We start from the raw sequence: 59,908 nt of genomic DNA on the forward strand, positions 1-59,908 counted from the left end.
CTCCCAGGTCAGCCCTTCACTTGACAAAGAGCTCTGTCCAGCACGGAGCTTTGCAAAAAGCCACTGCCTTTGGCTTGTGGGAAACCTGCGAGGTCAGATTCCTCCATGGATGTGGCTTGGAAATCTCTCTCCTGCCTGTTATAAATCACGCAATTCTCTGGTTGGTTAAGAAAGTAAAAGTTCTAATGATGTTTGCTTGTTGTGTGTGATTGTACGGCTGTACAGAAACATGTGCTGGCCGCTTTTGAACGCTGGAGTGGGCGATGAGGGTAATGAAGGCAGAACAGAATGGAACATTCTAGATCCTCATTGGCGGAAGGAACGGACCAATGGAGTGTCGAGTTTCAAAAATGATTGGTGGAGGTTGCACGATCTTAACGACCAATCAACGGACCATATTTAGACCAATCACACTGCGGATTGAAAAACGCACCAATCCCACACTGTGAGAGACTTTCAAACCCCCGGGGTGCCCAGCACACGGGTCTTCTGAGGGAACTCGAGTCCTGAGGAGCACACAGCCGCGGTGGTATGCAGGCTGTACCAGGTTGCTTGTTAGCCAGTTTGGTGGTGCAGGCTGCTAGGCTTATCCCAGGGCCTCGCCTTCGGCCGTTCTTGGGGTTTTTTAAATAAACGAGTTTACTTTTGAAAGGACAAGTGATCGACCTTGTTTACAACGCTGCCCATGGTGGATATGTGCTGCATAGTATACTGCATTTTTCAGTCCTTTGCTTCACTCCAATTTCTGGTCTGCAGAAGCTGCATAGATTGATCCTGGCTTTCCTGAGCTGACTTGGTCTTTTCTTTGCTGGACCGCATAGCTCACAGAACTGCAGACTCCATGTCTGCTGGGGACAGCTGCAAGCACCAAGCAGGGAAACAATACAAAGTGCATGTTCTGTGGAATTCTCCGCCATTTCATTCTGGACCTCCTTGTAACGTGCCACACGAAGGAGCAAAGAGGCGCCAGTGCCACGGGTAACAGGGGAAGGCTTGCAGGTCAATAGCAGGAGTTCAGCCCATGGCTTCTGGAAGCAGAGGAATTTGCAAAGCAGCTGAGTGCTTGAGATGCTGGAGGCCTGCCAAGCTGCCCGCTCTTGTCCTGGTGCTGAAACACTGAACTTCAGTGCTCTGGAGAGCACCGCTTCCACCTAAATCCCACTGGAATCAGCATTTCTTAGCTGGACTGGCATTTGCTGAGGAACAGCTTCCACTGCTCATCATTTGGACAATTGACCCGGGCCATGATTTGGAAAGGAGGTAGCCAAGTGAGTCTTTGGAGATTGCTGCAAGGAAGAAGCCCTGTGACAGCAAGCAGCATTCCCAGGCTGCTCTCGGGGGGAAAATCCCAACAAGCTGAAGACTGTGGATGTAAAGAGGTAAATATGCTTGTGAGCTACCTTGGCCTGCAATGGCAAGGTCCTGGCCACGAAGGTAAGGGGCACCTAGTGGCCTGATGTCCCGTTTCTGCATCTTTCTGGGAAGCAGAGGAATCCTGCCTCCGCCCGTGAGGAGCTCAGCCTGGGAAGCAGCAATGCTTCCCTTCTGGTTTGGGTCTTGTCTTTTTTCAGTTTGGACAGCAGCTGTCCAGCCTGGCTGATTGGACCCTGTCAGCGAAGGCATTGCAGGGAGCCTGCAGAGGAGCCTGCAGTGGTGCTGGAGGAGGCTTTGCGCCGAGCCGGCTCAGGCCGTGCCGGCTCAGCGCAGGCCTGGCAATCAGGCGCCCTGCAGCCTGCCCTCCACGGGAAGATTCCCTTGCTCGTCAGGCTGCGCTGAAGCTGGGCGTTGCCCTGGCGCTGTGCGTAGCTCTGCCGCTGTTGCGGGCGGGCGGACGGCCGGACAGACGGACGGCCGGGCCCGTCTGTGGCTTGGCGCTGCTCCGCAGCTGCCCGAGGCTCTCCCCCCTCACAGAGGGGCCCCGCCCCGCCCCGGGCGCCCCCTGGCGGCTGCTCCGCCCCTCCCCGCAGGCACCGAGCGGCATCGGGCCCTGCTGCTCGTGCTGTCACTTGCGTCCCTTCTCTGCCCAGAGCCAGCAAGGCTTGAAAGGAAGCCTTCTTCAACCGTTTCCCTCTGCTTTGCTTTGGGGGGGCCCAGGCTCTGCCCTGAAGGTGGCCCTAGCGCGTCCATGAGAGGCAGAAAAGGCCCCTTTGTTCTCCCACCGGTTGTGGTTACTGGCTCAAAAGCACTGCCCAGCTCTGCTAGGAGAAACAGCCCTGCCAACAGCTTTGGTTGCTCCAGTGCAAAACTGTGGTTCAGTGCAGATTTCTGATCAGGCAGCACTTGCCCTTTGTGGCTGAAGATGCTGAGGTCTGGAGTCCTGCCATGACCTGGCTCCTCAGCCCAGCCACTGACACCTGGGAATTGCGATCTGAACTTTCACATGCAGAGAGTGATCAGGCACCTCACTCCTCTTTCACCCAGATTGTCATGTCACTGCAGAAGACGAGGCTATGTTATGTTACAGAAGCTCAGGGTTCTCACTTCTTGGTGAACCTGTGATGCAAAGGAACTTGTTCAGAAGGTTAAAATCATTGGGAATGTATTAGAAAGTCTTAGAAAAGTTACCCTTTGCTTGGGGGTTGGGTGACCTTCCTTTTTTTCCTTCTCACCTATGGAATATTTTGCCCATTAGCTGTGGGGAAAACCTGATGGCTCCTAGTTGTTGGGTGCCTGAGAAACACAAAGAGTTTGGCTGTGTCCAGGGGGGAAGGGGGCAAGAAAAAAAGAGGCTGGGGACAGCTGGGGGCTGGCTGGCTTCTTGGGCTGGAGAGCAGGACACTCTCTCAGAGATGTTGCGGTTTAGAGAAGGGAATTTGCCATCACCCAGACAGAGCTGCTGCTGCTTCTTCCCTCTTTGTTGGTGGCCTCGCACCCCTGTCCTGCCGGGACGTGTGGCAGTGCCAGCCACCGCTGCAGAGCTGCTGATAGCCCTCAGCCACCGGCCCGGGATCTCCGCTCATCCCGGCCGTTCCAGCTGAGTGTTGCTCAGAGCCCTGCAGGAGCACCGGCACTGCCCACCCGAGGGGGTTTGTGAAGCAAAGCCTCTCCTCCATCCCTTCCCGTCTCAGCCGAGAAAGCTGTCACGGGGCCCCTGGTTCTGATTTGTTGTTAATGCCGTAGTTATTGTTTGTTTGTTTGCCTTGTTCTATGTACTAGTAAAGAACTGTTACACCTATCGCCAGACCTCTGCCTGAGAGCGCTTGGATTCCAAAAGTATAGAAATTTGGAGGGAGGGTGTCTACATTTCTGAGAGGAATGCTGGGTTTGTCTTTCCAAACCAGCTGTGGGTGTGCTGATAGATGAAACTAGCACTGAGAGATAAAAGAAGCAATGGGATGGAGTCCACTGGTTGATGAATGGAAAAAGATATTTGCCTTTACAAACAAACTGTAGGTTTGTTGGTAAATGAAACTGGATATTGAAAGATGAAAGAGACAGTGGGGGAACACTATAAATTCCATGAGAATTAAAAGTTAAGAGGAAGGGTTGTACATTACAGGGGAATCTTAGGCATTCCGGGCAGTCTGTAGCACTCAAGTAGGTCAGCCAGTGGGGAAAGAGAGAGGGACATGTGGCTGTGAATTTAGGATAAGAAAGGAGGCTGCATCCTCCAAGAATTGGATGGAGAGACCCCAGGGCAATGCCCCGTGGCCTCTCCCTTTTTCAAATAAAGTAAGAGGACTCCTCTGTCTCCCTTTTGGACATAGGCCTCTGGTGTTTTCATTCAAACCTCTGACCTTTTCATTCCAAGGCAGGCTCCTGCCCTGCCTAGTAGAAGCCTGTCTTCTAAACTGAGACCCCTTCTTCCAGACCAAGATAACCAAGTCATTCCCTGCATTGCTCCTCTTTAAATTCTTTCAGTTGTCTACTCTGTTAGGTCATGTTTCTTCTGGTGCTTCAAATGAGCTGATTGTACTTGATCTGCACCAAAGCACAAAATCATCTAGAATCATCTAAACGCAACACAGAAACAAACTATCTCTGTCAGACCATCTTTACCTTCTAGATCACTTTCAAGATGTACATTGAGGTGTTGGAATGATTATTGCCCAAGATTCCCTTTGTGGCTGCAGGCTCTGGAGCTCCTATCTCTGAGTTCACCCAGGGCTGTGTTCCCTAACAATTCCTGGTGCTATCTCCATTTTCCTTTGGGCACAATAGTCTAAATGAAAACCTAGCCTGAAATCTGAAATGAAAACAAGGGCACAGCTCTCTAGGCTACAAGGAAAATAAAGGACAAGTTTGTAAAATTCTCAAACCATTTCTCCTGGACTGCTGCATTGTGTGTTCTTGCTGCACACACTGTGTTGAAAGCCAAGAGAAGCTGCAATTTGGCAGCACATTTTGGGACAGAAGCTCAACCTAGCTGTCCAGTAAAGAAAAGAGCTTGAGAAGAGCAAGCCTGACTGTGGAAAAGATTCTTGGAAAACGGAACGCTTTCCCGCAGTGCTATGAAAAGGGAAAGAAACAATCCAAGACATTCACATGTATGTGATCCCCTTTTCTGTGTTGCACAAGTTCTACATCACATTAGTTCCAAATTCATCTTACTTCTAAGACCTATGACTTCCCAAGATTTAGACACTCCATCATTAGCTACACACAGCTGGCCTTCCCTTGTTTTTCTTTGAAAGCAATACTGGAAAGACAAGAAATCTGCAAATGTAAGACCTTAGAGTACAGAGCTGTGCCCGAGTGTGAGTTCTAGAGGCAGGGAATAGGCTCTGATTGTATTTTACCCTCAGCAGTGACCATACACAGCAGCAACCATGGTGATTTGTGTGACACTGTGCAGAGGTCAAGACTTGTTGTCTTGGATTAATATGGCAAAGTTAGCATGTTTAAAGAGACTCGGGATCCAGCCTCTTTTGGTTTTCTTCCTGTGTCAATAAACAGCGTGAGAAATGAACCAGCCAGCAGTTTCTTTGCAGAGAGGCCCTTTGCTCCAGTGTGAAAGTGCTGGACTGGCAAAGGAGGAGGGACGTGGGAGAGAGCTGAGCTGCTGTGTTGGATTTGTGTCCAAACTGCAGCAAGAGTAGCAATTGAATTCTTTTCTTTTAATCCTATCTGCAGCCTGCGGTTTTCACCTGGAGCCGGACAAGAACACCAACAGGCCTGGTGCCAAGAGCACAGCCTGGGGAGCCACCGCACCTTCCCACCCCGAGCGGTCGGGAGAGCAGCGCTGTCCCACAGAGGCTGCATTTCTCCCTCCTCATGCACGGCTTTGCCTTCCCACACGTGTGGGCTGGCTCTGCCTGACGCTGGCAGGCTCCTCATTCAACACTTCCTAATGCTTCCGGGGAAAGTCCGGATAACGCTTTGCTTGTGTGTGAGGAAGAGATGGCATGCGGGGCGAGTGGGAGGGATGAGGCCCGGGGGAGGTGAGCAGCAGGGGAAAGTTGCAGGTTGCCAGAGATAAAAGTTATACTGTAGTGAAGCAGAAGCTAAACGAGACAGTGGTTTTGGCATCGGCACAGGAGGAAGAAAGAGCTGCTCTGTGACTGTGGCCGAGCCCGGTTTGGCCTGGGAGTGAAGTGGCCAGTGCTGGCTCGGGGCGCACGGGGCTCGGCCGTGGGGCAAGCGGAGTCGAACGGAGATCGGACAAAGGGAGAAACGACAAATGGACGTGCGGACAGACGGTCCCGGCGCTTCAGCGGCAGCAGCGGCAGCAGTGACTGCGGACTCTCTGCGTCTCTTGTTCTAGTTCCTTCTCTCCCTCTCTCACCGTCTTGCACCTTCTCCCAGTCTCCCTTTCCTCTGCCCACCTTTCCCAGTCTCTCTGCCCACCTTCCAGGCCAGGCCACGCCTCTGGCCCGCCCTGGCCCTGGGCAAGGCTGTGCCCCTCACCAGCCATGGGGTCCCACCGCGATGTTTTCTTCACCCGGCCCTTGCCATACTGCCTGTGGCACTGCTGGCCGGGCATCAGTAGCTGGGTGTTGGGAAGCATCGTCATCCCTTGGGCTGGCTGGCTGTCACGACTCTGGCCCCGGCTCTAGCCTCATCCCTGGCCCCGGTTTTGGCTCTTCTTCCTTTTCCTCCACTGCGGGTTCCCCGGCCCAAGCACTGCCACTCGGCAGCATGGCTGCCGGCCCCGAGCCGCTGGTGCCCCTTTCAGACAGGCATGCCCGGCCTGGGCTGATTTGGGGGGCCGTAGGGGGGCTGGGTGGGCACCGCTCCTGGACACAGCTCGAACGCTGACAGCCGCGTTTGGCCGGCAGGCCAGGAGCGGGAGGTCCTGCAGGAGCGACACCGGCTGGGTACACTGCTGGAGCACGGCGGCTTCGGCAGCGTCTGCTCGGGGACGTGCCCGGCGGATGGAGCCCCGGTGAGTGGGGAGGCTGGCGGGGGGCGGAGGAGCAGGAGAGCAGAGGAGGAGGAGGAGGGTGGAGGAGGATGGGACTAGGCAGAGCGGGCGGCAAGCTCAGCCCACTGGTCTCCTTGGCTAGCAGGTGGCCATCGAATGTGTGTCGCGGGATAGCATCAGTTATTAGGGTGAGCTAGTGAGGAAGCGGAGCCAGCGGCAGAAACCAGGGCGTGATGGGCGGGGTAAAGCGAGGCCCGGGATGGTGGAAGCCACCAGGACACCTCGAGGGAGAGCAGGGTGGGGTCAGCGGAGGGCACAGAGCATCCCAGGATGGGTGAGGGGTTCCAGACCCATGACACGTCATCAGCCCCACTGAGGGCATCGTGGTCTTACTGAAGCCCTATGGCACCCACGCACCCCTGAAGACGGAGCTGCTGGACAAGGCATGCCCTGGGTTCCATGGTGGTGTTTAGCTCCTGGATTGGTTTGAGCTCCACAACAACTTCTTGTTGGTGATGAAGAACCCGAGCAGCCCCAGGACCTCTTTGATTTCATTGTGGTGTGTGGTTCCTGTCAGAAGAGGTGGTGCAGGGGCTGCTCCACCAGGTGCTGCAGGCCGTGTGGCACTGCAGCAGCTGTGAGGTGCTGCACAGGGACATCAAGCCTGACAACATCCTCCTCCACCTGGCCACCAGACAGGCCAAACTGATTGACTTGGGCTGTGGCACCTACCTGCAAGTCCAGGCACAGTTTGCAGGTGAGCCTACGCAGGGCTATGCACCCGGTCCCGGCAGCTCATGGCCCAACCTCTCATGGCCCAGCCTGGGTGTGGCACTGGAGATTCCCCCTGTTGCTGGCAGTCATGGGTACACCTATGAGCCACACAGATCTGCTGGTAATTGACAGCAGGAAAGAAGGAAACTTGAGGAGCATCATTCCCTGTTTTCTCACTGCTGAACAAGTTTTCCTCTCCCTCATAAAGTCAAAATGCAGTTTTTCTGTGCATTAATAGCAGCTTATCGCACCTGCTGAGCTGAGAGACCTTTTGCCCTGCTGCTGTGCTACGGGCCGATATAGTGGCATTACCTAGCATGGATATACAGAGAGGGACCTAAAGCAAATGACTTTGTGCCACTTTGTCTCAAAGGTCAAAACTCTCAGCAGACACAGATGGAAGAGACTGACGTGCTCCCTGTTTGCTGTGTTGATGCACACCTGGCCGGCACAGCTTTCCCTGATGGAGAATAACAACAAGGGACAGTTCCCTCACACCCATGCAGCCCAGAGATCTGCAGGTCATCATCAGCCCCTGGCTTTGTAAGTGACCAGTTCTGCTGGGATGGAAGCCAACCACCAAATCCTGCATGACTTCAGTGGCAGCAGCAGCAGCAGCAGCAGCAGCAGCAGCAGCAGCAGTCCCTGCATCTGGTCCCCAGGTCTGGGGCTGGGCTGGGCAGAGGATGCACACGGCACACTGTTCCTGAAGAATGTGACTTTGGAAACAAGCACCCACCACTGTCCCCTGTTGTTTGCAGTAAGGTCACACCAGCCTGAGTCACTTGGCAGCCCTCAATGCCACGTGGGACAGCAGATGACAGGCTCTGGCCTCCAGGACCAAACAGAGGGAGGAACTCGCTCTCCAGATGGAGCTTCCAGATTGAAAAGGCTGCAGTGAGCAGCCACCACTAAGGGCAGACAAATGAGGCTCTCCTGCACTTTAGCTGTGCCAGTTACAAAGCCCTGGGGAGCAGCTGCCGAGTCGTGGGACAAAAGCAAGCAGAGAAAGTGGGATAAACCCAGTCAAGCCCAGAGACTTTTCGTGATTGCTGAGCCCCAGATGGATCCCAAGAGTGGTGTCAACCACCAGTCCTTCTGAGCTGACAAAGAGCAGGTCCAGTGGGTGCCTTCCTTCGTTGGCCAGGCACCTCCCAGGCTGTTTTCTCTCCACTCTCCTGTACTGCCAGCAGACGTGCCCACTTTCTTGGTTCCACTTGCAGAGCCTCATACCTCTTAGCCATGGCCACCTGGGAAGCGGGAGCAGTCCCAGAGGAGATGTGCCATCTCCACCAGGCAGGAACCACAAGCCTCTGTGTGCACAGCTGAAAGGCTGTATCCCCACAGGATGTTTTGGCTGCCCTGCTCTTCATAGCCTTTTGGCTGGAAATGCAATTGCACTTTCTTCCTCAAGCAGAAGTCCATGGCTGGGCAAAAACTTGGCCGCTGGAATGTAATCCAAAGGCAGTGGAGGCTGCACTTGCTAAAGGAAGAGCACTCCCAAATCCAAACCACACCAGAAGGTCCATAGGAAGGACATTTCATCTTTAAGAAAGAATGGACAGTTCAGAAGGGGAACATACAGCAGTATTCCCTGGGAGACAAGGAAGGGAATCTTGCAACTGGCTTGAGGGTTTCTAGGATTTTATTCTGAGTCTGGCTGTGAGCTGGCATTGGAGAAAGTAATCCTGAATTGCACCTGGACATCTTCTCTGCTTCATCAATTGCTTCCCTGCAAATTTCCTTCATTTTCATTTGAAAAGCACCTGGAGTGGAGATTTATGTGGTGGGGGCCCTTGTGATCTGTAGAAGGAATAGCAGAAGTACTAACTAAAAGTCATAAAAACAGCAGCAGTAGGAAAGCAGCCACACAGCCAATCCATTTCTCTGGAGCATTTGGTCTCCAGGGACTGGTGACAAGGCAGGAGTCTAAAGGCAATCTAGGAAGCCATCTGCTCTGTTCAGTTTGGCCAGACCAGCACACACACGTTGACTGGGCCATTTGCTGGGTGGCAGCCTTCTGCTGCTCGGGAAACAATCCCTGCTTTTGCCTTTACTGCCCAGGGAAGGAAGCTCAGGCAAAGCCCTCCCACTCCCAGCTGCCCTCACAAAATGAATGTCCCAAGTGCTCCCTGGCTGCTTGCAAGCTCAACAATGGCTTCTGTAGGGAGTCCAAAGTGTGTGTGTGACCCCAGAGGGAGGAGGAACATGTGGTACAGCTCATTTGGAGGCACGCACACTAGAATACCCTGCTACATCTGACAAGGAATGCACAGGACGTCCTCAGCAGCCTCAGGCATCCCCTTAGCAGCCTGCCAGCCAGCCCTCTCCCACAGCTCCAGCCTGGCTCTGCAGGTGCCTTCCTGTGAGACCTCCCTGCTTCTGAGAGACAGCTCTGGCCTTCTGTCCTGGTTTACGACTAAATGGGGAGAAAACCTCCAATGCCCACACCCCCCGGGATGCAAACCCATGTGGCCCTGTTCTCCCACCCCCAGCCAGTTTGGGAAGAGATTTCTCTGAGAGAGTTGGAAAAAACCTCTTTATTTAACAGGCAAAGCACTACCCAGCCCAAGATTGAGCCCAATATCAAATGACAAAACCTCTCACCGCTCTGAAGAGATGACAAAATTCAGAGGGTCTCTTTCCTGTGGATGTTTGCTCTGTTATCAATCCCTCTGGTGCTGCAAAATGCCGCTGCCCAGACTGGGCTCCCGGTAGTCCACGGGTGCAAGCTCCCGGTGCTCCCCTGAGTCCCCAGCCCAGAGCAGGTTCAATCCGTTTCAAAGAAAAGGGAAAGAAAACAGTCCAGGAAGATCTCTCTGTTTTGGCTAGCTGGAAAAGCCAAGGCGACCTGTGCCTTGTTTTCTGTCTGTGCTGTAGTCAAAACCCCATCCCTGGATGTGGGGGGGAGCAAGTACAGTCTCTGATAACAGACTTGACGCTTCTTCTCCACTCACTTTTCCTCTTAGATGAAGTTTTAAGGCTACAAAACCTATTTCTGGGCTAGGTGGACAAAAGGGGACACAATTTAACATCACAATCACCCCAGGACTCTTTACTGTTCCACTTCATCCAAATGATACCCCAAAGTTTACCTTCACAGTGTGTTCCATTAATAATGCTGCAGCAGTGGAGCATCATCAAAGGGAAGTTCTTCCTCATGGTATGAAAACCAGCCCTACAATTTGCCAATGGTATGTTGTTCAGACAATTAGCATCAGGAAGGGAACAGTTCCCAGGGACATATAATCCATCATTATATGGATGATATTTTAATAGCCACTCTAACTCAAAAAGATTTTTCACTAATTCAGCCAAGCCTTTAATGCTAATGTGCAATCCTTAAAAACATTTGGGCTGCAAGTGGCCCCAGGAGAGGTACAGCAGCAACCACCTTGGAAGTACCTTGTGCTCCAAGTTATGGATCAGAATACACAGGCTCAAGTAATTCAATTGTCGACCAAAATGAAGAATTTGAATGAAGCCCAAAAACTTCTGGGTCCCATCAACAGGTTCAGAACCTATCTAGGGTTGACTGCTCCACAATTTGCAGTTAGTATTTTGCCTCCTAAAGGATGATCTGACTTCCCCCAGGAAATTAACCCCGGAAGCAACAGCCACTCTGAAATAGTAGAGCAGACCCTCACAAAGAGACAGGTGCACCAGCTTTGCCCAGAAGTGGGTGTCACTGTGTTCATATTCACAGTTGAATTCCATCCTCCTGCAGTTATTGGACAGTGGGGTACTCAGTGGTCTGACCCTTTACATGCTTTAGAATGGATGATCTTAGCCCAGCAGCCTAAAAAGGCAGCCCCTACCATCTTGGAATGAATTGCCCAGCGAATCATGGAATGTCAAAAAAGGTGCTTACAATTGACTGCAAAAGATCCTTCAAAAATCGTGATAGCTGTCAGGCAAGAAGAATTTGCATGGTGTTCTGCCAAGAGCACAGCTTTGCCAAGTGCCTCACAAAATTTCTCGGGGCAAATCAGTGACCGTCTACCGAGTCATACGTTGCTGCAAACGAGTAGGACCACTGCAATATCCCTGAAAGTGCTGAATGCTAGAATAACCCTTTAAAGGTACTACTGTGTTCAGTGATGGCTGGGATTTACATTCATATTTATCATGAGAGGACTTGAGTATTTTGTCTCTCGGAGTCAAAAGGCACAATTAGACAAGTTCTTTTCCCCATTCTTTAGGTTTCCCACGCTTCCAAGGTTAAACCAGCCTTAGAGTGAAGTGGCAAAGTTGTAATGTTAAGTTCCTAAACCACCTGCAAGCCACTTGGAGACTTTGTATCGCTGGTAATCCCACTTGACAGCTCCAGGGTGCCACTGTTGCATTGCCAATGATACAATGGGATAGGTCAGTGGCTGAAAGCAGCTAGGCCTGTGGAATTAGCTGGAAGGTCAAAGGGCCAGGTTTGTCACCCTTGTCTCCAAGGGCCCTGGAGACAGGATGACAGATGCTGCTTTTAGATTCAGCAACAAAAAGAGGGGACGTTGGGGATGTTTTGGCTGCCCTGCTCTTCCTTGCCTTTGTCTGGAAATGCAATTGCACTTTCTTCTTCATGCAGAAGTTCCACGGCTGGGCAAGAAGCGGCCAACGGGCCATATTCCAAAGGCAGCGTAGACTGGAGTTGCTAAAGAAAGGAGTCTGTTCCTAGTTGCAAAGCGCACCAGAATAGCCACATTTCAGAAAGAATGGGCAATTCCAAAGTAAATGTGGAGCCATATTCCCAGGGAGACAAGGAAAGGAATCTTCCAACTGGCTTGAGGGTTTTAAAGATGTTTTTATTCTGGCTGCGAGCTGTCATTGGAGAAAGTAATCCTGAAGTGCACCTGGTCATCTTCTCTGCTTCATCAATTGCTTCCCTGCAAGTTTCCTTCATTTTCATTTGCAAAGCACCTGGAGTGGAGATTTATGTGGCGGGGGCCCTTGTGATCTGTAGAAGGAATAGCAGAAGTACTAACTAAAAGTCATAAAAACAGCAGCAGTAGGAAAGCAGCCACACAGCCAATCCATTTCTCTGGAGCATTTGGTCTCCAGGGACTGGTGACAAGGCAGGAGTCTAAAGGCAATCTAGGAAGCCATCTGCTCTGATCAGTTTGGCCAGACCAGCACACACACGTTGACTGGGCCATTTGCTGGGTGGCAGCCTTCTGCTGCTCGGGAAACAATCCCTGCTTTTGCCTTTACTGCCCAGGGAAGGAAGCTCAGGCAAAGCCCTCCCACTCCCAGCTGCCCTCACAAAATGAATGTCCCAAGTGCTCCCTGGCTGCTTGCAAGCTCAACAATGGCTTCTGTAGGGAGTCCAAAGTGTGTGTGTGACCCCAGAGGGAGGAGGAACATGTGGTACAGCTCATTTGGAGGCACGCACACTAGAATACCCTGCTACATCTGACAAGGAATGCACAGGACGTCCTCAGCAGCCTCAGGCATCCCCTTAGCAGCCTGCCAGCCAGCCCTCTCCCACAGCTCCAGCCTGGCTCTGCAGGTGCCTTCCTGTGAGACCTCCCTGCTTCTGAGAGACAGCTCTGGCCTTCTGTCCTGGTTTACGACTAAATGGGGAGAAAACCTCCAATGCCCACACCCCCCGGGATGCAAACCCATGTGGCCCTGTTCTCCCACCCCCAGCCAGTTTGGGAAGAGATTTCTCTGAGAGAGTTGGAAAAAACCTCTTTATTTAACAGGCAAAGCACTACCCAGCCCAAGATTGAGCCCAATATCAAATGACAAAACCTCTCACCGCTCTGAAGAGATGACAAAATTCAGAGGGTCTCTTTCCTGTGGATGTTTGCTCTGTTATCAATCCCTCTGGTGCTGCAAAATGCCGCTGCCCAGACTGGGCTCCCGGTAGTCCACGGGTGCAAGCTCCCGGTGCTCCCCTGAGTCCCCAGCCCAGAGCAGGTTCAATCCGTTTCAAAGAAAAGGGAAAGAAAACAGTCCAGGAAGATCTCTCTGTTTTGGCTAGCTGGAAAAGCCAAGGCGACCTGTGCCTTGTTTTCTGTCTGTGCTGTAGTCAAAACCCCATCCCTGGATGTGGGGGGGAGCAAGTACAGTCTCTGATAACAGACTTGACGCTTCTTCTCCACTCACTTTTCCTCTTAGATGAAGTTTTAAGGCTACAAAACCTATTTCTGGGCTAGGTGGACAAAAGGGGACACAATTTAACATCACAATCACCCCAGGACTCTTTACTGTTCCACTTCATCCAAATGATACCCCAAAGTTTACCTTCACAGTGTGTTCCATTAATAATGCTGCAGCAGTGGAGCATCATCAAAGGGAAGTTCTTCCTCATGGTACGAAAACCAGCCCTACAATTTGCCAATGGTATGTTGTTCAGACAATTAGCATCAGGAAGGGAACAGTTCCCAGGGACATAGAATCCATCATTATATGGATGATATTTTAATAGCCACTCTAACTCAAAAAGATTTTTCACTAATTCAGCCAAGCCTTTAATGCTAATGTGCAATCCTTAAAAACATTTGGGCTGCAAGTGGCCCCAGGAGAGGTACAGCAGCAACCACCTTGGAAGTACCTTGTGCTCCAAGTTATGGATCAGAATACACAGGCTCAAGTAATTCAATTGTCGACCAAAATGAAGAATTTGAATGAAGCCCAAAAACTTCTGGGTCCCTTCAACAGGTTCAGAACCTATCTAGGGTTGACTGCTCCACAATTTGCAGTTAGTATTTTGCCTCCTAAAGGATGATCTGACTTCCCCCAGGAAATTAACCCCGGAAGCAACAGCCACTCTGAAATAGTAGAGCAGACCCTCACAAAGAGACAGGTGCACCAGCTTTGCCCAGAAGTGGGTGTCACTGTGTTCATATTCACAGTTGAATTCCATCCTCCTGCAGTTATTGGACAGTGGGGTACTCAGTGGTCTGACCCTTTACATGCTTTAGAATGGATGATCTTAGCCCAGCAGCCTAAAAAGGCAGCCCCTACCATCTTGGAATGAATTGCCCAGCGAATCATGGAATGTCAAAAAAGGTGCTTACAATTGACTGCAAAAGATCCTTCAAAAATCGTGATAGCTGTCAGGCAAGAAGAATTTGCATGGTGTTCTGCCAAGAGCACAGCTTTGCCAAGTGCCTCACAAAATTTCTCGGGGCAAATCAGTGACCGTCTACCGAGTCATACGTTGCTGCAAACGAGTAGGACCACTGCAATATCCCTGAAAGTGCTGAATGCTAGAATAACCCTTTAAAGGTACTACTGTGTTCAGTGATGGCTGGGATTTACATTCATATTTATCATGAGAGGACTTGAGTATTTTGTCTCTCGGAGTCAAAAGGCACAATTAGACAAGTTCTTTTCCCCATTCTTTAGGTTTCCCACGCTTCCAAGGTTAAACCAGCCTTAGAGTGAAGTGGCAAAGTTGTAATGTTAAGTTCCTAAACCACCTGCAAGCCACTTGGAGACTTTGTATCGCTGGTAATCCCACTTGACAGCTCCAGGGTGCCACTGTTGCATTGCCAATGATACAATGGGATAGGTCAGTGGCTGAAAGCAGCTAGGCCTGTGGAATTAGCTGGAAGGTCAAAGGGCCAGGTTTGTCACCCTTGTCTCCAAGGGCCCTGGAGACAGGATGACAGATGCTGCTTTTAGATTCAGCAACAAAAAGAGGGGACGTTGGGGATGTTTTGGCTGCCCTGCTCTTCCTTGCCTTTGTCTGGAAATGCAATTGCACTTTCTTCTTCATGCAGAAGTTCCACGGCTGGGCAAGAAGCGGCCAACGGGCCATATTCCAAAGGCAGCGTAGACTGGAGTTGCTAAAGAAAGGAGTCTGTTCCTAGTTGCAAAGCGCACCAGAATAGCCACATTTCAGAAAGAATGGGCAATTCCAAAGTAAATGTGGAGCCATATTCCCAGGGAGACAAGGAAAGGAATCTTCCAACTGGCTTGAGGGTTTTAAAGATGTTTTTATTCTGGCTGTGAGCTGTCATTGGAGAAAGTAATCCTGAAGTGCACCTGGTCATCTTCTCTGCTTCATCAATTGCTTCCCTGCAAGTTTCCTTCATTTTCATTTGCAAAGCACCTGGAGTGGAGATTTATGTGGCGGGGGCCCTTGTGATCTGTAGAAGGAATAGCAGAAGTACTAACTAGAAGTCATAAAAACAGCAGCAGTAGGAAAGCAGCCACACAGCCAATCCATTTCTCTGGAGCATTTGGTCTCCAGTGACTGGTGACAAGGCTGGAGTCTAAAGGCAATCTAGGAAGCCATCTGCTCTGATCAGTTTGGCCAGACCAGCACCCACACGTTGACTGGGCCATTTGCTGGGTCACAAGGGCCAGCTAAGAGACAAACCCCTCCCAGACACTCAGTGTCCAGAGAAGGTGTGCCCATTAGGAGCCCAGAGGAGTCCAAAACAACACGCAAACTCTCTGTCCACACCCTTTGCCTCTTGATTGGCTCTGCTTCATACCTCTTCTTGGTAGCTTGAATGATGGCAACTTCCTGCTTCATCTGAAGCCGCTATTTCTCCTGCTCCCTCTGCACCTCTGCCAGGAAGTGTTCCCGTTGCTCCAGCAGCTGCTGTGCCTGCAAACGCTGTCGTTCCATCTTGTTTGCCTGCTGAGGGGAGGAAAACACTTCCAGATGAAGTCCCAGCCAAGCTCCCCTAAAAAACAGTGCAAGCCACATGCCTCACACAACCCCCCCATCTGCAAAGTGCACATTAGGAATGACTTTGTGCCTTCCAGCAATGCTGTCCTAACCAGAAGTTTAGGAGGGGGATTAGCAGATGGGAAAAAAGGAGATGCCACCTTCCTCTCCTGTTCTGATGGCCGCCTGTTGTTTCCTGGCCCCTCGCTCCTCAGGGTGTCTGCCTGTTCTCAGAGGCTCTGTTCTCCAAGTGCTGAAGTGGTCCTTGCCATCTCCTCTGTTTCCTGCATTACTTTGCTGCAGGGATGGCAGCAATCGGGCTGTCAGAAGAGGCCGAAGAGAGGCTTAGCTAATTTGAGAAATGGATGCTGCCCAAGAAAGAAAGAGAAACAAAAGAAACCAAATTACAAGAGACAAAGGCAAAAGAAACCATTCTTTTCCAAACTGAGCTCCTAACAGGCTCAAGCTGGTTTCCTCTTGTGCCCAGAAATGCACAGACACAAGCAGCAAAGTGCAAATAGACTCAGTTCTCTTCTTGGCTTGCAAGGAGAGAAGTGTGTTCCTTAGCATGCCCTGCCCCTCCTGTGCTGGCTGGCATCTTCCACCACAGCAGGGACAGCCAAGGAAGTGGCCTGGTCACCAGTTCCCTGTCTAACACAAAAGCTGGCAGCAAAGCCGCAGCGCTTCTCACTGACTTGACCGGGCCAGGTAGCACATGGGGCTGGCACAAATGCTGCTCAGCTGTCCTTGTTTGGCTGGCAGCAACCTCGAAGAGTGGGGCAGGAGGGACAAGCTGGGTCCCCTCTGAGGCTCACAGTCAGCCTCCCACAGCCCCTGCCTTCCCAAAGATCAACCTAGAACCGCTTGGCAGGGACTGCTTTCGTTCTGTTTTCCAAACGCCACTGTGGGCCTCTATCCCCAGCATTGCGATACTTCAGTTCCTTCGCTAGCAGGTAAACCTGAAAACAGCACCCGAGAGCAAAAGAGGGCCTCAGAAATGACCAGAAGCTGGGAGCTCTCCTCTGAGGAACACCTGTGAGAACTGGGCTTCTTTGGCCTGGAGAAGGACAAGCCCCGAGGAGACAAGTTCAATAATTGAAGGGGCTTTGAAGAAAGATGGGGACACATCTAATTAGTAGGGCCAATTGCAAGAGACAAGGGAGAAAAGGTTTGAAACTAAAAGAGAGTCCATTCAGATTGGCTCTAAGGAAGAAACTCTTTAGCAGGAGAGTGCTGAAACGCTGGCACAGGTTGCCCAGAGAGCTGGCAGGTGCCCCAGCCCTGGACTCATTCAAGGTCAGCTTGGCTGGGGCTCTGAGCAACCTGATCTACTTGAAGATGTCCTTGCCAGTAGCAGGGGGTTTGGACTAGATTAACTTCAGTGGTCCCTTCCAAGCTCAACCAGTCTTGCATCCTGCTTGGTTTTCATTTGAAAAGCAACCAGAGCGGAGATTACTATGGAGGGGACAACCCATCTGATGCCTTACAGAGTTGGGCCAAGGAGCAAACCCTGTTTGCCAGGGAACAGCTGTTTGGCCTGCAGCCGCTCTGCATTGTACCTTCAGAAGTTCCTTGGCAGAGCCTCGCCTGTCCACATCCATCTGCAGGCAGCAGCCCAGGAATTCACACAAGCCCGGGTGTAGGCTGAGCTCTTTCAGATCTGGTATTCCTTGGGTGCTGATCAGATAGTTAGCCTGAGGAAAAGGGAAACATGAGACTCTACCTAATTTTTTCCTATCCTTAAGTGCCCGCCTAGTCCCCATATTTTAAGCTGCAGTCTGCAGTGGCAATTTCTTGTCCAGCAGAGGCTTTGAGATGAGCCTTGTCTCCCAAAAGAAGAAAGGGCTCCTCCAGTGCAGCCCCAGCTATTCCAACATCCAGGAGGTGTCACCTTGAAAGTTTATGTGGGTCCCAAGGACACTTTTACAAGAGATCCCTCTTTGAGCCCTTTGAAGCTGTGGGTATGGGATTTTGTCTAATGGAGACAGACCTGAAGGCCACTGGCTTCTGAGCGTATTTGCACCTTACCTTGGAACTGATTTCCCAAATATACGGAGCCTCTCCTTTGGCCATTTCTATTCCCACGATGCCAAGGGACCAGATGTCCACTTTGGGGCCGTATGGGTCTCTCCTCACAACTTCGGGTGCCATCCAGCAAGTGGTCCCGACCATCGACCTCCGTTTACTCTGCTCAGGGGTGAGCAGAGCACAAGACCCAAAATCAGCTGAGGAGAAAAGCAAACAAACACTGTTTCAAGTAAGAAACCAAGGCAAAGGGTTCCTCACTCCAAGTCTCAGGATGCAGTGCTGTATTGAGCTGGAAAAGCAGCTGTGCTCTCTTTCCTCAGGGCTGCAGCCAAGCAAATTGGGCATTGTCCGCTTAACAAACCCACCAGCATTCACACAGCGGCTTTTCCTCCTTCACCTGAAGGTTTACATTGAACCTCCCTCCCTCCCTCCGGAAAGGACACACGCTAACCAAAGTTCCTCCTGACGTCTTGCTGCTCTCTAGACCTCTCAGCACCTTGCAGCAGCGCCCCAAGCGTGCAGGAGAGCTCTGTGCACTCTCACCAGCACCACTGCTGGGCACCTGGCAGCCACTCAAAAGCAGCCCCGCAGTGGCTGCCCCGAGCGCTGTGCCTGACCAGGAATACCCACCCAACTTGACAGAGCCATCCAGGCCCAGAAGGATGTTTCCACTTTTGATGTCTCTGTGGATGATGTTGTTGGCATGAAGGAAAGCCAGGCCTCTCAGGCACTGGGAGAGAAAGAAGAAACAGGAGACCAAAAGTTAGCCTGATTTGACTTCATCACACGCAAAAAGAAAATGCTCTTTCTTCTCTGAAGCATAAGAACAAGGTAGAAAGAAAGCTCTGAACGTGGACCCACTCACTCAGCAGCACTTTCATAGGTCGAGCCTGTCCAAGGCATGCCAAGCAGAAGGATTCCTTACCTCCTGACAGACAGTTGCTATGTGTCCTACAGCCATTGTTTTCATAAGGATCACCATAGCTAAGGAGCCTCCATCCATGTACTCCAACACCAGCCACACAGCCTCATTGGCAAGGTAGCTGGAAGATGAAAACAACAGCACAGAGCTGAACGCGCACAGCTCCATTGCCTTTTGGAAGAAAAGCCTAAGGTAGAGTTTTGTTTCCAGGTCACTGCTAAATGAAGACAGAATACAATGAAGACACACTGCACCTAGGCTATCCACTGCTGGCAGCCTGTGCCTTAGAAATTACAAAGGCACAACTGCAGCAAAGGAGATGGCTTAGGTGGCAAGCAGGGGAAAAAAGGCATTTTTATGATGGCAAAGATTAATCTGGAAGTGGACACATCCCAGCAGCTACCTCTTCATCTCCATCCACAAATTGCACCATTATCTCCAGCAAGAAGGAGACACAGTTTTCACAGCTTTTATTCAGGACAGGCAGGTTTGCAGCAATGGGGAAACCCTTTGGAAAAATGTGCATAAAGGACAGTCACCACGGGCAAAAGTAATTTCAAACCTGGAAAGTTATGTATCTCCCAGCCTACTCTTTTGGCCTGCAAGGCAGTGGATAATAGTGGAAACAGCGCAAGGGAAATAATTTCTGTGATGCTTTCTCAGCACTTCTCCTCCAAGCCTTGGGAAAAATCCAGCCCCAAACCAGCAAAAGAACATGCAGCGAGTGAACACACAGGCTGCTGGCACAGTAAGAGAGCCAGGTTTCTGGGGACAATCTTCAAGCTCTTTATGCCAGGAACCATTCATGGGGACAAAATGCAATCTCCTGCCATGCCTTGCCCAGGAGTGGATGAATGTTAATGGAAAGATCAATTTTCTGCCAGTGAGTAAAGAGCTTTTAAACCTTTGCCTTGCAAGCATGGAAAACAACATTCCTAGAAAAATACCAGGACTGCTTACCTTTCGAGGTAGGTGACAATATTGGGGTTCTTCATTTCCCTCATGACCAGGATTTCTTTCACCATTTCCTCGCAGCCCTGTTGCTGGAGATCAAGTTTCTTTATGGCCACCTACAATGCCGTTGAAAGCCATTAGGAACAGACATTACAAGAACCTCTTTGTCTGCATGCTCGCAGGCCAGGATGCCTTGCCACCTCGGTAAAAAAGGAATCTCTAAACTATCCACCACAAAGCGCTAACAACCCTCTCTGCACCTGCAGACTGCACTAATGGACTTTGTTGATCACCACTGCTATTATCATTTACACATGTTTTGCAAGCCAAAAGCAACTTTGTTCCTGTGCAAATAAATTGAAACCACTGGAAATACATTAGCATTTCTAGGGGCTTTGACCAGCTTTTCAGAGACTGCTGCCATTCGTGATTGTGTCCCAAAGTAAATACATACCTCGATTACAGAGAAAATGCTGCCCAGAAAAGATCTCCATGATGACTCAAAGTCAAGTTACAATCCTAGCACATGATAACAGCTTCAGTTTGGAGTTTGCATCTCTGGAGAACATTCTTGGACATGGCTTAGATTGTCATTATTTTGTGGGTTTTAAAACAAATAATCCTTTCTGTGGTAGTCTGTGGACACAGCCCAGGTTATAAGCGGGGTTTAGGGCTTTTGGATGCCTTGTAGACCTCCCTCCAAGTGTGGTTCCTGAGCACGGCAGGTGGATAAGGAGGCACCAGGAAGATGGAATTGTATTTGCTGAGAGCCAGAAATAAGAAATCAGGACTTTCAGCCCCAAAGAGCAGTGGGACTCTCCAAGGCACCACCATGTCTGTTCACTACAAACAGCATCACTATAAAGGAATGTCACCGACACAGGACCAGCACAAGGTTGTATTATGTAAGGTTCTTCATCAACTCCTTCTCATTGACGTGCATGTGTGTGTGTGTGTGTGTGTGTGTGTGTGTGTGTGAACCAGGTGTCCCCGGAGTGCAACACAGTCAGCTGTGCTCCAGACAAGATCTCTCCTTCCTTAGGTACTACATTATATTTTCAGACCAAACCACATGATGGAATACAGTGGGAAATCCTATCTATGTCTGAATGCAGGCTTGAGAGGAATTGGGCCAGAATGACAGCTGTTGCCATCAGCTAATCTAGGCATATTTATCCAGTAAGTCCAAGCTAGTGTGTCCTTCTCTGAAAGACAACACTGCTATCCTTGCATTAATTCAGGATGCGAGGCCAAGTCTCAGCAACGTGAAATTTTTAGCCTGCCTCTAGGCTCTAAGCAAGCTACTTGTGTGGGACAGCCTTTGCAGCAAAGACAGGCAGCCCAAAGCTCTGCCATCAGATCACATTGCAAGGAAAAGCACTCCAGAGCAGCAAAATCTGCGAGGGCTCTTGGCACTTACCGCTTGTCCTGTGGCAGCGTCAAAGGCCTTATAAACGGTTCCAAAACCCCTAGAAACAGAAGAGAGCCAAGAACAGAGAAGCCGTTCAGTGCTGAGAAGTGAAAGGCAGCCCAGGCAGGAGCTCTCTGCTGCCGGGAGTGTCTCTAAAACACGGGGCTTTGTCTCCTCTTCAGCCGATAGCACAGCAGCCCAGCAGTCCTCTGCCATGCAGCGTGTCCTAGAGAAAAGCTCAGTCCAACAGGAAGAAAAAAGGGCTACTGCCAATCCCAAATGTACACACTAGGTTATGGATGCAGGGGTTTTCTTGGCCTTTTCCTTCTTGGGTCTGTGCGTGTGGCGTTCCTTTCCAGGCAATGAAACACAAAGTCCTGTTGGGCCTCCTTCTCCCCGCTCTCTTTTGATTCCATCTGCCAAACTCGGGCAACACCACACAGCCTTTCTTATTGTCCTGAGCATGGAATATTGCTTTCAGCAAAAGATTGGAAGAAAATGCTACTGAGAGCAGTGACCTGACAGCAGCTTCAGGTGGGAAGCTGCTCTCTCAGGTTCTTCTTCCTTCATCAGTGTGGCCGTATGACTTGGAATCATACAAAACCATGTCTCCTAGGAAAAGAAGCTAACTGGTGCCACACGCTTGAGGGACAGGAGGGCTTCCAGGCCCTGCTTCTTGCGGCAGGCAAGACATTGTCAGCATGCAGTTACCATTGATGATGCCCTGTGATCAGTACTGAGACCGGGACAATCTAAAGCCGGGGTGTGAAGAAGCTTGCAGCTTGCCTGACTTCCCACTTGATATTGCACCAGCAAAAGAGCTGGCCCATGCTTCTGCAGAAGTAAGATTGGCTGCACTCACCCACTGCCAATAAATTTCCATCCAGTGTATTTCTGTTTTGGATCTGCCACGCTCACAACACTCCCTGAAAGAAACAAAATGCAAGAAGCAAACTTCAAAACAGAGATACCGACTTCCGGCACATCTGAAGCTCAGCTCCATTCTCTGGGGCTCAGGGCAATTGATAGTTGCTTGGCTAACCATGACATCAATAAGAACAACATCAACAGCAGCTCCGTATCAAGACAGGCAGCTCTGCAGCACACATGGCCTGCACAGGGTCTGATTCTCCACGCTCCTTTGAAGGGTTACCTTGAAAGGAAACTAAGGCCATGGAGAAACGCTCAGAGCAGACAGAGATCAGAAAAGAACAGACACCAAGGCAAGTGGTTGTCATTTACAAAGGGGAAGGTGACGTGAAAAACCATGAGCCTTCATTTCCTTGGGAATACAGACTCTCTTGTGAGATTCAACAAAAGCTTTCCGACCTGAGAGATTAAACGCAGCCTGGGATCTGGGAGGAATTTTTATCCGCAGCTGCTTTTTGCAGAGCAGAAGGAATATTGCAAAGTGAATTCCAGCAGAGGAGGGGACTTTCTCTACCTCTCAGCAGTTTGCCTAAAGAATGCCTTGCCACATGTAGAGAACAGCAGCTGATGTTCTCTACAACCAAGAACAATTGCTGTTAGAATTAGGGTCCTTTTCATGGATGAGCAGGCTAAGTTCTGAAGACAATTTTTCCCATTCTCCATTTACTGAGGAATTACAACTGCTTGTCTTCAGCCTGGGGAGCAGCAGTCGCTTGCACTGGACTCGACCTCTTGAAGACCGCCCACGTGTCCCATCTTCCCAAATGGGCACAGCCGAGACGGGTAACAAGGACAGCGCCGCTCCTCGGGCGCTGCCGTGGCACAGACAGCTGCCCAAGTGAGATGCTGATCCTTTCATGAGTCCAGGCAAAGCTGCAGCAATGGGGAGGCAGCTGAAGTCTCACAGCTCAGGAAGGCTCCAGCCTCTGCAGTCACACCAGCCGTCAGTGGCAGGGCAGACATGACAAAAAGCTTGGCAGAGCCAACAAGTGGCCACTGACAACCATTGAGAAGAGGCCAGAGCCAGACCGAGCCCCGTTACAAGCTGTTGACCCCACTCAAGACAGACCATGAGTGTCATTGAGTTCAGACCCACGGGGGAGTAGATCAATGCCCCTTTTGTCCCAGCAGCTGATGGCAGACACTGAGGAAACTGGGCTCTGTTCTGTAGCCGACCAGTTATTCTCTGACAGCCCTGCCCTGGCAGCTATAACGTGCAAGAAGCAATTTGGTTGTACTGCAGACTCACCAAGGCCTTGCTGTGCTTTCCTAGAGTATGATCTGTGCAGGGATGAAGGTCAGGCCTTGGCTTTCCAAGAGTATTTACCAGCTGGGCATTAGCTGTGACAAAGTGGCACCACGGTACCAGAGGAACATGCAGCAGAGGGGCTGCAGGCTTCCTCCTGAGAACTGCCTGCAGGGCAGTTTTATCTCACTGCGCCACATAGATGTGTCTCTCTAATACATCGTCCCAAGCAAACAGCTAAAATATCAAAGAGGGATTGTAAAAAAAGTATCCTGTTTTTCTTCTTTTGCTGCACTTTGGAAACAGCACTTTCTTTTGGATTCCTAGGGATTTATCTAAGAACAGAATATTTTAACTTTTGAGGCCTACTAAAAGACCTCTTCCACTCTTATTGGTGCTGTCACCTGATGTTCTTTCCAAGGAGGCTGGGCCAAACAGAATGTAGAATTCTTACCCAAACAAACTGAAGATGGAATGGTAGAAGTACTAATAGTCATAAAAACAGCAGCAGTAGGAAAGCAGCCACACAGCCAATCCATTTCTCTGGAGTATTTGGTCTCCAGAGACTGGTGACAAGGCTGGAGTCTAAAGGCAATCTAGGAAGCCATCTGCTCTGATCAGCTTGGCCAGACCAGCACACACACATGGACTGGGCCATTTCCTGGGTGGCAGCCTTCTGCTGCTTGGGAAACAATCCCTGCTTTAGCCTTTACTGCACAGGGCAGGAAGCTCAGGCAAAGCCCTCCCACTCCCAGCTGCCCTGAAAAGCAAAAGCAGTGCCCCAAAGTTCTCCCTGCCTGCTTCCAAGCACCACTATGGCTTTTGCAGGGGGTCCAAAATGTCTGTCTGACACCCGAGGGAGGAGGAACACGCTGAGGCACACACTCATCAATACACTGCTCATTCGGACAAAGAATGCACAGGACGTACTCAGCTGCTCCAAGCCCTGGTTCTCTCCGTCCTGGCACAGCTGCTCTGGCTCCTGGCCTGAACAGGGCAGACTGCTCACTCTTGGCTCTTCAGGCTGTGGAGAGGAGGCTTCTTCGGAGGATGCTGCTGCAGATGCATCTCCAATGGCAGAGCCCACGTCCATCTGGGACAAGAAATGTCTTGGTGTCAGAAAGGTGAGTGGCAGAGATGCCCCCGACAGCACACTTTAAAGGCCAGCCCTTAGGAACAACACTTGGGTTAGGCTGCAAGCTGAGGTGTCAATTCTTCCAGCCCAAGTCAAACCCCCGTAAGCAGCCAGAGACGACAGCCTGTCACAGCCAGCCCTAGTAGAGACAGTGAAAGGGAAAGAACAGCTTTCCATTTCAGCCTGTCCTGTGGACTGCATTCACCATGGACAGGGACAAGCTGTTCAGAATCTGTGTGGGTCACCATGTTGAAACCTCTCACAAAACCAAGCGAGCACTAGGGGGCCAGCAGCAATACATTCAGAGGATTGCTGAGGGCCAAAGCACTAGCCCTGCTGCCCAGGCATTCAGTGGCCCAGGAAGTGTCCTTCTGAGCAGCTGCCATGGAGACCAGAGAGCACGGCAGCCAGAGGCATGGCCCCCATCCCGCCATGCTGCTCCGCAGGGGCGAGGTGACAAGAGGAGAGACCTCTTGTTGCATGACTGCAGTGCTGCCTACTGCTCTTTCACTCACCGGCTTTTGTTCTGCCAGCCTGTACTGCAGCATCTTCTGCATCCTTTCCATTTCTTCTTTGTGCCTCTCTTCCACTGCCTTCATCTTCCTCTGAGCTTCCCGCAGCTCTGCCTGCAGCTTGTTCTTGATATGTTGTCAAGAAAATTCTTACTAGCACTTGCCATCTCGCTCACCTTTCTCATTTCCCAGTCTCAAAAGCTCTTCACTTCAGCCACTTTTTTCTGCTGCTCTACCCAGCTCTAAGCCTGGTGCTCAGCTTTGGAGCCTGCCAGGCTCCCTGCTTGCACTAGTCCTTGCCTCCCCTTTCCTGATATCTACCGTTCATGCCCCTGCTACTGCCCTTCCCTCTGCTACCTGGCTTGTCAGGCTCACCTGCCCATTCTCTCGCTCCTCCTTCAGCTCCTGCCTCAGCTGCTCTACCTGCCGCTGCCTTTGGTTTAGCTCTCGCTGCAGGCGGCACACCTTGTCTAAATGAGCAGCCTTCCGGCGCTGGAGCTGCACAGAAACAAAGAGAAGACGCCTTTAAACTTCCCACCCACCACCTGTGTGGCAACCAAGACTCATGTGCTCACGCTTTCCAAAAGCAATTTGCTCTCCTTCTCCTGTTTACCAAGGGCCAGCTAAGACACAATCCCACCCACACACACAGTGTCTGGAGAAGCAGTGCCCATAAGGAGCCCCAGAAGCGTCCAAACTCTCTTGGCACTCTCTTTGCATCTTGACCAGCCCTGGTTCCCATCTTTTCTTGTTCAGGTTGCATTACGGCAATCTCCTGCTTCATCTCAAGCACCCTTCTCTCCTGCTCCCTCTGTACCTCTGCCAGGAAGTGTTCCCGCTGCTCCAGCACCTTCAAACGCTGTTGTTTCAGCCGTCTTTCCTGATGAGAGGAATAGACACTTCCAGATGAAGTCCCAGCCATGCTCCCCAAAGAAAACAATGGAAGCTTCATCCCTCCCACAGCCCCCTGCTGCTGAGTGCACAGTAGTGGCTCTGTGCCCTCCAGCACTTCTGTCCTGACAAGAAACTTCGGAGGAGTGTCAGCAGCTGGAAGGAAAGGGGATGCCACCTTCCATCCCCGCTCTGAAAGAAGGGGGAAAACTTCTTTTCAAAGTCCCCTACCCTTTGATCAAGGAAAAGCTGCAGGTGGACTGCAGGATGAGGAGGAGGCCAGCACACCAAAGCCAGAGTCACAAGACAGGCCACCAGCTGAAATACCAGCAACAGGGGGCCTGTTGCGTATGCTTCAAGCCCAAAGGGAAGAGCTCTGTCCACCGTGCAAGGACAGAAAGCAAGGAAGGCAGTTGCTGGGACTGCAGGTGGCAGCAAGGTCAGCAGACTGCTGCACGGTACCAGGGTGTCAGCAAGGTCCTGCCCCTTCACTGCCGTGCTTTGTGTGCGACCACCCAGCCTCCAGGGGAGCGTGGCTCATGGCCTCCCTGAAACCGTGGCTGTGTTCAGTGCCCCAGCACCCTCCTCTGGGCATTCACAGCCCTTCAAGTCTGAGCCCTTGAAGCCCTCTGCTGCCTGGCCCAGCAACGTCAGGCCTGCAGCAGAGGCTTGCGGCCATGTCCCATTCTCAGGCTGCTATTCTGCTAAGCCAGCCCACCAAGCTTGCCTGAAAAGTTCAGGTGTGTATTGCTTCCTACCTGTTTTTGCAGGAGCTTCCTTTTCTCCTCCTCCTGAGCAGATTGCCAGAGTCTCAGAGCCTTGCTGAACTGCTCTTCTGCCAAGCGGAGCTGTTGGGCCATTTCTTCACATTGCTGCTTGCTGAAAGATCTTACAGCTTGCAGCTCACAACGAAGGCCCCTGACATCCTCTGCAAACACGACAAACAACAACAGTCAAAGACTCTGCTGAACATCACCCCTTTCAGATTCAGGCAAGGAGGGACCTGCCCCCAGCCCCTTCACTCCTCGGAAGCCCTGCTGACAGAGCTGCCTTGGGAGCAACTGCACTAGGCAGGGCCATCACCAGAAACAAAGCGCACGAGGCTCTCACCAAGTATCAGCTCCTTGGCCTGCATGGCTGTGCCTACTTGGCCTTCCAGACGGCTCCTGGTGATCTCCAGCTCTGACACCTGCTGCAGAGCCTCCAACAGGCTGCATTGCAAGCTCTTCTTCTCTGTCCTACAAGTTGTGAAGATGAGGACAAATTGTTCGTGGCACACACGGGCAGTTTTTCCAGTAAGTGCCTTAAGATCCCTGCACCTGAGTATGGAAAACAGCTGGCATGGAAATGCAGATAGAGCAAGACTATTTCTACCACTTCAAATAGCAAAGCAGACCCTTCCAGGAGATTGGCCAGCCTTTCCCCACGACCTAGCCCAGCACAGAAAGCCCAGCTGAGCTTGATCTCAGCAGCCAAGGCTCAAATTGCTCTTCCCTCACATATCCCACACGGGTGGCTGTGCCCACAAAATCTCTAGCAGCAAGCAAAAGGCCAGCCTCAGCTCACAGCCCTGAGCTCATCTGCAATTCCAAGTCACTCTGCAGGGGGACAGAGCACCGTGCTCTCCTGGCTGTTTCATCCATGCTTTATGCCATTCACGGTGTACGTAAGAGATACTTCATTTTCCACACCCTCTCTAAGTTCAAGGCACTAAAGGAATGCACCGAACCATACATGAGAGCTGCAGCTTCTAGCAGCACCAAGAGCAGAGAGAAACCAGAACTAGGCTTTCATCTGAAAATGAACTCTCTGGCAGGAGGGGCATGTATCCTGCCATTTAAATTACTGGAATATCATGAATAACAACAACTGCTACCTTTAGTTTTGGCTAAATAAGTCTGCACTGCCCAAAATGTTTTGGCACTCTTTAAAAAGAAGAGAGACCAGCCAGAGTAACCTTGACAGGTTCCAGAGCTGAATGGACAAGTGAGCAAGAATCAGTGCTCAGCAAGAATCCTCAGGGACTGTCAAGAAGGCACATAAAGACCTTTCTTTCCCTTCTGCTGCTGCTGCTGCTGCTGCTGCTGCTTGTAAGCAACTCTAGGTCCTGCACCATACCTCCTCACAAGAGTTATCTCAGAAGGACCTCAAGATTTTCAGCATGAATGTCCAGCATCACCCCAAGTGCCGCATCCCTACTCACAACATTCACACGTAGGAGCCTTGAATTCTGAAAATGTCATGTCAAACTGCTGGGCAAGGAAATAGTGATGTTCAGATGCACTGACGGAGAAACCAAAAGCAGAGGGAAACGTCCGGTTCCAGCAGACATCTGCACTGTTTCCCTGGTACTAAATGCAGTACCAAGTTGGCTTGCTTTGCACTTGTCACACAAAGGTGCAAAGGATCCCAAGCGGGTGTTCAAAAAGAGCTGTGAGAGCTTGAGCTGGCAGAGAAAGAACATTCAGGCCACAGTATGCTTTTCTTTTTTCTCATGTCTCTTTGCTTCTCTGTCCGAGAACCATCTGGAGAGCACGCAGGAGCCAATAAATCCTAACATAACGCTCAGCACCTTGGTCACTCCAGACCTTCAACAATGGCCCACGCTGGGTCTCATCCCTGCCTTTACCTGGCCTCTGCCAGCTGCTCCAAAAGGCCTCGTAGGTCCCGCTCTGTGGCTGCCAGTCGGGCTTGCAGGGCAGCGTTCTCTTCCGCCAGCACTGCCTTCTCTTTGCACACCTGGGACAGCGTGTGCCCTTGGCGAGAGAACTCCTGGAGCAGCTTCTCCAGAGTCCTGTGTGCTGGCCGCTGCGAGCGGCAAACCTGGAAGCAGAGGGGCACCATTTTCCAGGAAGAACAACAACACAGTCTCAGTCGTAGCTTGCTGCCAGAAGCAACATTCGGGGAAGACTTGCTAAGGGCAGCTCCCTCTCCCACAGGTGCTGCCTAGCAACAAGGTGAGTGCTACCTTTGTCACTGCCAGAGGAACTTCCTCCTTCAGCAGAGATCTCTGAGGCTGTGATTCCTCTGCTGTCTCAGGTGCCGCTTCAAACGCCCTGTCTGGTGAGGAGTGGCGCTTTCCCTCAAATGCAGCCAACTCCTTCCATCTATGACAGGGGGACAGACCAACAAGCCTTTAATAGCAACAGTCTCCTTGCAAAACCTCAAATCCACACCATGTCCCAAGGAAGGCAGTCTCAGGGACTTCCTACAGCCCTCTAGGTCCACCTCTGGACAATGCTGGAATGACCCCACTAGACCAAGCATCACTCTTTGTCATTCCTGCCGGTGAAAGAGTCACCAGTGAGGAAGCAAAGAAGCTTCCAGAAACTACAAAACATTTCCAGAAAGCTCCACTTCAATCAGCTTCACAGCTTCCTGCCCGCTAGGTCTTACGCTCCTCTCTATCTGGTCCACTGGATGCCAGACTTGCAAAAGTTCTTCTTTGCCTAAGACAGGCTTGGGAAATGCAGATGAGTACTGCCACAATTACTCTTGCTTTCACTAGTGCAAGAAGGAAAGAGCCTGCAAGCTATAGCTTGGGGAGGAGATGGGTATGAAGTTCCAAGCCAAGAACCAAAGGATCCCGAGATGCTTACGGCTTGCAGGGACTCCAGGAAGCTTGCAGCCCAGTCTGCAGCTCCAAGCACCTGGGGTCAGCTATGGCATGTGGACAGGCTGCTCAAGGCTCTATCCAGCAGCTGGCCTTCCAAATTTCCAGAGGTGGAATGTGCACAAGCTCTCTGAGGCGCTTCTTCTGCTGCATGATAGGCTTTACGGTCACTGCTTGTCCCTAGGCCCAGCCTGAAGCTCCCTTGCTTCTGCTCTGGTCCAGTTTGGAATGCTTTTTGTCAAGGTAGGAGGAGGGAGTGCCAGGAGGCAGCTATGCTGTAGGTCGGTCGGCAGCCAGACCTGCCCACGGGCTGCCTTTCCCTGACTATGCTGGGCAAGTTCAACAGCGAGAAAGCCAAATTCATTCTTTGACCCTGGGCTTCCTAAAGGCCAGCAAGGCCCAGCCCTGCTCGGAGAAAGCAAGAAAGCTTAGCACACACCTGAACTCCAGGGCTCTTGGTGCTCTATCCATCCTCTGCTGCCGCTCTGCCTTTCCTGCCCGGCCCAAGGAGTCCTGACTGGCAGGAAGCTCTGGTCTTGGGGCCTGCAAGGGATGGGCAGGGAAAAAGCACAAACAAGAAAGCAATAAGGAGCAGGCAAGTTGTCTCCTGAGAGCTGGGAGAAGCAGCAAGCGCAGATGCAGCTCACCTGAAGGCAAAAGCTGTTGTGTGGGGCTGTTGATGGGAGTAAGTACATAACCCTTGAGTTGCTATGGAAGTGTCTGAATAGGTGCAAGGAACAGTTCCCTGCTCCATTCTGATCAACTGGCTTCCCCTCAGGATCTCAAGCATTAGGGAGCAGCCAACAGGAACTGTGTTGCAGCCTTTCAGAGACGGGGCTTGTCTCTGCCATGCAGAGCTGCTCAGGATTCTTCTCAGCAAACTTGGGTCATGTCAAAGTACAGGGTGCAGTCAAAGCGGTGACTGTAGCTACTTCGACAGTGCGTGCAGAGGGGCAGGTCCCTGCAGGACACAGTAGGTCCTGCGTACCCCACAAGGCTGTGAGCTGTGCCTTGGGACCGCTCTCTCTGCTGACAGCAGGGAGCCTGCACACACACTGGGCACAAAGGGGCTCACTTTGCCACCAGTAGCACTCAAGGACAGCATGCTACCGCTCATCTGACACCAAGGGAAGTTCACAGTCAGAACGATGTCGGCATGTGAAAGTTCAGATGCCAATTCCCAGGTGTCAGTGGCTGGGCTGAAGAGCCAGGTCATGGCAGGACTCCAGGCCTCAGCATCTTCAGCCACAAAGGGCCAGCGCTGCCTGATCAGGAACTTGCAGCCCTGCACTGCACCAAAGCTTTGCACTGGAGCAACCAAAGCTAGCACTTACTGGTTCAGGATGCTCAGGCCCTGGACTGACAACACGGGCGGGATTGTTATCCTTTGCCTCCCCTTCAGCCTCTGGAGGCACAGGGCGAGCCACAGGAGGTTCTGCTGCTGGTGTGCTGCTCTGCAGACAGACAGGGGTGTGAGGGACAGGCAGTGAGCTGTCATTGAGAGCCTTGTTTCTCCTGAGCTCCATCCCCAGCTGTCCTAGGGAGATGTCATGAATTTGGATAGAAGTGGCATTCTCAGCCACTAGAACTCATTTCAAGTGGGCTGATGAGACTAATGTTTGGCCAGGACTGCATATGCTTCTGAGGGAGATATTTTAGCCTGGCTACAATTGGCGGGCAGCCTCCTGTCAGAAAAGTTGACTTTCATGAGTAAAAACTCCTTCAATGGAAAAGGAGGAAACTGATGGAATCCTCTTGGTAGTGCTCATTCAAACGCTGATGTGGACTTTCATTTGGCCTGCCAGGCTGGCACTCGAGTGCACCAGGCCAAGCCCACAGCTTGTTCCACAATTCTTGGAAACCAGGAATGTCAAGGGTGTCCTTCTCACTCACCAAATCACGGACTTGATTCCTTCCACGTTTGAGACAACCTGCCGGAGACAAGGGAAAATGAACCAGGTGCTGGTGGAAAACTGTCTGTGCTGGGCTACCCCACAGAAAAGGTCCCCCAAGCAGAAAGCATTTTCCTTTCACAACCTCCCTCCCTAAAGCAGCCCTTCTTTAGCACAGCAAGCAAGGCTACAGGGCACTACCCTAGGCTGTGCCTACCTGAGTTGGCTTTGCCACTAAGGAACTAGAAACTTGGCTGCAAAATGCAAATGGTTCCTTAGCAGTCCGTGTCTACATTGTAGCCCGCTGTTCACCCTACAGCTAAAGCAGCCTTTTCCTCCTCTCCTCCCTGGACTTTTATTTTTTTAAACTTTGTGCAGTTGCATGCAATTGCTGTAAACCATTGCCCAGAAAACTTCCCTAAAGCCCTCTTAGAGCTTGCAGTTCCCTTCGGATAGAGTACAGGCCCAGCTCTGGGCTTCAGGAGCACACACAAACTGCTCGGCACTTTCCCCTTCAGCGCAAAGCCAATCGCTACTGTAGCACACAGAGAGGCTCAAGTTAGACAGGCACATTCTTTAAGGACAGAAGGCAGAGAAAAGCTGCTTTCCCTCAGCTCTGGAGAGAACCACACAGTTTTTAGAATCATGCCTACAAAGCTCTCCCAGTCTGCGTTTTGGAAGTTGTCCACACCCTTCTGGCCAAGAGACATCCCCTTTCTAGCTGAAGCTGTTGGCAAGAGCTTTACCAAACTTACGGCATCTTTACGGCACTTTTGTTCCAGTGTGCTGCCCCAAGGAAAAAGCCTCTACTTACGTCTCAGGCCTTTGAACATTTTGCAGGATGACACTGACGCAAAAGCCCTGCTGACAGCACTGCGGAATTGCTCCATTGTTTCAGCAGGGCTGCTCGAGTCCGCAGGCCAGAAAACACAAATGAAAAAAATCCCACTTGCACAGATTGTGCAAGGAAATGAGAAAAAAAAAGGCACGCGCAGCAATCCGCTGACTGTACAAGAAGAAAAGAAAACCCAAAAGACACCTGCAAAATCTGCAGTTCGTAGAACGAAAAAGGAAAAAGCAAAGACACCTGTACGTGTCTGCAAACCCTACAACCGTAAGGGAAAACAAAAGGATGCCTACACGAGTCCACAGACTCGTACAACCGCAGGCAAAAGAAAAAGATTCCCTTTCCAGGGCACAGAGTGTTGCCTGAGAACTCCTCAACACAGGGTCCTCCTGCAACGAGCACGCCAAGAGCCGCTCTGGACGCTGACGCTGTGCGTGCACCAGGGCAACCTCCCCCTGACCACGCTGTGACGTGGCAGCCCTCCGCTGACATCACAATAGCAGCCGCTCTAGGTGGGTCTGTGAATTTATGCATAGTAACAGAACCTTCTCTGCAGCTAATGCAAAAGAAAGCCCAGAAAGTTCTCGTCTGTCCCTAAGCAGCACAAACCCTCCTTGCAGTCCAGAACCCATAGCTCAAAGGATCCAAGAGTAACACTAAACAGGCCCCAAGCACATGCACCCTCTCCTTTGGCCACCAGTGCTTCTGACTAAAACAAGTAACACTTGCTTCATTTCTATGGGTGCAATCACGCTTTGGTAATATCCCGGAGAGTCCCCTTAATTGAAATGCTTGTCATGCCTGCCCATTTACTGCATGGCTAACATCGACCAGCACACTGTAGGCTCGCTGAAGGAACAAGGATACCATAGTGGGGAAACAGTGCCAAGTAACAAACTAGCCAGAGGTGTTTGCATGACACTGGAGCAGCATTTGTGTTGTCAGTATGGCAGGGACAGTATGGCAGTGCCCATGTCCTGTGCGTGGCAGGGAATGCCCTTGGAGCGGTGTTGTAGTGCATCTACAAGTCTTGGTTCCTCCCAAGGGTAAAACTCACCTCTGGTTTGTGTAATGTTAGTTCCTACCTGAAAACCTTCTTTTCCTTCCCCCTTCCCATTGGCTGTGGCCTCCCTGCATCCCCTAATCACCTCTGCCCCCTAGTATAAGAGATAAGACCCAGAGCAATTTGGTCTCTCACTTGCCCCAGATGGACAACAGACAATAAACCTGGGATTATTCCAGCAAGTTTGAGCCTTCTGTGTCTGGATACTTTGAGTGCGTGTTGTATCCACTCCTGGACTCCCTCCGCTGCCTGTGCCCTGAGATGAGCAAGCTCTCACCACTGGGGTGGGACAGAGGGGTCCCATCGGGGAGAAGGATTGCAAAGAGTGGCGTCCGACCGTAGGGGCTGAACAAGCCCAACAAGGCTTATCAGAGCCAGGGTGAACCGTTCTTTAGAGACTTTGGATGCTGTTTAAAAATACAAAAGAAAAATTTTTTTAAAAGCAGTCAAAAATCCTCCGGCACCGGGGGACCAACTCCAGGGCAACGGGTATCTTTCCATTGCCAGAAAACAACAGAAAAAGGTAAGGTTGAACTCCGACACCGGGCTGGGAGGGGTGGAGAGTGAAGCAGACCCCGGGGGACTGTGTTCCGTGTAACTCCTTCCCAGCTGCAGCAGCAGTGAAGAGTAAAACAGCAGCAGTAGGAAAGCAGCCACACAGCCAATCCATTTCTCTGGAGCATTTGGTCTCCAATGACTGGTGACAAGGCAGGAGTCTAAAGGCAATCTAGGAAGCCATCTGCTCTGTTCAGTTTGGCCAGACCAGCACACACACGTTGACTGGGCCATTTGATGGGTGGCAAATGCTGCTCGGGAAACAATCCCTGCTTTTGCCTTTACTGCCCAGGGAAGGAAGCTCAGGCAAAGCCCTCCCACTCCCAGCTGCCCTCACAAAATGAATGTCCCAAGTGCTCCCTGGCTGCTTGCAAGCTCAACAATGGCTTCTGTAGGGAGTCCAAAGTGTGTGTGTGACCCCAGAGGGAGGAGGAACATGTGGTACAGCTCATTTGGAGGCACGCACACTAGAATACCCTGCTACATCTGACAAGGAATGCACAGGACGTCCTCAGCAGCCTCAGGCATCCCCTTAGCAGCCTGACAGCCAGCCCTCTCCCACAGCTCCAGCCTGGCTCTGCAGGTGCCTTCCTGTGAGACCTCCCTGCTTCTGAGAGACAGCTCTGGCCTTCTGTCCTGGTTTACAACTAAATGGGGAGAAAACCTCCAATGCCCACACCCCCCGGGATGCAAACCCATGTGGCCCTGTTCTCCCACCCACAGCCAGTTCGGGAAGAGATTTCTCTGAGAGAGTTGGAAAAAACCTCTTTATTTAACAGGCAAAGCACTACCCAGCCCAAGATTGAGCCCAATATCAAATGACAAAACCTCTCACCGCTCTGAAGAGATGACAAAATTCAGAGGGTCTCTTTCCTGTGGATGTTTGCTCTGTTATCAATCCCTCTGGTGCTGCAAAATGCCGCTACCCAGACTGGGCTCCCGGTAGTCCACGGGTGCAAGCTCCCGGTGCTCCCCTGAGTCCCCAGCCCAGAGCAGGTTCAATCCGTTTCAAAGAAAAGGGAAAGAAAACAGTCCAGGAAGATCTCTCTGTTTTGGCTAGCTGGAAAAGCCAAGGCGACCTGTGCCTTGTTGTCTGTCTGTGCTGTAGTCAAAACCCCATCCCGGGATGTGGGGGGAGCAAGTACAGTCTCTGATAACAGACTTGACGCTTCTTCTCCACTCACTTTTCCTCTTAGATGAAGTTTTAAGGCTACAAAACCTATTTCTGGGCTAGGTGGACAAAAGGGGATACAATTTAACATCACAATCACCCCAGGACTCTTTACTGTTCCACTTCATCCAAATGATACCCCAAAGTTTACCTTCACAGTGTGTTCCATTAATAATGCTGCAGCAGTGGAGCATCATCAAAGGGAAGTTCTTCCTCAAGGTACGAAAACCAGCCCTACAATTTGCCAATGGTATGTTGTTCAGACAATTAGCATCAGGAAGGGAACAGTTCCCAGGGACATAGAATCCATCATTATATGGACGATATTTTAATAGCCACTCTAACTCAAAAAGATTTTTCACTAATTCAGCCAAGCCTTTAATGCTAATGTGCAATCCTTAAAAACATTTGGGCTGCAAGTGGCCCCAGGAGAGGTACAGCAGCAACCACCTTGGAAGTACCTTGTGCTCCAAGTTATGGATCAGAATACACAGGCTCAAGTAATTCAATTGTCGACCAAAATGAAGAATTTGAATGATGCCCAAAAACTTCTGGGTCCCTTCAACAGGTTCAGAACCTATCTAGGGTTGACTGCTCCACAATTTGCAGTTAGTATTTTGCCTCCTAAAGGATGATCTGACTTCCCCCAGGAAATTAACCCCGGAAGCAACAGCCACTCTGAAATAGTAGAGCAGACCCTCACAAAGAGACAGGTGCACCAGCTTTGCCCAGAAGTGGGTGTCACTGTGTTCATATTCACAGTTGAATTCCATCCTCCTGCAGTTATTGGACAGTGGGGTATTCAGTGGTCTGACCCTTTACATGCTTTAGAATGGATGATCTTAGCCCAGCAGCCTAAAAAGGCAGCCCCTACCATCTTGGAATGAATTGCCCAGCGAATCATGGAATGTCAAAAAAGGTGCTTACAATTGACTGCAAAAGATCCTTCAAAAATCGTGATAGCTGTCAGGCAAGAAGAATTTGCATGGTGTTCTGCCAAGAGCACAGCTTTGCCAAGTGCCTCACAAAATTTCTCGGGGCAAATCAGTGACCGTCTACCGAGTCATACGTTGCTGCAAACGAGTAGGACCACTGCAATATCCCTGAAAGTGCTGAATGCTAGAACAACCCTTTAAAGTTACTACTGTGTTCAGTGATGGCTGGGATTTACATTCATATTTATCATGAGAGGACTTGAGTATTTTGTCTCTCGGAGTCAAAAGGCACAATTAGACAAGTTCTTTTCCCCATTCTTTAGGTTTCCCACGCTTCCAAGGTTAAACCAGCCTTAGAGTGAAGTGGCAAAGTTGTAATGTTAAGTTCCTAAACCACCTGCAAGCCACTTGGAGACTTTGTATCGCTGGTAATCCCACTTGACAGCTCCAGGGTGCCACTGTTGCATTGCCAATGATACAATGGGATAGGTCAGTGGCTGAAAGCAGCTAGGCCTGTGGAATTAGCTGGAAGGTCAAAGGGCCAGGTTTGTCACCCTTGTCTCCAAGGGCCCTGGAGACAGGATGACAGATGCTGCTTTTAGATTCAGCAACAAAAAGAGGGGACGTTGGGGATGTTTTGGCTGCCCTGCTCTTCCTTGCCTTTGTCTGGAAATGCAATTGCACTTTCTTCTTCATGCAGAAGTTCCACGGCTGGGCAAGAAGCGGCCAACGGGCCATATTCCAAAGGCAGCGTAGACTGGAGTTGCTAAAGAAAGGAGTCTGTTCCTAGTTGCAAAGCGCACCAGAATAGCCACAGGAGGGACATTTCAGAAAGAATGGGCAATTCCAAAGTAAATGTTGAGCCATATTCCCAGGGAGACAAGGAAAGGAATCTTCCAACTGGCTTGAGGGTTTTAAAGATGTTTTTATTCTGGCTGTGAGCTGTCATTGGAGAAAGTAATCCTGAAGTGCACCTGGTCATCTTCTCTGCTTCCTTGATTGCTTCCCTGCAAGTTTCCTTCATTTTCATTTGCAAAGCACCTGGAGTGGAGATTTATGTGGCGGGGGCCCTTGTGATCTGTAGAAGGAATAGCAGAAGTACTAACTAAAAGTCATAAAAACAGCAGCAGTAGGAAAGCAGCCACACAGCCAATCCATTTCTCTGGAGCATTTGGTCTCCAGTGACTGGTGACAAGGCTGGAGTCTAAAGGCAATCTAGGAAGCCATCTGCTCTGATCAGTTTGGCCAGACCAGCACCCACACGTTGACTGGGCCATTTGCTGGGTCACAAGGGCCAGCTAAGAGACAAACCCCTCCCAGACACTCAGTGTCCAGAGAAGCTGTACCCATTAGGAGCCCAGAGGAGTCCAAAACAACACGCAAACTCTCTGTCCACACCCTTTGCCTCTTGATTGGCTCTGCTTCATACCTTTTCTTGGTAGCTTGAATGATGGCAACTTCCTGCTTCATCTCAAGCCGCTATTTCTCCTGCTCCCTCTGCACCTCTGCCAGGAAGTGTTCCCGTTGCTCCAGCAGCTGCTGTGCCTGCAAACGCTGTCGTTCCATCTTGTTTGCCTGCTGAGGGGAGGAAAACACTTCCAGATGAAGTCCCAGCCAAGCTCCCCTAAAAAACAGTGCAAGCCACATGCCTCACACAACCTACCCCCCATCTGCAAAGTGCACATTAGGAATGACTTTGTGCCTTCCAGCAATGCTGTCCTAACCAGAAGTTTAGGAGGGGGATTAGCAGATGGGAAAAAAGGAGATGCCACCTTCCTCTCCTGTTCTGATGGCCGCCTGTTGTTTCCTGGCCCCTCGCTCCTCAGGGTGTCTGCCTGTTCTCAGAGGCTCTGTTCTCCAAGTGCTGAAGTGGTCCTTGCCATCTCCTCTGTTTCCTGCATTACTTTGCTGCAGGGATGGCAGCAATCGGGCTGTCAGAAGAGGCCGAAGAGAGGCTTGGCTAATTTGAGAAATGGATGCTGCCCAAGAAAGAGAAACAAAAGAAACCAAATTACAAGAGACAAAGGCAAAAGAAACCATTCTTTTCCAAACTGAGCTCCTAACAGGCTCAAGCTGGTTTCCTCTAGTGCCCAGAAATGCACAGACACAAGCAGCAAAGTGCAAATAGACTCAGTTCTCTTCTTGGCTTGCAAGGAGAGAAGTGTGTTCCTTAGCATGCCCTGCCCCTCCTGTGCTGGCTGGCATCTTCCACCACAGCAGGGACAGCCAAGGAAGTGGCCTGGTCACCAGCTCCCTGTCTAACACAAAAGCTGGCAGCAAAGCCGCAGCGCTTCTCACTGACTTGACTGGGCCAGGTAGCACATGGGGCTGGCACAAATGCTGCTCAGCTGTCCTTGTTTGGCTGGCAGCAACTTCTAAGAGTGGGGCAGGAGGGACAAGCTGGGTCCCCTCTGAGGCTCACAGTCAGCCTCCCACAGCCCCTGCCTTCCCACAGATCAACCTAGAACCGCTTGTCAGGGACTGCTTTCGTTGTGTTTTCAAAACGCCACTGTGGGCCTCTATCCCCAGCATTGCGATACTTCAGTTCCTTCGCTAGCAGGTAAACCTGAAAACAGCACCCGAGAGCAAAAGAGGGCCTCAGAAATGACCAGAAGCTGGGAGCTCTCCTCTGAGGAACACCTGTGAGAACTGGGCTTCTTTGGCCTGGAGAAGGACAAGCCCCGAGGAGACAAGTTCAATAATTGAAGGGGCTTTGGAGAAAGATGGGGACACATCTAATTAGCAGGGCCAATTGCAAGAGACAAGGGGGAAAAGGTTTGAAACTAAAAGAGAGTCCGTTCAGATTGGCTCTAAGGAAGAAACTCTTTAGCAGGAGAGTGCTGAAACGCTGGCACAGGTTGCCCAGAGAGCTGGCAGGTGCCCCAGCCCTGGACACATTCAAGGTCAGCTTGGCTGGGGCTCTGAGCAACCTGATCTACTTGAAGATGTCCTTGCCAGTAGCAGGGGGTTTGGATTAGATTAACTTCAGTGGTCCCTTCCAAGCTCAACCAGTCTTGCATCCTGCTTGGTTTTCATTTGAAAAGCAACCAGAGCGGAGATTACTATGGAGGGGACAACCCATCTGATGCCTTACAGAGTTGGGCCAAGGAGCAAACCCTGTTTGCCAGGGAACAGCTGTTTGGCCTGCAGCCGCTCTGCATTGTACCTTCAGAAGTTCCTTGGCAGAGCCTCGCCTGTCCACATCCATCTGCAGGCAGCAGCCCAGGAATTCACACAAGCCCGGGTGTAGGCTGAGCTCTTCCAGATGTGGTATTCCTTGGGTGCGTATCAGATAGGTAGCCTGAAGAAAAAGGAAACATGGGACTCGATATGTTTTATCCATTGCCTCAATTGCTCACCTAGTCCCCATATTTTAAGCTGCAGTCTGCAGTGGCAATTTCTTGCCCAGCAGAGGCTTTGAGATGAGCCTTGTCTCCCAAAAGAAGAAAGGGCTCCTCCAGTGCAGCCCCAGCTATTCCAACATCCAACAGGTGTCACCTTGAAAGTTTGAACCCCTTGAAGTTGTGGGAAAGGGATTTTATGGAGACAGACCAGGAGGCATTGGGATCTGGGCGTATTTGCACCTTACCCTGGCACGGTTCTCCCGAATATACGGAGCCTCTCCTTTGGCCATTTCTATTCCTACGATGCCAAGGGACCAGATGTCCACTTTGGGGCCGTATGGCACTCCCCTCAGAACTTCGGGTGCCATCCAGAAAGCGGTCCCGACCCTCGCCCTTGGTTTTCTTTTCTCAGGGATGAACTGAACACAAAGGCCAAAATCAGCTGAGGAGAAAAACAAACAAACATGGATTGAAGTAAGAAACCAAGGCAAAGGGTTCCTCACTCTAAGTCTCAGGATGCAGTGCTGTATTGAGCTGGAAAAGCAGCTGTGCTCTCTTTCCTCAGGGCTGCAGCCAAGCAAATTGGGAATTCTCCGCTTAACAAACCCACCACCATTCACACCGCGGCTTTTCCTCCTTCACCTGAAGGTTTACGTTGAACCTCCCTGCCTCCCTCCGGAAAGGACACACGCTAACCAAAGTTCCTCCTGATGCCTTGCTGCTCTCTAGACCTCTCAGCACCTTGCAGCAGCGCCCCGAGCGTGCAGGAGAGCTCTGTGCACTCTCACCAGCACCACTGCTGGGCACCTGGCAGCCACTCAAAAGCAGCCCCACAGCGGCTGCCCCGAGCGCTGTGCCTGACCAGGAATACCCACCCAACTTGACAGAGCCATCCAGGCCTAGAAGGATGTTTCCACTTTTGATGTCTCTGTGGATGATGTTGTTGGCATGAAGGAAAGCCAGGCCTCTCAGGCACTGGGAGAGAAAGAAGAAACAGGAGACCAAAAGTTAGCCTGATTTGACTTCATCACACGCAAAAGGAAAATGCTCCTGAGGATTCACAGATCTCAAAGGAACACTGAGTACTGGCAGGAGCAAGATCTCACTGCTGCAGCCCTAGGAGAGCAGGGTCTTTTTAAGGGGAGGCATATTAGTTGCTGAGGGGGAAACATCAGTCCTTGCTCAAGACTGTACCCTGCAAAGCCAGTGGGAATGAGCGTTGCTGCAGTGCATGTGCTCTCGCCATCCGGAGGACAAACAAGGGCTTGCCAAAAGAGAAAAACTCCCTGCCTTGGGTACCAAGGGATCCCTGTCAGGTGGGAGACTGGAGGACAAGGGTTATACGGCTGCCAGGACAGCAGACTCGGAAGTAGCTCACTCATCAGCTTTCAGCGGCAAGCACCATGGTGGGGGCTATGCCATCCTTTGAAGCTGAGACCTGTGAGAGGAGGGTCTCTCTTTGGCTCTGCCGTAGGTTCAAAACTCAGACAGCAGCACCTTTGCACTTACAGAAGTGCAAAGAAGGCAATGCAGGATGGTTCAGAGCAAAGGCTTGGAGAGGCAAAGTGCAGAAAAGAAAAGGGCAAAAGAGGTGAAGAGTTCAACAATGGTAGATAAGAGTAAAGAAGAAACTATAGTAAGGGCAGGGACACCAGCAGGCACTTCAGTCCAGATGCCCTTTCTTCTCTGAAGCATAAGAACACCACAGAAAGAAAGCTCTGAACGTGGACCCACTCACTCAGCAGCACTTTCAAATGTCGAGCCTCTCCAAGGCATGCCAAGCACAAGCAGAAGGATTCCTTACCTCCTGACAGACAGTTGCTATGTGTCCTACAGCCATTGCTTTCATCTGGAGCACACCAGCTAAAGAGCCTCCATCCATGTACTCCAACACCAGCCACACAGCCTCATTGGCAAGGTAGCTGGAAGATGAAAACAACAGCACAGAGCTGAACACACACATCTCCATTGACTCTTGGAAGAAAAGCCTAAGGTAGAGTTTTGTTTCCAGGTCACTGCTAAATGAAGACAGAATACAATGAAGACACACTGCACCTAGGCTATCCACTGCTGGCAGCCTGTGCCTTCCAAATGACAAAGGCACAACTGCAGCAAAGGAGATGGCTTAGGTGGCAAGCGGGGAAAAAAGGCATTTTTATGATGGCAAAGATTAATCTGGAAGTGGACACATCCCAGCAGCTACCTCTTCGTCTTCATAAACAAATTGCACCATTATCTCCAGCAAGAAGGAGACACAGTTTTCACAGCTTTTATTCGGGACAGGCAGGTTTGCAGCAATGGGGAAACCCTTTGGAAAAATGTGCATAAAGGACAGTCACCACGGGCAAAAGTAATTTCAAACCTGGAAAGTTATGTATCTCCCAGCCTACTCTTTTGGCCTGCAAGGCAGTGGATAATAGTGGAAACAGCGCAAGGGAAATAATTTCTGTGATGCTTTCTCAGCACTTCTCCTCCAAGCCTTGGGAAAAATCCAGCCCCAAACCAGCAAAAGAACATGCAGCGAGTGAACACACAGGCTGCTGGCACAGAAAGAGAGCCAGGTTTCTGGGGACAATCTTCAAGCTCTTTATGCCAGGAACCATTCATGGGGACAAAATGCAATCTCCTGCCATGCCTTGCCCAGGAGTGGATGGATGTTAATGGAAAGATCCATTTTCTGCCAGTGAGTAAAGAGCTTTTAAACCTTTGCCTTGCAAGCATGGAAAACAACATTCCTAGAAAAATACCAGGACTGCTTACCTTTCGAGGTAGGTGACAATATTGGGGTTCTTCATTTCCTTCATGACCAGGATTTCTTTCTTCACTTGCTTGCAGCCCTGGTGCCGGAGATCGAATTTCTTTATGGCCACCTACAATGCCGTTGAAAGCCATTAGGAACAGACATTACAAGAACCTCTTTGTCTGCATGCTCGCAGGCCAGGATGCCTTGCCACCTCGGTAAAAAAGGAATCTCTAAACTATCAACCACAAAGCGCTAACAACCCTCTCTGCACCTGCAGACTTCACTAATTGACTTTGTTGATCACCACTGCTATTATCATTTACACATGTTTTGCAAGCCAACTGAAATTTTGCTCCCATGCAAATAAATTGAAACCACTGGAAATACATTAGCATTTCTAGGGGCTTTGACCAGCTTTTCAGAGACTGCTGCCATTCGTGATTGTGCCCCAAAGTAAATACATACCTCGATTACAGAGAAAATGCTGCCCAGAAAAGATCTCCATAATGACTCAAAGTAAAGTTACAATCCTAGCACATGCTAACAGCTTCAGTTTGGAGTTTGCATCTCTGAAGAACATTCTTGAACATGGCTTAGATTGTCATTATTTTGTGGGTTTTAAAACAAATAATCCTTTCTGTGGTAGTCTGTGGATACAGCCCAGGTTATAAGCGGGGTTTAGGGCTTTTGGATGCCTTGTAGACCTCCCTCCAAGTGTGGTTCCTGAGCACGGCAGGTGGATAAGGAGGCACCAGGAAGATGGAATTGTATTTGCTGAGAGCCAGAAATGAGAATTCAGGACTTTCAGCCCCAAAGAGCAGTGGGACTCTCCAAGGCACCACCATGTCTGTTCACTACAAACAGCATCACTATAAAGGAATGTCACCGACACAGGACCAGCACAAGGTTGTATTATGTAAGGTTCTTCATCAACTCCTTCTCATTGATGTGCATGTGTGTGTGTGTTTGTGTGTGTGTGTGTGTGTGTGTGAACCAGGTGTCCCAGGAGTGCAACACAGTCAGCTGTGCTTTAGACAAGGTCTCTCCTTCCTTCGGTCTTGCATTATATTTTCAGACCAAACCACATGATGGAATACAGTGGGAAATCCTATCTATGTCTGAATGCAGGCTTGAGAGGAATTGGGCCAGAATGACAGCTGTTGCCATCAGCTAATCTAGGCATATTTATCCAGTAAGTCCAAGCTAGTGTGTCCTTCTCTGAAAGACAACACTGCTATCCTTGCATTAATTCAGGATGCGAGGCCAAGTCTCAGCAACGTGAAATTTTTAGCCTGCCTCTAGGCTCTAAGCAGGCTACTTGTGTGGGACAGCCTTTGCAGCAAAGACAGGCAGCCCAAAGCTCTGCCATCAGATCACATTGCAAGGAAAAGCACTCCAGAGCAGCAAAATCTGCGAGGGCTCTTGGCACTTACCGCTTGTCCTGTGGCAGCGTCAAAGGCCTTATAAACGGTTCCAAAACCCCTAGAAACAGAAGAGTGGCAAGAACAGAGAAGCCGTTCAGTGCTGAGAAGTGAAAGGCAGCCCAGGCAGGAGCTCTCTGCTGCCCGGAGTGTCGCTAAAACACAGGGCTTTGTCTCCTCTTCAGCCAATAGCACAGCAGCCCAGCCGTCCTCTGCCATGCAGCGTGTCCTAGAGAAAAGCTCAGTCCAACAGGAAGAAAAAAGGGCTACTGCCAATCCCAAATGTACACACTAGGTCATGGATGCAGGGGTTTTCTTGGCCTTTTCCTTCTTGGGTCTGTGTGTGTGGCGTTCCTTTCCAGGCAGTGAAACACAAAGTCCTGTTGGGCCTCCTTCTCCCCGCTCTCTTTTGATTCCATCTGCCAAACTCGGGCAACACCACACAGCCTTTCTTATTGTCCTGAGCACGGAATATTGCTTTCAGCAAAGGATTGGAAGGAAATGCTACTGAGAGCAGTGACCTGACAGCAGCTTCAGGTGGGAAGCTGCTCTCTCAGGTTCTTCTTCCTTCATCAGTGTGGCCGTATGACTTGGAATCATACAAAACCATGTCTCCTAGGAAAAGAAGCAAACTGGTGCCACACGCTTGAGGGACAGGAGGGTTTCCAGGCCCTGCTTTGTTACTATCCAACTCCCTGCTGGGACCCCTCTGTCCCACCCCCTGTGGAGCCTGCTGGTCTCTGGGCACAGGCGGCGGAGGGGGTCCTGGAGTGAATACAACACGGACTCAAAGTATCTAGACACAGGAGGCTCAAACTTGCTGGAATAATCCCGGGTTTATTGTCTGCTGTCCATCCGGGGCAAGTGAGAGACCAAATTGCTCTGGGTCTTATCTCTTATACCAGGGGGCAGAGGTGATTAGGGGATGCAGGGAGGTCACAGCCAATGGGAAGGCGGGGGGAGGGAAAGAAGGTTTTCAGGTAGGAACTAACATTCCACAAACCAGAGGTGAGTTTTACCCTTGGGAGGTACCAAGATTTCTAGATGCACTACAACACTGCTTCTTGCGGCAAGCAAGACATTGTCAGCATGCAGTTACCTTTGATGATGCCCTGTGATCAGTACTGAGACTGGGACAATCTAAAGCCGGGGTGTGAAGAAGCTTGCAGCTTGCCTGACTTCCCACTTGATATTGCACCAGCAAAAGAGCTGGCCCATGCTTCTGCAGAAGTAAGATTGGCTGCACTCACCCACTGCCAATAAATTTCCATCCAGTGTATTTCTGTTTTGGATCTGCCACGCTCACAACACTCCCTGAAAGAAACAAAATGCAAGAAGCAAACTTCAAAACAGAGATACCAACTTCCTGCACATCTGAAACTCAGCTCCATTCTCTGGGGCTCAGGGCAATTGATGGTTGCTTGGCTAACCATAACATCAACAAGAACAACAACAACAGCAGCTCCGTAGCAAGACAGGCAGCTCTGCAGCACACATAGCCTGCACAGGGTCTGATTCTCCACGCTCCTTTGAAGGGTTACCTTGAAAGGAAACTAAGGCCATGGAGAAACCCTCAGAGCAGACAGAGATCAGAAAAGAACAGAGACCAAGGCAAGTGATTTTCAAAAGCTTTCCGACTTGAGAGATTAAATGCAGCCTGGGATCTGGGAGGAATTTTTATCCGCAGCTGCTTTTTGCAGAGCGGAAGGAATATTGCAAAGTGAATTCCAGCAGAAGAGGGGACTTTCTCTACCTCTCAGCAGTTTGCCTAAAGCGTGCTTTGCTGATTGTTCTCTACAACCAAGAAAAATTGCTGTTAGAATTAGGACCCTCTTCATGGATGAGCAGGCTAAGTTCTGAAGACAATTTTGCCTATTCCCCATTTTCTGAAGAATTACAACTGCTTGTCTTCAGCCTGGGGAGCAGCAGTCGCTTGCACTGGACTCGACCTCTTGAAGACCGCCCACGTGTCCCATCTTCCCAAATGGGCACAGCCGAGACGGGTAACAAGGACAGCGCCGCTCCTCGGGTGCTGCCGTGGCACAGACAGCTGCCCAAGTGAGATGCCAATCCTTTCATGAGTCCAGGCAAAGCTGCAGCAATGGGGAGGCAGCTGAAGTCTCACAGCTCAGGAAGGCTCCAGCCTCTGCAGTCATACCAGCCGTCAGTGGCAGGGCAGACATGACATAAAGCTTGGCAGACCCAGCAAGTGGCCACTGACAACCATTGAGAAGAGGCCAGAGCCAGGCCGAGCCCCATTACAAGCTGTTGACCCCACTCAAGACAGACCACGAGTGTCATTGAGTTCAGACCCATGGGGGAGTAGATCAATGCCCCTTTTGTCCCAGCAGTTGATGGCAGACACTGAGGAAACCGGGCTCTGTTCTGCAGCCGACCAGTTATTCTCTGACAGCCCTGCCCTGGCAGCTATAACGTGCAAGAAGCAACTTGGTTGTACTGCAGACTCACCAAGGCCTTGCTGTGCTTTCCTAGAGTATGATCTGTGCAGGGATGAGGGCCAGGTCTTGGCTTTCCAAGAGTATTTACCAGCTGGGCATTAGCTGTGACAAAGTGGCACCATGGTACCAGAGGAACATGCAGCAGAGGGGCTGCAGGCTTCCTCCTGAGAACTGCCTGCAGGGCAGTTTTATCTCACTGCACCACATAGATGTGTCTCTCTAATGCATCGTCCCACGCAAACAGCTAAAATATCAAAGAGGGATTGTAAAAAAAGTATCCTGTTTCTCTTCTTTTGCTGCACTTTGGAAACAGCACTTTCTTTTGGATTCCTAGGGATTTATCTAAGAACAGAATATTTTAACTTTTGAGGCCTACTAAAAGACCTCTTCCACTCTTATTGGTGCTGTCACCTGATGTTCTTTCCAAGGATGCTGAGCCAAGCAGAATGTAGAATTCTTATCCAAACAAACTGAAGAAGGAATAGCAGAAGTACTAACAGTCATAAAAACAGCAGTAATGGGGAACCAGCCACACAGCCAATCCATTTCTCTGGAGTATTTGGTCTCCAGAGACTGGTGACAAGGCAGGAGCCTAAAGGCAATCTAGGAAGCCATCTGCTCTGATCAGCTTGGCCAGACCAGCACACACACCTTGACTGGGCCATTTCCTGGGTGGCAGCCTTCTGCTGCTTGGGAAACAATCCCTGCTTTAGCCTTTACTGCACAGGGCAGGAAGCTCAGGCAAAGCCCTCCCACTCCCAGCTGCCCTGAAAAGCAAAAGCAGTGCCCCAAAGTTCTCCCTGGCTGCTTCCAAGCACCACTATGGCTTCTGTAGGGGGTCCAAAATGTCTGTCTGACACCCGAGGGAGGAGGAACATGCTGAGGCACACACTCCTCAATACACTGCTCATTTGGACAAAGAATGCACAGGACGTACTCAGTTGCTCCAAGCCCTGGTTCTCTCCGTCCTGGCACAGCTGCTCTGGCTCCTGGCCTGAACAGGGCAGACTGCTCACTCTCGGCTCTTCAGGCTGTGGAGAGGAGGCTTCTTCGGAGGATGCTGCTGCAGATGCATCTCCAATGGCAGAGCCCACGTCCATCTGGGACAAGAAATGTCTTGGTGTCAGAAAGGTGAGTGGCAGAGATGCCCCCGACAGCACACTTTAAAGGCCAGCCCTTAGGAACAACACTTGGGTTAGGCTACAAGCTGAGCTGTCAATTCTTCCAGCCCAAGTCAAACCCCCGTAAGCAGCCAGAGACGACAACCTGTCACAGCCAGCCCTAGTAGAGACAGTGAAAGGGAAAGAACAGCTTTCCATTTCAGCCTGTCCTGTGGACTGCATTCACCATGGACAGGGACAAGCTGTTCAGAATCTGAATTCTTACTAGCACTTGCCATCTCGCTCACGTTTCTCATTTCCCAGTCTCAAAAGCTCTTCACTTCAGCCACTTTTTTCTGCTGCTCTACCCAGCTCTAAGCCTTCCATCCTAATTCTTCTTCCTGGTGCTCAGCCCTGGAGCCTGCCAGGCTCCCTGCTTGCACTAGTCCTTGCCTCCCCTTTCCTGATATCTACCGTTCATGCCCCTGCTACTGCCCTTCCCTCTGCTACCTGGCTTGTCAGGCTCACCTGCCCATTCTCTCGCTCCTCCTTCAGCTCCTGCCTCAGCTGCTCTACCTGCCGCTGCCTTTGGTTTAGCTCTCGCTGCAGGAGGCACACCTTGTCTAAATGAGCAGCCTTCTGGCGCTGGAGCTGCACAGAAACAAAGAGAAGACACCTTCAAACTTCCCACCCACCACCTGTGTGGCAACCAAGACTCATGTGCTCACGCATTCCAAAAGCAATTTGCTCTCCTTCTCCTGTTTACCAAGGGCCAGCTAAGACACAATCCCACACACACACACAGTGTCTGGAGAAGCAGTGCCCATAAGGAGCCCCAGAAGCGTCCAAACTCTCTTGGCACTCTCTTTGCATCTTGACCAGCCCTGGGTCCCATCTTTTCTTGTTCAGGTTGCATTACAGCAATCTCCTGCTTCATCTCAAGCACCCTTTTCTCCTGCTCCCTCTGTACCTCTGCCAGGAAGTGTTCCCGCTGCTCCAGCGCCTTCAAACGCTGTTGTTTCAGCCGTCTTTCCTGATGAGAGGAATAGACACTTCCAGATGAAGTCCCAGCCATGCTCCCCAAAGAAAACAATGGAAGCTTCATCCCTCCCACAGCCCCCTGCTGCTGAGTGCACAGTAGTGGCTCTGTGCCCTCCAGCACTTCTGTCCTGACAAGAAACTTTGGAGGGGTGTCAGCAGATGGAAGGAAAGGGGCTGCCACCTTCCTTCCCCGCTCTGAAAGAAGGGGGAAGACGTCTTTTCAAAGTCCCCTACCCTTTGATCAAGGAAAAGCTGCAGGTGGACTGCAGGATGAGGAGGAGGCCAGCACACCAAAGCCGGAGTCACAAGACAGGCCACCAGCTGAAATACCAGCAACAGGGGGCCTGTTGCGTATGCTTCAAGCCCAAAGGGAAGAGCTCTGTCCACCGTGCAAGGACAGAAAGCAAGGAAGGCAGTTGCTGGGACTGCAGGTGGCAGCAAGGTCAGCAGACTGCTACACGGTACCAGGGCGTCAGCAAGGTCCTGCCCCTTCGCTGCCGTGCTTTGTGTGCGACCACCCAGCCTCCAGGGGTGCGTGGCTCATGGCCTCCCTGAAACCGTGGCTGTGTTCAGTGCCCCAGCACCCTCCTCTGGGCATTCACAGCCCTTCAAGTCTGAGCCCTTGAAGCCCTCTGCTGCCTGGCCCAGCAACGTCAGGCCTGCAGCAGAGGCTTGCGGCCATGTCCCATTCTCAGGCTGCTATTCTGCTAAGCCAGCCCACCAAGCTTGCCTGAAAAGTTCAGGTGTGTATTGCTTCCTACCTGTTTTTGCAGGAGCTTCCTTTTCTCCTCCTCCTGAGCAGATTGCCAGAGTCTCAGAGCCTTGCTGAACTGCTCTTCTGCCAAGCGGAGCTGTTGGGCCATTTCTTCACATTGCTGCTTGCTGAAAGATCTTACAGCTTGCAGCTCACAACGAAGGCCCCTGACATCCTCTGCAAACGCGACAAACAACAACAGTCAAAGACTCTGCTGAACATCACCCCTTTCAGATTCAGGCAAGGAGGGACCTGCCCCCAGCCCCTTCACTCCTCGGAAGCCCTGCTGACAGAGCTGCCTTGGGAGCAACTGCACTAGGCAGGGCCATCACCAGAAACAAAGCGCACGAGGCTCTCACCAAGTATCAGCTCCTTGGCCTGCATGGCTGTGCCTACTTGGCCTTCCAGACGGCTCCTGGTGATCTCCAGCTCCGACACCTGCTGCAGAGCCTCCAACAGGCTGCATTGCAAGCTCTCCTTCTCTGTCCTACAAGTTGTGAAGATGAGGACAAATTGTTCGTTGCACACACGGGCAGTTTTTCCAGTAAGTGCCATAAGATCCCTGCACCTGAGTATGGAAAACAGCTGGCATGGAAACGCAGATAGAGCAAGACTATTTCTACCACTTCAAATAGCAAAGCAGACCTTTCCAGGAGATTGGCCAGCCTTTCCCCACGACCTAGCCCAGCACAGAAAGCCCAGCTGAGCTTGATCTCAGCAGCCAAAGCTCAAATTGCTCTTCCCTCACATATCCCACACAGGTGGCTGTGCCCACAAAATCTCTAGCAGCAAGCAAAAGCCCTGAGCTCATCTGCAATTCCAAGTCACTCTGCAGGGGGACAGAGCACCGTGCTCTCCTGGCTGTTTCATCCATGCTTTATGCCATTCACGGTGTACGTAAGAGATACTTCATTTTCCACACCCTCTCTAAGTTCAAGGCACTAAAGGAATGCACCGAACCATACATGAGAGCTGCAGCTTCTAGCAGCACCAAGAGCAGAGAGAAACCAGAACTAGGCTTTCATCTGAAAATGAACTCTCTGGCAGGAGGGGCATGTATCCTGCCATTTAAATTACTGGAATATCATGAATAACAACAACTGCTACCTTTAGTTTTGGCTAAATAAGTCTGCACTGCCCAAAATGTTTTGGCACTCTTTAAAAAGAAGAGGGACCAGCCAGAGTAACCTTGACAGGTTCCAGAGCTGAATGGACAAGTGAGCAAGAATCAGTGCTCAGCAAGAATCCTCAGGGACTGTCAAGAAGGCACATAAAGACCTTTCTTTCCCTTCTGCTGCTGCTGCTGCTGCTGCTGCTGCTTGTAAGCAACTCTAGGTCCTGCACCATACCTCCTCACAAGAGTTATCTCAGAAGGACCTCAAGATTTTCAGCATGAATGTCCAGCATCACCCCAAGTGCCGCATCCCTACTCACAACATTCACACGTAGGAGCCTTGAATTCTGAAAATGTCATGTCAAACTGCTGGGCAAGGAAATAGTGATGTTCAGATGCACTGACGGAGAAACCAAAAGCAGAGGGAAACGTCCGGTTCCAGCAGACATCTGCACTGTTTCCCTGGTACTAAATGCAGTACCAAGTTGGCTTGCTTTGCACTTGTCACACAAAGGTGCAAAGGATCCCAAGCGGGTGTTCAAAAAGAGCTGTGAGAGCTTGAGCTGGCAGAGAAAGAACATTCAGGCCACAGTATGCTTTTCTTTTTTCTCATGTCTCTTTGCTTCTCTGTCCGAGAACCATCTGGAGAGCACGCAGGAGCCAATAAATCCTAACATAACGCTCAGCACCTTGGTCACTCCAGACCTTCAACAATGGCCCACGCTGGGTCTCATCCCTGCCTTTACCTGGCCTCTGCCAGCTGCTCCAAAAGGCCTCGTAGGTCCCGCTCTGTGGCTGCCAGTCGGGCTTGCAGGGCAGCGTTCTCTTCCGCCAGCACTGCCTTCTCTTTGCACACCTGGGACAGCGTGTGCCCTTGGCGAGAGAACTCCTGGAGCAGCTTCTCCAGAGTCCTGTGTGCTGGCCGCTGCGAGCGGCAAACCTGGAAGCAGAGGGGCACCATTTTCCAGGAAGAACAACAACACAGTCTCAGTCGTAGCTTGCTGCCAGAAGCAACATTCGGGGAAGACTTGCTAAGGGCAGCTCCCTCTCCCACAGGTGCTGCCTAGCAACAAGGTGAGTGCTACCTTTGTCACTGCCAGAGGAACTTCCTCCTTCAGCAGAGATCTCTGAGGCTGTGATTCCTCTGCTGTCTCAGGTGCCGCTTCAAACGCCCTGTCTGGTGAGGAGTGGCGCTTTCCCTCAAATGCAGCCAACTCCTTCCATCTATGACAGGGGGACAGACCAACAAGCCTTTAATAGCAACAGTCTCCTTGCAAAACCTCAAATCCACACCATGTCCCAAGGAAGGCAGTCTCAGGGACTTCCTACAGCCCTCTAGGTCCACCTCTGGACAATGCTGGAATGACCCCACTAGACCAAGCATCACTCTTTGTCATTCCTGCCGGTGAAAGAGTCACCAGTGAGGAAGCAAAGAAGCTTCCGGAAACTACAAAACATTTCCAGAAAGCTCCGCTTCCATCAGCTTCACAGCTTCCTGCCCGCTAGGTCTTACGCTCCTCTCTATCTGGTCCACTGGATGCCAGACTTGCAAAAGTTCTTCTTTGCCTAAGACAGGCTTGGGAAATGCAGATGAGTACTGCCACAATTACTCTTGCTTTCACTAGTGCAAGAAGGAAAGAGCCTGCAAGCTATAGCTTGGGGAGGAGATGGGTATGAAGTTCCAAGCCAAGAACCAAAGGATCCCGAGATGCTTACGGCTTGCAGGGACTCCAGGAAGCTTGCAGCCCAGTCTGCAGCTCCAAGCACCTGGGGTCAGCTATGGCATGTGGACAGGCTGCTCAAGGCTCTATCCAGCAGCTGGGCTTCCAAATTTCCAGAGGTGGAATGTGCACAAGCTCTCTGAGGCGCTTCTTCTGCTGCATGATAGGCTTTACGGTCACTGCTTGTCCCTAGGCCCAGCCTGAAGCTCCCTTGCTTCTGCTCTGGTCCAGTTTGGAATGCTTTTTGTCAAGGTAGGAGGAGGGAGTGCCAGGAGGCAGCTATGCTGTAGGTCGGTCGGCAGCCAGACCTGCCCACGGGCTGCCTTTCCCTGACTATGCTGGGCAAGTTCAACAGCGAGAAAGCCAAATTCATTCTTTGACCCTGGGCTTCCTAAAGGCCAGCAAGGCCCAGCCCTGCTCGGAGAAAGCAAGAAAGCTTAGCACACACCTGAACTCCAGGGCTCTTGGTGCTCTATCCATCCTCTGCTGCCGCTCTGCCTTTCCTGCCCGGCCCAAGGAGTCCTGACTGGCAGGAAGCTCTGGTCTTGGGGCCTGCAAGGGATGGGCAGGGAAAAAGCACAAACAAGAAAGCAATAAGGAGCAGGCAAGTTGTCTCCTGAGAGCTGGGAGAAGCAGCAAGCGCAGATGCAGCTCACCTGAAGGCAAAAGATGTTGTGTGGGGCTGTTGATGGGAGTAAGTACATAACCCTTGAGTTGCTATGGAAGTGTCTGAATAGGTGCAAGGAACAGTTCCCTGCTCCGTTCTGATCAACTGGCTTCCCCTCAGGATCTCAAGCATTAGGGAGCAGCCAACAGGAACTGTGTTGCAGCCTTTCAGAGACGGGGCTTGTCTCTGCCATGCAGAGCTGCTCAGGATTCTTCTCAGCAAACTTGGGTCATGTCAAAGTACAGGGTGCAGTCAAAGCAGTGACTGTAGCTACTTCGACAGTGCGTGCAGAGGGGCAGGTCCCTGCAGGACACAGTAGGTCCTGTGTACCCCACAAGGCTGTGAGCTGTGCCTTGGGACCGCTCTCTCTGCTGACAGCAGGGAGCCTGCACACACACTGGGCACAAAGGGGCTCACTTTGCCACCAGTAGCACTCAAGGACAGCATGCTACCGCTCATCTGACACCAAGGGAAGTTCACAGTCAGAACGATGTCGGCATGTGAAAGTTCAGATGCCAATTCCCAGGTGTCAGTGGCTGGGCTGAAGAGCCAGGTCGTGGCAGGACTCCAGGCCTCAGCATCTTCAGCCACAAAGGGCCAGTGCTGCCTGATCAGGAACTTGCAGCCCTGCACTGCACCAAAGCTTTGCACTGGAGCAACCAAAGCTAGCACTTACTGGTTCAGGATGCTCAGGCCCTGGACTGACAACACAGGCGGGATTGTTGTCCTTTTCCTCCCCATCAGCCTCTGGAGGCACAGGGCGAGCCACAGGAGGTTCTGCTGCTGGTGTGCTGCTCTGCAGACAGACAGGGGTGTGAGGGACAGGCAGTGAGCTGTCATTGAGAGCCTTGTTTCTCCTGAGCTCCATCCCCAGCTGTCCTAGGGAGATGTCATGAATTTGGATAGAAGTGGCATTCTCAGCCACTAGAACTCATTTCAAGTGGGCTGATGAGACTAATGTTTGGCCAGGACGGCATATGCTTCTGATATAAGGGAGATATTTTAGCCTGGCTACAATTGGCGGGCAGCCTCCTGTCAGAAAAGTTGACTTTCATGAGTAAAAACTCCTTCAATGGAAAAGGAGGAAACTGATGGAATCCTCTTGGTAGTGCTCATTCAAACGCTGATGTGGACTTTCATTTGGCCTGCCAGGCTGGCACTCGAGTGCACCAGGCCAAGCCCACAGCTTGTTCCACAATTCTTGGAAACCAGGAATGTCAAGGGTGTCCTTCTCACTCACCAAACCACGGACTTGATTCCTTCCACGTTTGAGACAACCTGCCGGAGACAAGGGAAAATGAACCAGGTGTTGGTGGAAAACTGTCTGTGCTGGGCTACCCCACAGAAAAAGGTCCCCCAAGCAGAAAGCATTTTCCTTTCACAACCTCCCTCCCTAAAGCAGCCCTTCTTTAGCACAGCAAGCAAGGCTACAGGGCACTACCCTAGGCTGTGCCTACCTGAGTTGGCTTTGCCACTAAGGAACTAGAAACTTGGCTGCAAAATGCAAATGGTTCCTTAGCAGTCCGTGTCTACATTGTAGCCCGCTGTTCACCCTACAGCTAAAGCAGCCTTTTCCTCCTCTCCTCCCTGGACTTTTATTTTTTTAAACTTTGTGCAGTTGCATGCAATTGCTGTAAACCATTGCCCAGAAAACTTCCCTAAAGCCCTCTTAGAGCTTGCAGTTCCCTTCGGATAGAGTACAGGCCCAGCTCTGGGCTTCAGGAGCACACACAAACTGCTCGGCACTTTCCCCTTCAGCGCAAAGCCAATCGCTACTGTAGCACACAGAGAGGCTCAAGTTAGACAGGCACATTCTTTAAGGACAGAAGGCAGAGAAAAGCTGCTTTCCCTCAGCTCTGGAGAGAACCACACAGTTTTTAGAATCATGCCTACAAAGCTCTCCCAGTCTGCGTTTTGGAAGTTGTCCACACCCTTCTGGCCAAGAGACATCCCCTTTCTAGCTGAAGCTGTTGGCAAGAGCTTTACCAAACTTACGGCATCTTTATGGCACTTTTGTTCCAGTGTGCTGCCCCAAGGAAAAAGCCTCTACTTACGTCTCAGGCCTTTGAACATTTTGCAGGATGACACTGACGCAAAAGCCCTGCCGACAGCACTGCGGAATTGCTCCATTGTTTCAGCAGGGCTGCTTGAGTCCGCAGGCCGGAAAACACAAATGAAAAAAATCCCACTTGCACAGATTGTGCAAGGAAAAGAGAAAAAAAAAGGCACGCGCAGCAATCCGCTGACTGTACAAGAAGAAAAGAAAACCCAAAAGACACCTGCAAAATCTGCAGTTCGTAGAACGAAAAAGGAAAAAGCAAAGACACCTGTACGTGTCTGCAGACCCTACAACCGTAGGGGAAAACAAAAGGATGCCTACACGAGTCCACAGACTCGTACAACCGCAGGCAAAAGAAAAAGATTCCCTTTCCAGGGCACAGACTGTTGCCTGAGAACTCCTCAACACAGGGTCCTCCTGCAACGAGCACGCCAAGAGCCGCTCTGGACGCTGACGCTGTGCGTACACCAGGGCAACCTCCCCCTGACCACGCTGTGACGTGGCAGCCCTCCGCTGACATCACAATAGCAGCCGCTCTAGGTGGGTCTGTGAATTTATGCATAGTAACAGAACCTTCTCTGCAGCTAATGCAAAGGAAAGCCCAGAAAGTTCTCGTCTGTCCCAAAGCAGCACAAACCCTCCTTGCAGTCCAGAACCCATAGCTCAAAGGATCCAAGAGTAACACTAAACAGGCCCCAAGCACATGCACCCTCTCTTTTGGCCACCAGTGCTTCTGACTAAAACAAGTAACACTTGCTTCATTTCTATGGGTGCAATCACGCTTTGGTAATATCCCGGAGAGTCCCCTTAATTGAAATGCTTGTCATGCCTGCCCATTTACTGCATGGCTAACATCGACCAGCACACTGTAGGCTCGCTGAAGGAACAAGGATACCATAGTGGGGAAACAGTGCCAAGTAACAAACTAGCCAGAGGTGTTTGCATGACACTGGAGCAGCATTTGTGTTGTCAGTATGGCAGGGACAGTATGGCAGTGCCCATGTCCTGTGCGTGGCAGGGAATGCCCTTGGAGCGGTGTTGTAGTGCATCTACAAGTCTTGGTTCCTCCCAAGGGTAAAACTCACCTCTGGTTTGTGTAATGTTAGTTCCTACCTGAAAACCTTCTTTCCCTTCCCCCTTCCCATTGGCTGTGGCCTCCCTGCATCCCCTAATCACCTCTGCCCCCTAGTATAAGAGATAAGACCCAGAGCAATTTGGTCTCTCACTTGCCCCAGATGGACAACAGACAATAAACCTGGGATTATTCCAGCAAGTTTGAGCCTTCTGTGTCTGGATACTTTGAGTGCGTGTTGTATCCACTCCTGGACTCCCTCCGCTGCCTGTGCCCTGAGATGAGCAAGCTCTCACCACTGGGGTGGGACAGAGGGGTCCCATCGGGGAGAAGGATTGCAAAGAGTGGCGCCCGACCGTAGGGGCTGAACAAGCCCAACAAGGCTTATCAGAGCCAGGGTGAACCGTTCTTTAGAGACTTTGGATGCTGTTTAAAAATACAAAAGAAAAATTTTTTTAAAAGCAGTCAAAAATCCTCCGGCACCGGGGGACCAACTCCAGGGCAACGGGTATCTTTCCATTGCCAGAAAACAACAGAAAAAGGTAAGGTTGAACTCCGACACCGGGCTGGGAGGGGTGGAGAGTGAAACAGACCCCGGGGGACTGTTCCGTGTAACTCCTTCCCAGCTGCAGCAGCCCCAAGCGTGTGGGGTTCCCCCAGCCGTGGGCAGAGACAGAGTGTGGGGGAGAGGGAATTCTCCCTGCTGCCTGTACAGTGTGAGTTTAATTGTAATCCTTTTGGTGCAACTTTGTTTTCTGTGCTAGGGAAAATAGACAGATTGTGTGTAGAGCTGCTGTGACCTCCAAAATGGGATCCCGGCTCTGCACACAAGAAAGGAGTCATACACAAAAAATACAGAATTTTTTAAAAACCACAAATGTAAAAAATTCAAAACAGAAGATAAAACAGTTTGTATCATATTTGACTCAGCAAAGTGAACAGATTGAATTGTTGAAATTAGATTCAGTAGATGCCTGGGATAAAATTGGAAGTTTATTAACCTTAAAAATAGAAGGAGGAGACAAATCGGCCTTGAAATTCCTCCCGGTTTTTCTTTTAATTCAAAAAGAATTAGTTAACAGAGAAATAAAATTGGAAGACAAACAAACACCACAGTATCCATCTAACTTCCCTAACTTTTCCCCTAAAACCTCTGTTCCCCCACTAGAAAAGATACCCGAGACAAACAATACAAGTTCTAGTCCAGTGTGTCTCTCTCAGTCACCCAGTCCTGCCTCACAAGCCATCAAGGCTCCCTCCCTATACCCTGTCAGTGTCACAGAAAATGTATCTTCCTATCCCCACATGGCTGAGAGCCAAAATGGCACTGGCCACATGTTACCTGGCCACATGGTGAATCCCGCTGTGTATCCCCTTTCTCCTAACCATGATCCCTCCCACCCACCGGTTTCCACCCATAACTCTTATCACAACCCCTTTGTTCCCCCTGATGTTCCACCCTGCTCCACCCCCCAGCCCTGCCTGGCCCCACCCTATGACCCTGTCCCCTGAGGCTGTAACCCTATCCCCTATCCCTCTGCCCCCTGTCCCGCGGGGAGGAGGGGCGGGGAGGGAGAGAGTTACACCCTTTGCTCCTGCAGGGGTGGGGCTGGGTCTCTCCACAGGTGTGGGGAAGGAACAGGCACCCTGGAGCCCGGCGTGGGTGGGGGCGAGCAAAGAAGGCCAGGGAATGCCAGCCCTGGAGAAGATGAAGTTATGCTAACAGCAGCTCCTGTAGTATACAGTAACAGCAGAGGAGCAATGCGATTACAGCATCAGCCTTTCAGTTACCAAGTAATCAAAGATATTTGTAAAATTAAAAATGATTTTGGTTGTGATAGTGAAGTCTTAAGGGACTTAATAATAAGAACTACATTGAAATGACAGGATTTAATTCCTGCAGATATTAAAGATTTATTTCGGTGTTTGCTAACTCCCTCTGAATATGATCTTTGGGAAAGCTTATGGAAAAGATCGTTAACAAAACTCCTAGCTGAACTCAAACAAAGTAATCAAAATGCACATGATACAGAGAACAATGAAATCACTTTAGAACATTTATGTGGGGAGGGAAATTGGATTAATCCTGCTGATCAAGTGAAAATATTAACAAAGTTTGTTGCTGATAAAGTTTGTGATGTGGCTGAAAACATTTTTTACCAATTACCAACAGCTGATATTCAAGTCAGTTATGTTAATATTAACCAGTTTCCATGTGAGAGTTTCTTACAGTTTGTAGATCGTCTGAGACTACAGATACAGAGACAAGTCAAAGAACCAGCGGCCCAGATGGAACTGCTTAAAGAAATGGCCCAAAGAAATGCCAACGAGGCTTGTCGTAGAGTAATTCTGAGTCTTCCTATCAATCCTCCACCCACCATAGCAGATAAGATTGAAGCGTGTGCCCAGAAAGCAGACTTGTACAGTGTACATGACAAGAAACCAGGCAACCCAAGGACAGTAGCAGCAGTGACACCAGGAATGAACAAGCCACAGGTATCACCAGAACAGCTGCAGCACATCGTCTGTTTCCAGTGCAAGAGGCCAGGACATTTTGCAAGGAACTGTCCTCAAACCCAGCAACAAGGGAAACAGCAGAAAGAAGCTCTAGAAAAGCAACCAAAAAACTAAAGCTTCAGCTCTTTTCTGTCAAGCGCAGAGACATAAAAATGACAGACCCGAAGCAGAAAAAAGACTCTATTTTAATGGGAAAAGGGGAGGAAAGGGAGCGGGGTGGGAGACTGCAGAAATATAATTGTGAGGAACGTTTGCCTAATAAGGTCTGGCAACCGCAAAAGCGATTCAGACTTGTAACTTCTAAAGCTTTTTGTTTCAGATCTGATCGATGGACTGTTGTTGCATTAGATTTGCAGGATAATTCACAAGACCTGGCTGGACTGGATAGTAGGTATTTTGTTACTGGAGACACAGCACACACACCAATAGAGATTGAGGCGGCTCCCATGACAATTAAGGGAGACCTAACATACCTCATTCTCTTAGCTAGGTGCCCCCAACCACCTTACTACATAGACAAAGGGCAGGTAATAGCCCAGGTAATCCCTGTTCCAACAGAAGTCCCAGTAGATGACAAAGCACCAGGAGTCTACTGGGCAGAAGGAGTGGGTGAAGACAAGCCCATTATGGGATGTAATTTAACACATAAATCAGAACATCTCCATGTAGAAGGGTTAATTGATACTGGGGCAGATGTGACCATCATACCGGAGAAGGTGTGGCCCTCACACTGGGAACTACAACCAGTAGCAGGACAAATACAGGGTGTTGGAGGGATGGGCTAAAATGCTAAAGACACCATCCAGATCGAAGGTCCGCGTGGTAGGATAGCTAGTGTTCGACCTTTTGTTATTGACTACAAGTGCCCCCTGTGGGTGAGAGACACCATGTCCCAGTGGGGGGTGAAATTAACAATTCCTGAGACACCTCAAGATTTTTTGATAGAGGCCACTGTAGAGCGTCCGGTCCAAAAGCTATCTTGGGTAGATAATAATCCAATTTGGGTGAACCAGTGGGCTCTCAGCAAACAAAAATTCGGAGTGCTAGAAAAATTGGTGGAAGAAGAATTGGCCAAAGGACACATAGTGGAAACAACAAGCCCTTGGAATTCCCCGGTGTTTGTAATAAAAAAGCCAGGGAAAGATAAATGGCGTCTCCTTCAAGATTTAAGAGAAATTAACAAAAAAATACAGGATATGGGATCTCTCCAACCAGGAATGCCATCTCCCACTACGTTACCACAAGATTGGTTACTAGCAGCACTGGATATTAAAGATTGCTTTTTTCAAATTCCCCTGCACCCAGAGGAAGCACCAAGGTTTGCCTTTTCCATTCCTACAATTAACCGGGAAGCTCCAATGAAACGGTACCGCTGGACAGTATTACCTCAGGGGATGAAAGCCAGCCCTTTCATCTGCCAGAGGTATGTGGGGTCATTGCTGTCCTCAGTGCATGCTGAAAAGAGAGAGGCTATCATTTTGCATTTTATGGATGATATTTTAATATGCTGTCCCAATAACAACATACTGAAAGACACCCTTGACCTAGTGGTTAAAGTTTTAACCTCTGCTGGATTCCAATTGCAGGAAGACAAAGTTCAAAGGATGCCACCTTGGAAATACCTGGGCCTGGAAGTTACTGCACGGACTGTTGTTCCGCGAAAATTGGATATTATTGGTAATCCTAAAACTCTAGCAGATCTTCATTCTCTATGCGGGTCACTAAACTGGGTCAGACCCTGGCTAGGTCTCACAAATGAAGACCTGAGTCCCCAACTCAATTTATTAAAAGGGGAGAGACAGTTACTGTCTCCTAGGGAGCTGACTCCAGAAGCAAAAACTGTAATTGAAAAGGCACAAAAGGCCTTGACAGAAAGACAGGCACACCGCTTCAAACCGGAGCTGCCTTTCAAATTTATTGTCCTGGGGAAATTGCCACACCTACATGGGTTAATATTCCAATGGGCCGAGGGGCAGAGGGACCCACTCTTAATAACAGAATGGGTTTTCCTCTCCCATCAAGGACCCAAAACTCTCACCAAGCCACAAGAGCTGATGGCTCAGCTGATTCAAAAGGCCAGGGTAAGGCTG

General features: G+C 50.6%; 3 protein-coding genes across 14 annotated transcripts; 1 reads left to right on the forward strand and 2 right to left on the reverse strand.

Moving 5' to 3' along the window:
* Positions 1-6,078: 6,078 nt before the first annotated feature.
* LOC147648314 (serine/threonine-protein kinase pim-1-like) lies at positions 6,079-11,713 on the forward strand. The gene is made up of 5 exons (XM_086869799.1): positions 6,079-6,163; positions 6,219-6,325; positions 6,703-6,766; positions 6,882-7,061; positions 11,658-11,713. Exons 1-5 carry the CDS (start codon positions 6,079-6,081, stop codon positions 11,711-11,713), a joined length of 492 nt encoding a protein of 163 aa, XP_086725925.1.
* Positions 11,714-14,998: 3,285 nt separating this feature from the next.
* Positions 14,999-33,019, reverse strand: LOC111945986 (uncharacterized). Of its 7 annotated transcripts, none has more exons than XM_086867402.1 (22): positions 32,050-33,019; positions 31,237-31,274; positions 30,678-30,797; positions 29,783-29,886; positions 28,699-28,837; positions 28,360-28,553; positions 26,841-26,968; positions 26,489-26,658; positions 25,657-25,719; positions 25,215-25,337; positions 24,843-24,965; positions 24,123-24,285; positions 21,879-21,942; positions 21,026-21,074; positions 19,612-19,721; positions 18,655-18,772; positions 18,360-18,459; positions 17,730-17,926; positions 17,261-17,395; positions 15,863-16,069; positions 15,523-15,671; positions 14,999-15,171 (listed from the first exon to the last, which is right to left on the reverse strand). In XM_086867402.1, the coding sequence occupies exons 1-20, from the start codon at positions 32,123-32,125 to the stop codon at positions 16,025-16,027; spliced, it is 2,259 nt and encodes a 752-aa protein (XP_086723528.1). In that variant the 5' UTR covers positions 32,126-33,019; the 3' UTR covers positions 14,999-15,171; positions 15,523-15,671; positions 15,863-16,024. The 7 variants fall into 7 exon arrangements, with proteins under 7 accessions (XP_086723528.1, XP_086723529.1, XP_086723531.1 ...); XM_086867403.1 differs by having other exon boundaries at positions 15,523-15,668; positions 32,050-32,553; XM_086867405.1 differs by having other exon boundaries at positions 15,597-15,668; positions 32,050-32,550.
* Positions 33,020-36,711: 3,692 nt separating this feature from the next.
* Positions 36,712-54,744, reverse strand: LOC111922329 (uncharacterized). Of its 6 annotated transcripts, none has more exons than XM_086867411.1 (21): positions 54,225-54,744; positions 53,411-53,448; positions 52,847-52,966; positions 51,952-52,055; positions 50,868-51,006; positions 50,529-50,722; positions 49,028-49,155; positions 48,676-48,845; positions 47,844-47,906; positions 47,402-47,524; positions 46,711-46,873; positions 44,565-44,628; positions 43,327-43,375; positions 41,911-42,020; positions 40,955-41,072; positions 40,026-40,125; positions 39,396-39,592; positions 38,973-39,107; positions 37,579-37,785; positions 37,236-37,384; positions 36,712-36,884 (listed from the first exon to the last, which is right to left on the reverse strand). In XM_086867411.1, the coding sequence occupies exons 1-19, from the start codon at positions 54,298-54,300 to the stop codon at positions 37,741-37,743; spliced, it is 2,136 nt and encodes a 711-aa protein (XP_086723537.1). In that variant the 5' UTR covers positions 54,301-54,744; the 3' UTR covers positions 36,712-36,884; positions 37,236-37,384; positions 37,579-37,740. The 6 variants fall into 6 exon arrangements, with proteins under 6 accessions (XP_086723537.1, XP_086723538.1, XP_086723541.1 ...); XM_086867412.1 differs by having other exon boundaries at positions 37,236-37,381; positions 54,225-54,728; XM_086867415.1 differs by having other exon boundaries at positions 52,160-52,966; positions 54,225-54,698.
* Positions 54,745-59,908: the final 5,164 nt, after the last annotated feature.

This window comes from Cyanistes caeruleus, chromosome Z (genome assembly GCF_971803275.1).
Source record: "Cyanistes caeruleus chromosome Z, bCyaCae1.hap1.1, whole genome shotgun sequence".
In the NCBI taxonomy this organism is placed as follows: Eukaryota; Metazoa; Chordata; class Aves; order Passeriformes; family Paridae; genus Cyanistes; species Cyanistes caeruleus.

Excerpts from the sequence above, each read along its gene's own strand:
- LOC147648314 (XM_086869799.1), top strand. The coding sequence starts at position 6,079 with ATGGCTGCCGGCCCCGAGCCGCTGGTGCCCCTTTCAGACAGGCATGCC. Across the intron at positions 6,326-6,702 it reads GCCCGGCGGATGGAGCCCCG|CCCTATGGCACCCACGCACC; the intron begins GTGAGTGGGGAG and ends GTCTTACTGAAG. Across the intron at positions 6,767-6,881 it reads GGCATGCCCTGGGTTCCATG|AAGAGGTGGTGCAGGGGCTG; the intron begins GTGGTGTTTAGC and ends GGTTCCTGTCAG.
- LOC111945986 (XM_086867401.1), bottom strand. The coding sequence starts at position 32,125 with ATGGAGCAATTCCGCAGTGCTGTCAGCAGGGCTTTTGCGTCAGTGTCA. Across the intron at positions 28,838-29,782 it reads CCAAGAGCCCTGGAGTTCAG|ATGGAAGGAGTTGGCTGCAT; the intron begins GTGTGTGCTAAG and ends CCCCTGTCATAG. Across the intron at positions 17,927-18,359 it reads GGATGGCTCTGTCAAGTTGG|CTGATTTTGGGTCTTGTGCT; the intron begins GTGGGTATTCCT and ends TTTTCTCCTCAG.
- LOC111922329 (XM_086867411.1), bottom strand. The coding sequence starts at position 54,300 with ATGGAGCAATTCCGCAGTGCTGTCGGCAGGGCTTTTGCGTCAGTGTCA. Across the intron at positions 52,056-52,846 it reads GGCCTGAGCATCCTGAACCA|GCCCCAAGACCAGAGCTTCC; the intron begins GTAAGTGCTAGC and ends CATCCCTTGCAG. Across the intron at positions 42,021-43,326 it reads ACGCTGCCACAGGACAAGCG|GTGGCCATAAAGAAATTCGA; the intron begins GTAAGTGCCAAG and ends ACGGCATTGTAG.